The following is a 72089-nucleotide window of genomic DNA, read 5'->3' on the forward strand; positions in this document are numbered from 1 at the left end:
AATAAATATACACAGCCTCATTTTGAAAGTGAAAGGGTAGCTGTATCTGAGCTTGGGGGCACTCTGAAGTTGAAACTTCATTGTAACACGAGGTTCTTGGGTGGTGAGAGGAAAACTGCTATTCCTATACTTTCTGTTTTTCTACACAGTGCTTGTTGTGAAGAGCTCATGTTCATTCTCTTAATGGCTAAGGTCATGGGCTGTGAGAGCCACGTCGGCCCAGAAAACAGTAACGAGAAGAGATGAGCCAGGGCTGATTGCTTCTTTATTACCCCTCTCAGACTATGAAAACTGGTACAAACAAAATATGACAGGTTAGAACACAAACTCAACATTGTTCTCTATCAAAGTCACCTGAAGATCTCTTCTCTTGTATTCATCTAAAACTTAAATGTCACCAAACGTCAGAGTTCATTTTTTACATTTATGTATAATGAATGAACAGTGCCTGCACACATGCTTTAAAGAACTCAAAATCAGGTTTTGACATATATCCTCATGTGTTGAAAATGGATGTTGAGCATCGTTTTTGTCTGAACACTGAAGAGGCAGGAGAAGGACATGAAGTAGTAAGAAAAGAAACACACACAGTCATTGGTAAAAATATCAGGGTTGATTTTCCTCTTTCTCTTTCTTGAGGTGATCCTTGACACAAATTATTTTGCTCATTGCACTTGAGTGTCACAATTGTAATCCCTCCCCCTTAAGGGCACTCTGTCTCTTTCACATTCTAGCTGATTTTGTGCACCTGCCCTGTTTCAGCCCTTCCCTACGAAAGCCAGACGCTCACACCATTCCTGGCTCTGCATTAGAAGATGGACGTCCGGAGGCCTGCCTACCACAAAGTTGCCCTATGCCTGTGGCCTCCATCAACCCCTCAACTGCCACCAGCTCAAGTCTAGGCAGCCACCTTCCTGCCAACCAGTCCCCCAGGATTCAGTCCTCACGAATTGGGATGAGATAAAAGGGGGCGGCCCTAAAATTCACATTCACAGTCAGTCAGCACCCGCTCGCTGAGGACCTCTGCGCACTGTCCCATCACCGTTCTCAGGCGCAGGCTGATAGTCTCCCATCCTGGGGGTCTGGCTGTCTCGATGCTCAGCCCTCAGTGAGGCAGGAAAGGAACAAACCCCATGATGGCAGACGGGGTCTAGCACTCCTCCGGGTTTTCCTGCCCCCCTTTAGGCTGCTCCACTCCTGTTTCCCGACAGCTTCCGGCTCCGGCGCCCGACACCTCCTGGGTGAAGTCCACAGTGGTAAGCAGGTGGCCAATTCCTCCTCCCCACCTGATTCCTCTGATGTGGCCTCTGTCGCCCAGCAGGGAGCGCCCATCTGGCTGTGCCCGCCGGTTTCCTCAAACACAGCATCGGCCAGCTCCACCAGAGCCAAAAAGCCTGCTCCAAGGAGACTGGCGTGGCCAGCATCACATGGTGCTGCAACCCTGTCGCCTGGGGTGCTATCTCTCATTGCGCCTCTTACGGGAGAGTGGTGTCACCCTGGCAGGCGAAGTAGGCCACGTCTGGGATGACCGACCCCAGGGGCTCTCCCAGTAGGTGCCGTTGTTGGGCCAGCTTTGCCCACAGCAATCTGGGTGCCTCCCCTCCTCCACTGAAATGCCTCTGGATGGCCAACGCCATATAACTGTACCACTGGTCAGTGGGGACATCCAGCAAAGCCTGGCGATGGCAAGGTGGCCTGGCATCTCCCCCTGGGACCAGCTGTTCTCCCAGGCCGCCATCTGAAACTGATACTGATACCTCGGTAGCTGGTCCCCACTGGTCCATTGTCCCTTTCCCATGACTTCAGCTCAGGTGACGTGGTAAATAGTCCCCTCTCCATTGGGCACATAACCGCAGGGTAGCCCTCAGAAGGACTGCGCCAGTGGTGCCAAGGAGCGATTCTAGTTCTTGGCGCTTAAGGGTGTCCCTCATCTGCTGGGAGAACTGGCACATCTCTGAGTCCGACAGGTGCTGTAGGTCTCTGTCCATCCATCCCACCCTAACACCAATGTAACAAATTTTGGTTCTCGGACTTGTGCCCCCACCGCTCCCAGTTCCCAGTTCCCAGATCTTCCCTCTACCACATGGGCGTGAACCCAGGTCTCCTGCATCGCTCAACAGGGGTCTTGCTGGCTTCCTCAGCCCGGGCGGCGAACATCCGTGTTATGTGCAGGGGCATATTTGTTACAGTATTTTTTATTTATAAGCGCCTGCGAATGAAGGTTTTCTAAGCAGGGAAATTATATATTTTTTTTCCTGTTATGAAATTTGAATGTAAACGATGCAGGACGGAACCGTTACATTGAGGATTACATTATTGTATAATAAATTCAGGCAATCCAAAAACCACAAACTGTCCTAGCCTGATTATTTTTTCACAATGCAGCAAATCCGAACTTTCTGTTAAATGCGAATTACGGGCAAAGAGCGGGTATAATGTAATTTATTTTCTGAGAATGTAATCTTCGATTAAACGACTTATACAATATGTAAGAGGTTGTCATATATTTTATATTATTTTCACAGTTAAGTATATATTTTTTAAGCGATAGTACTTTAACCCTTGCAACGCTAAATCTATTAATCTTAGCCTGAAGGCACGAGATGTCATCAGTCTGAATGTTACATAATGAAGACATCAAAGTATTAATTTCACTCTCACAACCAGAAACATGCAAACGTAGCTTAAATCGCTCTCACATCATTTCCCCCGTCTTTTAAGGAAAACTATAACAAAAGTAAGAAAAAAACGACAGATCGTATAAGGGTACTAAAACTTGAGGTAGGAACTTCAAGCGCTCGACGGAAAGATCGTTTATCAGGCATTGCTGTTCAGATAATCGACTTCAGTATTATTTTATGTATCAGAGCATGTAGATCGGCCTAGCTCTGTCAATCACTACCTTGTTGATTGATAGCTATTTTATTTTAAACCACCGGTAGGTTAAAGGAAAGCGTGGCTGCAGCTCTCGGTGTAACTCTGTTGAGGGCGAACTTGAACTCATCTGGGACTGGACAGAAAGCACTGATGTCCGCTCTTCTTGCGGCAATGGACAGAGGAAGCTATAAGAAACGGAAACCTGCTTCGGAGAAGTAAACTAAACTGTAAGTTTATAAAACATGCTACTGATAACTAGAATATTATTATTATTATTATTATTATTATTATTATTATTATTATTATTATTATTAATAATAATAATAATACAAATGCTGGACCTCCTTAGCTTCCCAGCATAGAAATACTGATATACTGAATACTAAAACGTGCAGTAAGTTTCTTATACAGAGCATGTGGCGCGAGTGGATATTTTTAAAGACTGGTAAAAAATTGAAACTGCAACAGGATATCTAACCACCGCGATAACGCTAGGCTATGTGCCATGAAGACCTTCAGTTAAGACCCAGATGTCCCGATCAAAACGTAGGCGGAGACATCGATAACCACCTAACCTACCGCTTTGCTCTCTTGCCCTCTCCCTCTCCTCTAAACACATTTAAGCGCCACTCACCTATCCTCCTCGCTTAGTATTGTGTTTACCTTTTGATCTTCCCTTACCGTTGGCTGTTCATTTAGAGTGTCTTCTTGTTTCCGGACCTATTTTGTTTTTTTTTATTTTGGATTGCGGCTTTGTGTGACTTTCGGACTTGTCGGTAAAGGACTTCTGTTTTTTTTTTCCTTTTTTTGAGCAAGTCTTTCGGATTGCGAATTCACTACCGAGGAACTTCCTGGTTACTGTTCTGTCTACTGAATCCGCATAGGATCCATCCTTCGGTTTAGGAAGACCGACCGTAGCACCTTCTTTTAAAAAAATAATTTCTCTCTTTGACAGAAAACGCGAGACAAAATCACTGTGACTGTGCATGTTTTCCATGAGTCTATTGCCGTTCTTGTGAATTCTAGTGATATTCAATGCAATGGCCTCTATCCAGAGTATGCCCAAAAGTTTCCATGAAAGCATCGCCGTTCTTGAAGTGAATTCTATCATAGACTCAAATCCCAGCAGGATCTACGAATCCTCCTCTGCTCTGCGATACACAACCCCGTATTTCCGAGCTTCGACCCGGGTACTGGTGCCGCCCATCGCTGCTAAGGAGACCTGGACTGTGGGCTGGATTCAAGCCTGCAACCACAAGCAGTTTTACAGTGAATACGGGGATGAAGGAATGTAAGTACCGCGTTAGCACGCGAACTGATGTTCACATTACAGTATATTTATATACAATGGGTTATCAGGGCTATCTACTAGACCTCAGTAAGAAATACATATATAGCCCTATAAAAACACGTTTCTGTGTAACCTCTAAGAAGTGCTTTACTGCATAAAAACACAAAACTGAAAATGCTCAGCACAACCTGCTACAGTATACAGTATCTACAAAAAACGTTTCAGAATCTTTTGACCTTCTACAGCCTGTATAAATTGGTGAACAGACGCAAATCTGATAACATTATTCAATAGTTCAGGAGGGTAGCTGCGTCAGCATGTGTAAGGTGCAAAGGAACAAGTAATACTTTTATACCATGCTGAAAAAATAAATTAAACACAACATTTCGGCTTTACAAAACGATGAAACCAAACCGGTTGAACACAGCAAACCCAGTCTGTTTTCACAAGTTGCTTCCACTTCTTGCCATGGGCAATAAAAGCTGCTGAGCTAAATAAGGAAAGCTGTAACTATTATGACTGCTCACTGTTCTTCAGGCTGTGACAGGAGATCACACACTATTATTGTTATTATTATTATTGTTGTTATTATTATTATTGAGAGACAGGCTCACTGTCTGTTCCTCAGGCTGGGACAGGAGGTCACACACTGTATTATTATTATTGAGAGACAGGCTCACTGTCTGTTCCTCAGGCTGGGACAGGAGATCACACACTGTATTATTATTATTGAGAGACAGGCTCACTGTCTGTTCCTCAGGCTGGGACAGGAGATCACACACTGTATTATTATTATTGAGAGACAGGCTCACTGTCTGTTCCTCAGGCTGGGTCAGGAGATCACACACTGTATTATTATTATTGAGAGACAGGCTCACTATTCCTCAGGCTGGGACAGGAGATCACACACTGTATTATTATTATTGAGAGACAGGCTCACTGTCTGTTCCTCAGGCTGGGACAGGAGATCACACACTGTATTATTATTATTATTGAGAGACAGGCTCACTGTCTGTTCCTCAGGCTGGGACAGGAGATCACACACTGTATTATTATTATTGAGAGACAGGCTCACTGTCTGTTCCTCAGGCTGGGTCAGGAGATCACACACTGTATTATTATTATTGAGAGACAGGCTCACTATTCCTCAGGCTGGGACAGGAGATCACACACTGTATTATTATTATTGAGAGACAGGCTCACTGTCTGTTCCTCAGGCTGGGACAGGAGATCACACACTGTATTATTATTATTGAGAGACAGGCTCACTGTCTGTTCCTCAGGCTGGGACAGGAGATCACACACTGTATTATTATTATTGAGAGACAGGCTCACTGTTTGTCATGCTGGGACAGGAGATCACACACTGTATTATTATTATTGAGAGACAGGCTCACTGTCTGTTCCTCAGGCTGGGTCAGGAGATCACACACTGTATTATTATTATTGAGAGACAGGCTCACTGTCTGTTCCTCAGGCTGGGACAGGAGATCACACACTGTATTATTATTATTGAGAGACAGGCTCACTGTCTGTTCCTCAGGCTGGGACAGGAGATCACACACTGTATTATTATTATTGAGAGACAGACTCACTGTCTGTTCCTCAGGCTGGAACAGGAGATCACACACTGTATTATTATGATTGAGAGACAGGCTCACTGTCTGTTCCTCAGGCTGGGACAGGAGATTCACAGCCGAAACGTTGTGTTTTCCGTCTTTTCCATTATTCTTTTCAGCATGTAATAAATGTATTACTTGTTCCTTAACATTAGTCTGTGCCTTATGTTGATTGAATGTAGACAGTAAGGAGTGAATTAAACAGGCAGTTATGCTTTACCTTACTTCAAACCCCTCTTACCCACTTTTGAAACTTCAGAAGTTTCTAGTTTCTGCAAGGTGACGGAGAAAGATGCTCCCCGGTGTTCCTGTGTGGTTTAACAGTACGCGCAAGCAAGGTGCGTTGAGCATCAACAGAAGCGACCTTTTAGGTTTATACCTAAAGTATACCTGATGATGAAGTGCAGGGAGGTTCACTAGCTCAGGGAAATACTGGATGAATCAGTGGCAGAAGTGGCATGTGAGCTGGGAAATCCTTGTTGACAACCTATTTCCATTAACCATTGCACAATTGCAATTCATTTAAATGGAGATTTTGTGTAGGGAGTTAGGAGAGCATACTATAGGGAATGCTGGCTAGCAAGTGAGTCTTTGGTTTGATTCCAGCATCAGGTGCTTTCTGTGTGGAGTCTGCATAGTGCATGCTGTATATTACGTTTTCTTCTGCTCCAGTTTTCTCCCATAGTCATGATGCTGACATGATGCTGTCCAGATTAATTGGCGTCTCTAAATCATGCCACGTGTGGGAGTGCCCTCTGACAAATTAGTGGCTCATCATGGGCTTGGATGCACCATCATTATGGGATGCATCCTGTCTGCCAGGTTAGACTCTGGCTCTCTGCTAAGGATAAAACAGAATATAAACCAGAAAAGACACAGCCCAGCATTACTGACAGGTGTTTCAGTGACACTATCCATAGTGGTTCACTGGTGTTCAGTGGGAAAGTGCGAGGAAGTCACTGTATCTACAAATCCAGAGCCTCCGAAACGCTCAACATGTTAGCTGTTCCACAAAAGCAGTAATAGGTTGTCCTGGTTTACAGCTCCGCCTCTTGTTTGACATGTTTTCCTTCTTTGATGCTAAGCATTTCTGATGACAACCAGTATTTGCAGTCACGGGATAGTCAGCCATTCAACTTATAACAAATACATTAAAAGACATTATTATTTTTTCCTTCTTGTAATTTGCCTGTGCTGGCAGAAATTTGACCATGTCAAGCAAGGCCTATGTATAAAAAATTACACCCAAGTATTTGGTCACCCAAGAGCTGCTTTCCTCCTTTGAGGTAGATTATTAACTGGTGGCTGTTTGGGAGAAAAAGGGTATAATGTAATGAAGGTTCTGTTAATGAGCAGGGTGATTGAACAAGTAGCGAGGGAAAAGTAACCAGGCACCACATTTAGAATGTTTACTTTTGGATGGGAGACCTCCTGGGGAAAAAATAAGGTTGCTGCTGGAAGAGGTGTTAGTGGGGCCAGCAGGGGGTGCTCACCCAGTGGTCCATGTGGGTCCTAATGCCCCAGTATAGGGGCGAGGACACTATACTGTAAACAGGCGCCGTCCTTCGGATGAGCCGTAAAACCGATGTCCTGACTCTCTGTGGTCATTAAAAATCCCAGGGCATTTCTCGAAAAGAGTAGGGGTGTAACCCCGACGTCCTGGCCAAATCTACCATTGGCTCTTACCAATCATGGCCTCCTAATAATCCCCCTCTATGAAATGGCTACATTACTCTGCTCTCCTCCCCACTAATAGCTGATGTGTGGTGAGCGTTCTGGCGCACTAGGTGGATGCTGCACATTGGTTGTGGTGTAGGGGAGTCCCCATTACATGTAAAGTGCTTTGAGTGGATTGTCCAGAAAAGGGCTATATAAGTGTAAGCTATTATTATTATTATTATTATTATTATTATTACAATTGTAATATAAATTGTACACAGAAATAAAGCAGAATGATCAAATCCAGGGCAGCATGGTGGACTCCAGGGGCTAAGGTTCAGTTCCTGGGGTGCTGTCTGTGTGGAGTTTGTATGTTCTCCCCATGTTCACATGGGTTTACTCCCACAGTACAAAGACATGCTGGTTGATAAATTGGCCTCTGGGAAGATTGGCACTGGTGTGAGTGTGTGTGTTTGTGTCTGTCTGCGCTGTGATGGACTGGCGTCCTGTCCGGGGCGTGTCCTGCCTTGGACTCTCTGCACTGTCTCCCCCACTTCCCTGAAATCTAGGTCTAGTGGATAGTACTTGCAGCCCTGTATTTAGTCTTAACTGTGAGGTTAATGTTAACATGGCTCAGTATGGAAGAGCCCAGCTTCACTGTTTGTATAACCTTCTTCCAAACTTCCAGCACAGCACAGCACAGCACAGCGCCCCTAGAACCCCAAGCTGGCAGTGCTACTAGAGTTATTGCAGTGTTCTTGTGTTATCGGCTAATTCACAAGTGGTGCACATTTCTTTTGCTATGTCCTAAATTAAAAAGCAAAGTTTCATGTGTCAAGATGGCAAACGTTTTGGTTTCACTTTTAGATTTAGTGTAACTATCAGTATAATCAGTATAAGTGAGGTTTAATTAGCATTTAGCATGTTCATACTATGCAATATTTATACATACAGTATATATAATGGAAGTATAGAGTTGCATTCTAATATATTTTTACACATGATAAATGACTGGATTTATTTGTATCTGTTTTTATTTTTGAAAGCTTTCTTTCCTCAGTAACTTCCAGTACCTCTTGCTTTGCTCAAGAGTATCAGATTATCAGGTATTTGATATCCTCAGTGAACTGTCTAAGGGATCACTAACAGGTAGAAATCAATATTAATCCTAAGTGTGCTGTTATTTTTATAACTGCTGTTCTTTCACCATTCATATTTGCCTGTGAATGTTTGCCTTTATTTAAATCATGATCTTTAGCCAGGAACTACTGTAGCTACATGACTGGAACACGTTCTGGTTGTGTTTGAAGGACAAATAACTGAACTCTAATGACTGTGAAGTGGACCTATCAAAACATGTTCAAAACTGGTATTATTTAGGGGGAAAAAATAAGGTATTATCTGATGTTTAGTTTCTTAATCAAAACTAATTGCATTCTTCCTATGCCATGACACAGCCATGGTCAGCTAGAATGAGATGTACAGATGCAGCCATTCAAAGTGCGCGTTACAGACACGTACCGCAGGTGACGTCGCTCAGTATGACGCAAGATGACGCGCGGCACCGCAGTACGTGATTGGTTGACCGACAGGGGCACTCGTGGTCCGTTGGTCTGTCGTAGAAAGACTTACAGTAAACGTCTTTACTGTGCCCGTTGTAGATATTGAATTTTACCACTGAAGGGAAATCTTAGTAGCTGAACATAAAAAGAATAGGAGCATACTGTAACGCGTGTGAAAGCCATAAACGATATTAATTTTGGAACATAAACATACAGTGTATAGCTGGTCTTGGTACTTTAAAGAAAAAAATACACACCATTATTCCATTTCTCCCTAAACATTGTAAGCTTCGAAGTCTTTAACGTGATACCGGAGTCAACAAGTATACTTTTAGAATTTGATTAAAAGGGAATATAATATGGAATCGCGTATCTCAAGAATTTAATAACGGTATGATTATATCCGTGTACTGCGGCAGGGCTGAGTAGGGCTGTTTCGCCTGCCTGCTCATGCGAGCTGTCTTGTAACCTACTGGGCTAGGTGCGTGACTACCAACTGGCAGGTTGTGTGTTCGAATCCAGTTGGTGCTGGACCTTCCAGTTTTATTTATTTATTTTTTAATCGCGTAACATAAACATATTACCGTATGCAAACTGTACTGTATACAGTATGTATATGTATATTTAATGTCTTAACTGTGCCCGTTTAATTGAATTTAAAAAAATTATTTAACACGAACATTAAGCTGTTTACATCTTCCGCCTGAGAACAGTCACCCGTTGCTACCCAACGCAGAATGGTGATTGGCTGACACCATCTGACACCCCTCTGATTGGAGAAAAAAGACGTGCTGGTTTGCTATACATACTGTACCAGGAAGAGGATTTCTTTCTATTCAAAACGTGTATTTTAAAAGTTTAAGAAGTAAAAACCTTACAGCGTACACAGATTTCTAAACTGATCAGGATCGTTATCTTTGTCTTATGCATAATAATGTTCACCGCTCTGTCCAGCAAATTAATAATAAACTTTATTTTATATAGCGTTTTAAACGAATAAGTAATTAGATTGCTCATAAACCTAATCACTTGCTTTTTCTTTTTATTTAGGCTCAGATTTCAACTATAGATCGTATTATTAATAACCATAATAACAACCAACCAACAAAAACAACCATATAAACATAATACCAACCAAAAACATAGATAACAACCACAATACAAAATCAAATATATCAAACCATTTTACTCTCGCAAAGTCCTCCAATTATCATAATCCCGCCCCTTATGCAAAACCAAACCTTCCTCCCATCCCAGTTTATCCTGTTTATCATAAACAAAATCCACCTCAATTTTCAACATAAAGCATTACACAAAATCAATACCTCAACACTCCATACTCAACAACGATAATTCACAAACAGCCAGAACATGTAACTACACATTCCCAAACAGACCTAATTTCCATAGCCCCGCCCCTTATGCAAAACCAACATCCCTCCCCTGTTCTCTCTCTCCCCTGGCGGTTGTAATTGTTTTTATTTTCAAATAAATTTTAGCAAAGTCATGTATTTTAAAAATCTTAAGATTTTTATATTTATGTCTTTATTTAGTGGTTTCATTAGTGACAAAGGCTAAACTTTCTTGGAAAAATGTCTTTTATGTAAACCATGTTTGCTATTAATTCATTCAGGGCTAAAATATGTTCATTGTATTCTAATGAAAGAAGGGTTCCTTTCGCCGTAGTCGGGAGCCTAGCCTTTAACTAGTAAGTACTGTACTTACTGGGTTTTTGAGGGGGGGGAGGTGTCTTTCGCTGGAAATCTCGCCTCCTACTTTGAAAATACCCGTGAAACTGGTTCAATTCGTCAAAGCCAGCACTCCTGCAGAGAGGGGGGTTGTACTTGCAGTGTATACAGTACACGTGTTATGCTCTTCGTTAATGTCTAAGCCGGAACATAACATTATATCTCATTTTGTATTTCTTAAAAAAAAATCGTTTTCCCAGCCTAACAGTATTGTTTTTAACCTGTAAATTTGCTGGACAGAGAGGTGAACATTATTACACAGAAGACAAAGATAGCGATTTACGTTGCATTGTGTATCGTGCTACTTTAGTACAGTTTTAAATAATTGAAAGTCTAAACAGTATCAGCTTTATTTATGGGTTTTAAATAAAGGTGATTTAAACGCGATTTAAATCAATATAAATATTTATATTGTAACGCATAGGTGACTATTCATTGTTATTAAAATGACTTAAATTCGATCATGTTGTGATATTTAGAAATATACATTTGTTTGGTGCGAGTGAAGTTTTATTTAATCTCTGAGCCATACTGATTCTTCTGGAAGCCAGTTTCCGCCAGGGAGTAAAAAAAAACACACTATGGTATTCTCTCCAATGCAGTGCAGTTAAAACATACCTCTGATGCTGCTCCTAAATGAATATCGTTTATGACCATCAGAAGCTTTATGCTCCTTTTCTTTTTTCCAGTGGATTGAACAGGGAGAGGCATTTCATGATGTACTTTTCACTGATGAAACAACAGTGGCTCTGGAACAGTTTTCAACCATGTCGTTTTATAAAAAGGGGAGATATGTACATGTTACTGAAGCTAAAAGTTTAGCCTTTGTCACTAATGTAACCACTAAATAAAGACATATAGAAATCCCTACGTTACAGACTGTATATGGCTGGTATTGGTAGTTTAAAGAAAAATACACACCAGTATTCCACTTTCTCCCTAAACATTTTAAGCATCAGAGTCTTACATGTGGTTATTTATTGCATAATTTAATTTTGAAAGCCACTGAGACATCAGGTACTACTGTTGTATTTATGAAAAAGAAACAAAACAAAAAACATACTAACAACTGTGCCATCCTACTCCTTAGTTAATACATTTTATTATTCATAAACAGTTAACATTGTTAGCAAAATATTTTGAATTATATTTAACCCTATTTTTTCTTTAGTTTTGTATTTAACTTATTATATGATAGTCAGACTTAATGTATATTTGAACAATGAAAATATATTTTTTACAAGATTTTACATTAAGCACTTAATATTAATATGGTTAATAATAGTAAACTGTAACATGCTGTAACAAGATTGGTTAAACTGCGAAGAAAATGCTTTCAGAGAAAATGTTTCAGGTGTGAAGAACATAGATCTCTAATGCAATTTCAACCAAACCTGTTCCCACACACCCTGCCCCCACTACCATTAGAATATACACAAACATTTTAGCGTTTCATTCTGAGCAGAAGACCCTCACACCTGAAGAGTGCTGGCTGTGACGAATTAAACCGGTTTTACAGGTTTCAATCACAGACCATGTGACATGGGACTCAGTAAACTAACAGCGCCACTGGATTTGATAATACCTAACCAAAATCCGCAATATGGAAACAGAACCTGTGTGATTGTTGATAGATGATGTACTCGTAACATTTTTTCAAGACGAACTACAACATTTAAAAAATGACTTGTATGTACTTGATATCTCTAATCAATCCACGGGTCCCAGCACAAAACGAAAGTAAAATGCATACCGTTTCGCGCTTCTTATTAGTTGCTCAAAAGTAATTTGACCGTATGAAATGCATAATATAAACCTAGAAACATATACGTGAGCAGTACTTAAGCACTGTAGTATCGGTGTTAAGACATACCTCTCAAATACTGTAAATCAAGTTAAAAATATCTCAAGACCGATTCTGGTCGTAATGAAACCATGTTTCGTGTATGTTTTCTTTTTCATCTTGAAATAACTCATTTCTAAATACCTTTTTCACTGTTAACATCTTGCAGCAACTTTGCGAACAAAATATACACTCTGATAGTTCATCCTGCTACCAACATTAAATAAAACAAATCTTAAGATTTCTATATTTATGTCTTTATTTAGTGGTTTCATTAGTGACAAAGGCTAAACTTTCTTGGAAAAATGTATTTTATGTGTTGCAGAAAAAACTGACTTGCTTTAACAAAATATGTTTACAAATCCTTTCACCTGGCATTTTCGTAGTTAGAAATTATGGAACGCTCTGTTAAAAGCAAGGGAGTTTTTATGTCCATTGCAGTTCTTTTGCAACATGAATATAATTATATCGTTATTAATTTCTTGAGATACGCGATTCCATATTATATTCCCTTTTAATCAAATTCTAAAAGTATGCTTGTTGACTCCGGTATCACGTTAGTTAAAGACTTCGAAGCTTACAATGTTTAGGGAGAAATGGAATACTGGTGTGTATTTTTTTCTTTAAAGTACCGAGACCAGCCATATACTGTATGTTTATGATAAGATTTCCCTTCAGTGGTAAAATTAGTTATGAATAATCAATACTTAAACGGGCACAGTTAAGACATTAAATATACATACTGTATACAGTACAGTTTGCATATGGTAATATGTTTATGTTACGCGATTAAAAAATAAATAAATAAAACTGGAAGGTCCAGCACCAGCTAGATTCGAACACACAACCTGCCAGTTGGTAGTCACGCACCTAGACCAGTAGGCTACAAGACAGCTCGCATGAGCAGGCAGGCGAAACAGCCCTACACAGCCCTGCCGCAGTACACGGATATAATCATACCGTTATTAAATTCTTGAGATACGCGATTCCATATTATATTCCCTTTTAATCAAATTCTAAAAGTATGCTTGTTGACTCCGGTATCATGTTAGTTAAAGACTTCGAAGCTTACAATGTTTAGGGAGAAATGGAATACCGGTGTGTATTTTTCCTTGTGATATTTTAAGCTCTAGTTGAATGATAGGTGTCGCATTTTAAATCATTTTCGTAGTTAGAAATTATGAAACGCCCTGTTAAAAGCAAGGAAGTTTTTATGCCCGTTGAAGTAAAACAAAATGCCTGACAAAGTATGGCTTGGACAGATTCCAAGTGCTTGTACAAATGTGCTAAAGAAATTATACTTTGAGTATACAGCTTGTCCAAAGTCATCCATTATTAATACTATTAGTAATATCTTCAGTAAAGGCTTTGATGCATAAATATTTCTGATAAAGGTAGGTTGTGTACTTTTGTCCAACTGAGCAATCTTGCTTTCATAAAATATACCAACATTTTAATGACTGATGATTAACATGCTGTAATACACAGTTCAAAATTAAAGGCTCAAATGCTGTACATGAGAGGTTAAGCTCCCCCTGGCGGGTTTACAAGGCGACGCCGGATAGTTTACCACGTGACACCACATTAACTGCGTCATACCGCGTGATACTGTGACACGCCCACCGGGGTATGCCGCGAAATACCTCACGCATTTTGAATGGCTGCATCTGTATGCAAACTGATCTAATGAGCTCAGCAATGGTTTCTGGATTAGTACCAAATGAAGGTTAGAGAATGGCTGTGGAGAAAGTGACAAGGTCTATATTAAAACGCCTGAAACAGTGGCACACGTCAAGATGTGAATATTCTCAGAAATTTCACATTTCCCAGCAGAGTACTTGTTCACACAGTTCTTAATAGATTCAGCACCAGTAGCCTGGACTCGAATTTCCCTCTGGAGAAACCCTTTTGTGTCTATGAAATGAAGAGTGACAGGGAAGGGATTGAGAGAAATGAGAAAGAAGGAGACGCAAAAACAAAGAGACACATATTTAATCTTTTGTTTTTATGTACCTGTAATAAAAAAGGAAATGCTGCTACAGTACATAATCAATCAGTGCTTACTGTAAAGATGTACACAATTGTGTTCTGCTGTACAGTAATCTTTTTATTGCCAGGTAAAAGGTTAGGCTTAACCTTCTCTAAATAGTCATATGCAATCTCACTACTACTACTGACACTGTGCACACTACACATTGCATTTATACGATTTTCTGCACTTCTTGGTATACTGTATAAGGATTTTCTTGTATTCAATGTTCAAGAGATGAACTCTGACAAAACTCAATATAAATAGAGCTGCTATGTGTCCAGGGTGCAATACATTATGTCCAAGTAGTGCAGTATGTTGAATACAAAGAAATAAATAAAAACTGTATGTCCATGTAGCCATTACAGTGATTTGCTGAAGGAGCTGCAGGTTGGCTATTTAGCAGTCTTATTGACTGGAATTAGACACTGTTGCGTAATCTGTTGGACTTTGACTGAATGCTTTGCTACTAGGATGATTGGGTCCTTGAGAATGGACCTGGCCTTCTGAAGACATCTCGCTGAGTAGATATCCTGGCTGTTTTGGTAGCTCACAGCCGGTTATGAGCTGCACTGACTTCACCACCCTCTGCAGTACTTTGTGATCCCAGGCGGAGCAGTTCCCATACCAGGCAGTGATGCAGCCTGCCAGTCAGGATACTCTCAATAGTGCACCTGTAGAAGCTGGCCTAGATATGTGATGGCATGCTGAACTTCCTTAGCCTGCGGAGAAAGAATAGGCGCTGCTGTGCTGTTTTGACCACGATGCTGGTGTGGTGGGTCCAGGTTAAGTCCTCAGTGATGTTAACTCCCAGAAACTTAAAACTGCTGACCCTCTGCACTGCAGTTCCATTGATATAAATAGGTATGTGATCTCCCTGGTGGTTACTATAATCCACAATCATCTTCTTAGTCTCTCTGATGTTCAGAGAGAGGTGGTTCTCCTGGCACCATGCTGTCAGGGTTTCAACCTCCTCTCTGTACGCAGACTCTTCACCATCTGTGATCAGGCTGATGACTGTTGTATCATCCACAAACTGAGTAATGGAGTTTGAGTTATGCCTGGCATCACAATCATGAGTAAGTAAGGAGTAGAGGAGAGGGCTAAGCACACAGCCATGGGGAGGTTCCAGTTTTTGGAGTCTGGCTAGAGCATACAGAAGTGCTAGAATGTTTGTGAACCCTTTAGAATTTTCTGAATTTCTGCATACATTTGTAAATTTATGTAAAGCATAAAAAACAGGTTCACACACTTTTTCCAACAGACATTTAATGTTGGATCATTTTGATCATTAAATGAATGAAAAAGTATATCCTTTTGTGTTATTTGTTTCATTGGGTTCTCTTTATATATTTTTTTATAACTTGGATGAAGATCTGATCACATTTTAGGTCAGATTTATGCAGAAATTCAGAAATGTATGTTGGTGCCCACCCTCACCATCTGCGGACATCAAAAAGTCCAGGATCCAATTACAAAGGGAGGTGTTCAGTCCCAGGTCCTGGAGCTTGATGACAAGTTTTGAGGGCACTATGGTATTGAATGCTGAGTTGTAATTGGCAAACTGTATTCTCACATGTTCCTTTCTTAACCAGGTGTGAGAGGGCAGTATGGAGGGCAGTGGCTATAGCATCCTCTGTTGACCTGTTCTGGCGATACGCAAATCCTAGTGGGTCTAGGGTATCAGGCAGTGAGAGGTGATGAATGCTTTGACCAACCGCTCAAGGCACTTCATGATTTCACGAGGAATGACAGCACCCGATTGGGAGAAATTAGAATCGTTTATTGGGATGTGAAGACTTGGCATAACCCGCTTGGCTGAAGGCCAACCTCCCGGCCATTGGACGGGGAGGATAGGACCCCCAAAAGAACCAAGTGGGACCCCCAGTCACCAGTGCAGAAAAGCAATGATTATTGAACTAACTCTGCCGAGGAGAGAAAGTGCCTGCTTGAGGATACCAGGGTTAGTTTCAATGTATGCGTGATAAGCCTCGGAGGACCAGCGGCCGAGTTGCTTGATGAGATACTTGGGTATGCCTTGGCGAGCGGCAGAGGACATGGCCCCTGATCTGAAGGAGTGGCCGGAGAATTGTTCAGGGGGGTATCCGGCGGTTAGAAGGATGTCGTGGAGGTGAGAGAGACACCAGTCATGATACGGCCCATCTCGTTTACGAACAGAGGGTCAGTAGGCAAAGCTCCGGCAGAGGTGCGAAGATGCGCATAATGAGATAGAGGCTCGTATGGGCTTACGTATGAACAGAGTTTGAAATAATAAATGAGAGTGCCGGACCTGAGTTGCTTTTCTTGAGATAGAAGGTCAATGTATTGTAAGATAAGATTGAGATGTCAGATAAGCAGGGTTTAGAAGAAGGATCGAAGGATGTGGAAGCAGCGGTAATTTCGGAGCATCTTAGGATGCCGAAAAAGGCTAACAAGAATAAAGATTCAAGAGTGCGGTCGACCCAGGGTGAGTGGTAACCCGACCTGAGAACGTAGACGCAAGATTCAAGCATGTCTGAGGTAAGTGGTGCGCGTTGGTCCGGAAGTGGTTTTTCAAGTCACTGAAAGCCTTTAAGAAGGAGAGTAATTTGAGGGTGGATAAGGGATGGACAAGTCGTGCCGAAAAGGAGTTTTGGAAGAAGTGGATGCCGCCCAGGTATACTTTGGTGGTGGATGCTCATACCTTGAGTGAGTTTCTACAATGGCAGACGAAGGATATGGTGAGAATAATTGAAAGAAGGGAATTTTATGTTCGCAGAGAGGTGGAAGGATTGGAAGCCCTTCCAGGCAGTCCAGTAAGAATTGAGAGTTCGAGGGTCAATCCCTGAGAGGATAGTTTGCTGGGCCAGCTGAAGATAGTGATGAAAAGGATGATTCAGAGGAACGTGAGTTCTGAATAGGGAGGTACTGTGCACGGGTTCGGTCTTGCATCTGGTGCCAAGTTCCTGAATTTCTGAAACTGAAAGCGAGAGAGAGTGTCAGCAATCTCATTAAGGTGGCCTGGAATATGAGCTGCTACGAGGATGAATTGATGTGTGAGAGAAATCCATTTAAGGCGGCGGAGAAATTTCATGATAGATTGGGATGAAGAACTTCCTTTGTTGATTATATGAACTACTGCGCAGTTGTCTGACTGGATGAGGATGGATTTTTGTTTCCAATTGTGGCCCCAAAGAAAAGCGGCAACGACAATTGGAAATATTTCGAACAAGGCCGGTGACTGGTCGGCGAGAGGGATTGAAGAGAATTCGGGAGGCCAAGGAGCTGCAAACCATTGGCCTTGGTAATAGCCTCCAAAACCAACTGAGGGGACTGCGTCTGTGAAAAGCTGGTTATCCTCGGGATCAGAGAGGAGGTCATCGTAGAAGAGAGATATGCCATTCCAGTTGGCCAAGAACAGCTGCCAAAGCCTGAGCTTGGATTTGCAGTCATCTGAAAGGCTAAGTGGTGGTAAAAAGAGGACACAGAAGAGGAGAGGTTGAGAAGGTAGGAGATGAATGATACGCATGGCATAATTGAGATGTCCGAGCAGAGTGAGAAGTTCCCTCTTTGCACAAAATTTAGCGGAAAAATAGGTAGAGATATACATCTGTCAATTTTGTCGCGAGGCAGGGAGGTGGAAAAATTGATGGAATTGAGGGTGATACCGAGGAATTGGATGGTATGAGAGGGGCCGGTTGTTTTGTCCATGGCGAGAGGTACCCCTAGTTTCCTAAAAACGGAAATAAGTGTGGAGGAGGCTCTTGCAGGTGGGGAAAGCGTCGTAAGGAAATCGTTGAGAAGGTGGATGAGAAAAGGAAGCTTATAGTTATTCAAGAGAATCCAGCAAAGAGCTTCGGCTAAGGTATTGAAAATTTTTGGGCTACTCCTACATCCGAAAGTAAGGCGGACTCCAAAGAAGAACTTGTTCCGCCAATAAACTCCGAAGAGGCGCCAGAAGTCTGGGTCGAGAGGCATGACTTTAAAAGCGCTAGAGATGTTGGCCTTAGCGAGCCAGGCACCCGAACCTGCGATTTTGATGAGAGAAATGGTGTGGTAAATTGAGGCGTAGTGGAGGGAGAAGTCTGAGCTGGGAATAAGGCTATTGAGACTTGGTACGTGGGAGTTATGAGGAGCTGTCAAGTCGATTATAAGGCGTTTTTTACCGTAATACTTACGGACCGTAATACTGATGGGATTGATTCGGTATGCGGGGAATGGGGGAGAGTCAAGTGGGCCGATCATGAAACCGTTCTCGACTTTGGATGCTAACAAGGAATCAACGGACTGGGGATCGGCGGTGGCAGATTGCACATTTTTGCAAAAGATGGGGGAAGTGTGCACAGACATGTTGAGAATCCGAGTAAGATGTGAGTGGAAGAGGGATAGGTGACAGAGCAGTTCGGAAGCAAGAGCGGGGATATCGATTTGGTAGACAGATAAGCCAGTAGACATTTGGGAACACTGAAGGTGGAGCGAACGTGGAATGGCCGGCGGGGGCAGGCAGAGCGAACATGAGCTTTGCCGCAGAAGCTGCAAATGTGAAGGAAACGACAGAGGGAAGAGGTACATGTCGAGGAATTAAAGTTGTTGCAGATGGCCTCCGATCATTACGATGAGGCGACTGCGAAGGTCTTTGGACCGAGAAGGTTTGAAGAAGACCTTTCGGGAAAATTGATGCTGTGGGGGAGAAGGGGTGGAGTTGGGGTTAAGCTTGCAGACGATATGTAATGGAAAGTTACTGAGAAAAGGTGTTTTATCCTAAAAATGTTGTTTACAGACAGAGCTGTGCTGCAGAAGCAGCTGGATACTTAGAACAAAGTGTGATAGCACCCAACTCACCAAGGGCATGGGATGTTTTAATAATGTTTATCTCTGCTGCTTGAAGAAGGGAGTATGATAAACTATTTGAATAACTGCTCTTCTTTGCTTAAAGCAAAAACCTATAAGGAATGGAAAATTACTGCTTTGCCTGTCCTTGAAGTGTTGCATCAGCTTAAAAAAGATTTAAAACAAGGGCTCTTCCTGCTTGCTTTTGTATCAGCTTTCACTTCTCTACACAGACGGGTGATGGCTATTTTCCAAATTGCAATTTGAATAAAGACCTTACTGAGTGAATGAGAATACCTCTCCTGGCTCTTCTTCAATAAAATTCCATGATGGGTATCTGGGCAAAGATTTGAACAGAGGAACAGAAGTCCCAGGAAAGAGCTCTGATGCCAGCGAAAGTGTCGAGAGCTCCCCAGTAGGTGCGCTGATTCCATTGGAGTAGGTGGGCAGCGGCCTTGGCCGAGAACTGCTTATGATAATCGTAGAACAGGGGGCCCTCGAAACGGACAGATAAATTGAGGATGATGAGCATGTAATCGTCGAGCTCCTGACGACGGTCAGGAAAGGTGGAGCACATGATGTCGCGAAAAATACTGAAAGCCAGACAGAAGTCGGAAATTCTAAGGACTGAAGCAGTGAGGGTTGGAAGATTTGAGAGTAACAGAAATCGTGCCGCAGTCGACTGTTCTAGAATCAGAGTTGTAAGTGGAGGAAGAGAGAAGGTGAGTTAGATTGACGTCCGCACCTCGTGGAATTTGCTGCTGGAGTGAATGGGGAGGAGGACTAAACTTTAGTGCGTTAGGAGGAGCTGGGAAAGGAACGGCTGTTCGGAGAGAAAAGTCCTTAGTAAATGGGAGATTGGAATCCAGGGCCGAAGGCATGGGATGACTGATGCCGTGTTGGACACCGGGGATGGGAGAAGATGAGGAGGGAAGAAGAGCAGAAAACAGATTGTGAAAGGAGGGGTTAGACAGATCTGGGGCCTGAAGCTCAGTGGCTTGTGATATGGAAGCCGAAGACTGTTGAGGAGGAATTGAAGCAGGGGCGAAGGCTGCGTGAAGGACGGAGGCAGCTGCCGAGTTGTCTTGGACGCCAGGGGGTGGGGGAAGGTAAGGGCCCCCTGCTGGCTGAGCTGAGGGAGACTTTGGCAGGGGCCGAAGGCACCAAGCCGGTGGACCCTGAGCCATGTTGGATGCTGGAGGTAGAGACAGAGGAGAGTGCAGAAATTAGATTAAACAGAGAAGAAGAGGGTTGGGGAGGGGCGTGAGCCTGGGGCCTTAGACTCGGCAACAAGGAGTTTAGGGAAGGAGGCTGAGAGGAAGAGGCTAGGTGCAGTTGTTCAGCAGAGGTATGGATTGGTTGGGGAAGAGATGCAGACACAGATATATCGAGACAAGACGGAAGATGCGACAGGCAGAGGCGCGGGCGGCCTCGGGTTCCTCACATTCGGATGAGTGGCAGCGGCGCGGGTGATGTAATCAGAGAGTGCCGGGGGGAGCTGTGGAGCCGAGGTTTCCGTTTTGTGTAGACTGCAGTTAGGTACAGGGAAAAGAGAGCTTTTTTGGAGGCGTTTCTTTTAAAACGGATGCCATATTTTCAAAGTATCCTCTGGAGGCTTGCTATGGTCCAGTTAGAAATCATGAGAGATGATCCGGGAGAAGGGGGAGCCGATGTGCGGGGGTTATTTGGAGACTTTGCCGTAGAGGAACGGGAAGGCTGGGTTTGTGATGAGAGAGGGACTACGACAGCGGAACGCAGTCTTCGGCGAGGAGTTGGATCTTGTGAGGACTGGCTGGGAGATGAGCGGCGCTGATGTGGCACGGCGGATGATGGGAGCGATGAGACGGAGGTAAGGGGAGCGGGGGGGGAGGACTGGACGAGAGGGGTAGGGGAGTCCCCTGCACGGCAGAAAAGGTCTTCATTGGAGCAGCAGATTTGTACTTCTCACTTGCACAAGAAGGGAGCATGGATTTGAGCTATGCGAAAACAAACCATGCAGAAAATGAGCGAGGAAGAAGAGAGGGTAACGTTTGATATATCACTCAGAATAAGTGGGAATTGCAGCAGCTTTGTCGAATGAGCTCGGCTGCTTTCATTCCTCCCGAACTTTCATTAAATACTCTATAACTGATGTGAGTGCAACAGGGCGGTAGTCATTCAGGCACCTGACTCTGTTTCTTAGGAACGGGGAAAATGGTGGTTTTCTTAAAGCAGGAAGGAACTATGTACTGAGCTAGGGAGAGATTGAATATGTCAGAGAAGACATCTGCCAGCTGGTCTGCACATGCCTTCAGAACGCGGCCAGGGATGGCATCAGGGCAAGGAGCTTTGTGTGGATTGGTCTTTTTAAAAACTTTACACACATCCGCTCTGGATATGATCAGTGGGTGTTCACCCTGGATTTCTGGAATCTTCCTGACTGGATCTGCGTTACTGACTTCAAACTGAGCATAGAACGAAATTAGCTCATCGGGAAGAGAGGCAGACTGCTGAGTGTTATAGCTGGGTTGTGTTTTGTAGTCTGTAATGGTGCGTATACCACTCCACATGGGCCATGTGTTGCAGCCGTGATAATATGACTCTAATTTTACTCTGTAGTTGTATTTAGCTATTTTGATAGCTTTCCTGAGGTCATATCTGGATTTTTTTGTATTTATCCATATCGCCAGAATTGAAAGCGGTTGTCCTGGCTTGAAGTTTGGCACATATCTCGCCATTTACCCATGGTTTCTGATTTCTTGATGTCCTGTTGGACAGCAAGCCTTGCTCTCAGTTCATCCAGTTTATTTTCAAGTGACTGAACATTGGCAAGAAGTATACTAGGGAGCGGGGCATGATTGTTGTGCTGCCTCGATCTTACCAGAACGCCTGCTGGTTTACCCCTCTTCCTACGATGCCGTCTTCTTCCCAGTACAGGTACGGGTGAGACACCTCAGTCCAGATAGTCGGCAGTAATTACTGGTGTAGATTTAACTGTGCCAATATTCGATCTTATGTCCATTAATGTTTGTTGGTCATATCTAATCACCGAGCATACAGTATGTGCGGTTAGCAGTACGAAAAACAAAAATAAAGAAATAAACAAGGACAAAGGATGCTCGCAGGATACTTGCAGGACTCCAGGCTTTAGTGTCGGCATCATCTTACTTGCCACTCTACATCTTACTTGTCAGATGCACTAATTTATGTGGTAATAAGCCATATCCATTGGTCCAGCCATAGTACCGTTAGGTCATTCCTTTGTTTTGCCTCCTTTCTACACTAATACAGTATATCCATGTACTTGTTTAGCAGCACTCTTGTTACTTTTAGACAGTATTTGCACACTTGGCCCAGGTGCTGAGGATGATCTTGCTTTCCTGATGATGCTGGTCATTTCCTTCAGTCTAGGCTCCTGCATCCATTGGATCATCAGATTTCAATCTGTCAACAGCTGTGAGAGCTGTGTCAGTCCTCCAGGCAGTGGTGACTCCATTGGTATCTGTGGGGCCTGTGAAGTGAAAAATAGCAGATAACTCTGACAAGCACAGGTTCCTGCAAGGTTGCTGGGTTTCATCTTTCCTGTGCTGGTTTTAGGAGCTGCTGTAAACGCAGGCCTGTTAAACTATGGATAATCTAAATTGAAGAGGGGGATTTAAAAGAACATAATTGGCCATTTTAATTTTTGGGGGGGAAAAATTACAGAATGTGCAAGAATTGGGTGGAGTGGTAGCTCTGTGGCTAAGGATCTGCGCTTGTGGTTGGAAGGTTGTCGGTTCAAATCCCACCGGCGGCAGAGGAATCTTATGCTGTTGGGCCCCTGAGCAAGGCTGTTAACCCCAACTTCTCCAGGGGCCTTGTATAAATGACTGACCCTGTGCTCTGACCCCAGGCTCTCTCCCCATCTGTGTGTCTCATGGAGAGCAGGCTGGGGTATGTGAAAAGACAAACTCCTCATGCAAGAAATTGTAAAGGGTTAATAAAGTGATGTTTTATTATTATTAACAACTTCTTAAGTGGTGCAGTGGTTAGTATTACAGCATGTCCGAGTTCACTTCTTAGGGTGCTATGTATATAGAGTTGTATCTTCTAATGAACGGGGGGGTTCTTCCCATAGTCCAAAGACATACTGGTGGATTAGTTGCCTTCTGGGGAAAATTGTTTATCTGTGTGATGGACTGGTGTTCCATCGAAGGTGTATCGTGCCTTGTGAATTTTGCTTGCCGGGATAGGCTCCCCTGCTATTCAGAATTGGATGAAGCAGTTATAAAATGTGTGGATAGATGATGGATTTACATTTAAAAAAAAGTTAATGGGCATATCTGAACAAATCTTGCGACATCTGAATGACTGGTACTGCAGAGTTTCCAAAAGAGGATGCAGAACTTGTGTGATACCAGTGCGATCCTCTGTTTATTTTTAACAAAAACAGATGCATGGGATATTAAGAATGAATATGACTTCTGTCAGATAAAGCCAATACAGGTCAAACAGGTATATATATATTTTCTTGTTAGATGGGAACACATTTTCCTGCTGGGAAATTATTTTCCTTAGTTCTAATTATGTGCATTGCTGTGCAAAAGCCTTGGATATTTTAGACAAATTCAGGAATTACTATATGTTATGCGCATCAAGAATTGTTTCAAAGCCACCATTAATGTTTTTAACTATAGTACTTCATTTTGACTATTTTTCCTAGAGTTTAGTTTGTGTGAGTTTTTGATCAGAATAAGGGATCAGAATCTTCAACATTATGATCTCAGGAACTCAAAGTAATGATGACCCAATTAGAAACATTATAGTAGCCAATCAATCATATTTACTAATCAAATCTGACTCTTTGCCAGGTGTTCCTTGTATAAGTGATTGTTGACCTTGTCCCATTTCTTCCCCTGAATATGTTGGTAATGTAAAAAATATGCTTTTTTCAGTACAGGATAAGGAACTGTCTAGATCGTTTTAAATAAAAAGGCTAAAACTGCTGTAGAAGCCACCATAGACTTGTTTTACTATAAAGGAGGAAAGTGTCAAAAACTTGCACTGTTGCTGTGTTTCATGTTGATGTGCTAATTAATTAATTGCTGTGTTTTGTTTTAGGTCTAGCTGGGAGATCCCTGATTTAAGGGATGGTAAAATTCAAGCAATAAGTGACTCTGATGGGGTGAACTACCCCTGGTATGGCAATACGACAGAGACCTGCACCATCGTCGGCCCCACCAAGAAGAACACAGAGATCAAGGTCAGCATGGATGACAATTTCGACACCAGTGTGTCCTGGAACGTGCCCAAGAGAAACAGCAACCTGCACCAGCTGACCAGCATCCACAGGGACCAGAGCTTCATCACCTGGCTGGTGGCCATCAACCAATCCACCAGAGAGCACCTCATCCTGAAGACCATCAAGTGGAGGATGCAGCTCCACATCAAGATCGACCCCAGGAATCCCCTGGGCCAGCGTGCCAAGCTGCTGAAGCCCACTACCCAGGAGCAGCCCCAGATCCTGGCCAAGAAAGAGCCCATCCCACCCAACGCCATGGTGAAGCCCAATGCCAACGATACGCAGGTCCTGATGTGGAGGCCAAAAAAAGGAAAGCCTGTGGTTGTTACACCTCCAAAATTCTAGGGTACTATATTGAAGAAACTAACCCCCCCCAATCTTTTTTTTTACATCAGAAACATGAATTAAAAAATCTAACAAGATGCCCCAAGTGGCAAAGCTATGAACGTCTCCTGGACTTAACAACTGCAACCATTCTACCTTTAGCACAGTGATACCCGGCCCAGTTTAAATTAAATCATTGCAAAAATGGCTAGTATTATTTTTTGCTAGGCATTTTTTTTAACATTATATGAGAATATATACAGTAGGTGTGTGTGTATATACAAATTTGCACATCTTGTTTCCTGGGATAGGAAGGGTGGGAGACTTTTTTTCAAACAGGAAAAAATTTATAAAGAAGGTAGTCCCCTAATTAAGTAGTCACATTAGAAGCTAAAAAAAACTATGATCTGAGTATTTATGCTATGCAGTAATTTTGTACCTAAAAGAACCTGAAACTCCAACTGTACTGTTGTAGAGAAAAGAGGCACAGCGCAGTTCAGTGAAGGATTGAAAGAGGTTTATTAATAATGAAGAGGCCTCCCCAAGATCAGACTGACAGAGTAATCCTATCTGATTTGCTTGCCATTGTTCAAAAGAATCCTTTTATATTGTTATAACCATCTCCTCTATGTACCCAACATGGTATTGGAGAAGCACATATTTTATGATCAATATGTTTAGGGCTAACTGCTGATCCATCCTACAGACTTTCATGTATGCAACACAACAGTCTGCTTGTTCAGCGTATGTGTCCTTCGCACAAGCAATTCTTGCATGTAGGGCAAATCTTACACAGAAATCCTATAAAGATATCAAAATACTACACACACCCCTCTTGTTCATTGGACATTTTATTAAATGGTACAATGGAACAACTTATATAATACATGGATGATTCGTTTTACCTGATGCTATTTGTAAAGTTTTTGTTTTAGTGATCTTTTTTTTAATTTATCGAGTTGACATTTGCAACATATACTCAGTAATGATCCTGTAAATATACAGATAGATGCCATTGCAGACCCCAACTGTGCTATATTCCACCATGAATATTTATATGTAGTGCCACTGTGAGAAGCTCCCAGGATCTGTGCTTCCATACGCATCAAGTCAACCACCAACTACCTCAGCTTAACTCGGGTACTGCGCACCTATCGACATTGCTTTATCAACAGCCTGTTGCATTTGGGCAAGAACACTGCTTTCTTCATGGTATATGTTCTCCCACCATGGGCTAAATTTGAGCAAAGGCCGTGTTCGTCCGGCAATGTCCCATGTGGAAAGCATTTGTTAACTGTATGCAGAAGTGTGGTTTTCCGGTCACAATAGATATATATATATAGGTTTCTCTGTCAGACATGATATACCATTCAAGTGGGTAGTTCAGGTGGGTAGCTGCGTCAGCATCCGTAGGCTGCAAAGGAACAAGTAATAGGTTTATTCCATGCTGTAAAAAAGAAGAAAGAAAACACGTTCCGTTCCGGTACAATGAACCATTGTAAGCCTAATTTTTTAAGCATTTCCAATAGTGTATTTAGGTACTACTCCTAATCTGATATTCATTCACTTTTGACTGCATTTAATAGATCTCTAGCAAAATTTTCATATGAATAATTGTATTTTTCAATATACCTTGACCTAATGTATTCACTATTTCTACTAAAGCTTTACAGCATGCAAAACATAATTTTCTCCATTAGCTGCTAAACCCAGACCCTGCAATGCCTGATGAGCATATGCCTAGTTAGCACATGCTTCTGTATTTGCAATTTTCCATGAAATTATAGCAAAATTTGAACTTCCAAAGAGACCTCCAATATCTCCAAACAATTTTTTTTTCCCGAGCACTTCTTGGTGCAATTTGAGTTTGATACTCTATAATTAGTATGGATATTGTTACACTTTCTTTAAACAAAAGACAAAAGATGGACCCTATGTGGGAGATGAGAAAACAAGAAGCCGAAAACCAGGATGCCATAATCCGTAGTCAAAAAGTATCAAGTTAAAAAAAACAGGAAGTGAATCCAAAAGACCAATCCGAAAACAAGATCCAAAACCGAAGTCGAGTAAGCAAACCAGAAGTCTAGAATAACCAGGAAGCAATCAATATGGCAAAAGACTCTGAATTATCTCACGAGAAGTTCAAGCAAATACTGAGCAGGGAGATGAGAGTGAGGCAGGTTAAAGTACCCAGGAGTAGGGGTGTGTCTGATTACTGATTACGCACTGTAATGCGGAGAGGTGTGTGTCAGGTCCTCATTGGGCAAGTCGTAACAGATATGCTTTGTTGCAGCCATTGTAAAGTACTGGTTTTGTTTCTACAATTGATTACATTTTTATATTGCAATACAACAATATAGCTAAATCATAAGTTATCTCTAAAGTAACCATTTTAACATCATGCAACATTCCCTAAGAAGTCCATCTGTTGGTGGTGTCATCAATGTTGGACATATTGTTAGTTTTGTATATCCACAGGTTGTTGTATTGTTTATATTCAGTGTTTCCTCTGGATAACATTGATACATTTAATTAAATAATATTGTCCATCGACTCAATTTGTCCATACAAAAGGTTTCAAATTAGTCCATCTGGATGTAATTAAAATCAGTACTGATTCATACTCTGGGTCTTGGGATGCTCCTAGTATATGTTGTGATGCACATAATGAGTCCAGTTTCATTTCTATGAATAGCGGTTATTAGCTGACTGTCATAAGTTCCATTATGTATTCTGAGTTTTGATCAATTGGATGATAATCTTTTCGGAGATTCCCACCATGTTATACATTGTCGTACTTTACTTGGATTCAAACTGGATTGAACTTGTATGGCGTTCCTGGTTTTTCCAGCTTCACTTGAATCATATTTTTACCTGGTGGTTATATTGTGAATGGTAGCATGTTTGTGCTGATAACTGATCTGTTAACCATCAGTTTGGTTCCCTTCTCCATTCACCATCTGCCCTCCCTATTAAGTGTATATATTGGCCATTGTCAATGCACTGACTCTTTGAGGTCTGTCCCATGGTAATCTGTAAAATCTAAATATGTTATATTCTGGATCCTAGTATACTGGAACACCATTTCCTGTCCTGTGAATAGAAATAAAAGAAAAATGATTAGTATTCATTGTTAAGTATTATCTTTGTCTTGACTTCCATTCAGAAAAGGTTTCACTTGCATGCAATGGAACCATTGTGCATTACCTTTTCTTGAAACTGATACACTTGTATCTCTTTTTCTGTGGTTTTATAGAATGTGGCACTATGTACTGGGATAGGGGGATGCTGTTCACAAGCCAATAGTATTTAAACCACAGCACCCACGATGCTGCAAGTGTTTTACACACTAAGCAGGTCTTCTGACCTTGCCAAGCCTTGATTTGGGTTGTGAAACCTTTTTTCGTTTTTATTTAATGATTTTTTCAATATGGCACTGTAAGACATGCAATACATGGGGGGGTAACCAAGTAATTTATAGTCTGAAACTGCATGATCAAAACATTGTTCATTATCGCAACCATTATCGGTATCTTAGCTACCTTCTATTTTTTATACAGTAGAGTTTCTTTAAAAAACACATGCCTGTCAGAAGGCCAAGGAATTGCATGGCGAATAAGAAGATTTACTCGTATTCTAATAAAATAAATATTGTGAAACCTTTGCTTTCATACAAAAATTCATCTGTGTAAAAGTGTCACTTTGACTTTGCAGGTAACAAGTTCAATATGAAAACAATGTTTCATGTGCGATAAATAACCGTACAGGAAAATATCGGGAAAAAAAATGTCTTATCTCACTATTCGCGCCAGGCGCTCGGACACAGACATGACCGTTCACTAAAGAAATTAATGAAGAAGAGGAGTGATATCATTGCAAGGCGATATCTGCTGCTGGCTGTTTAGTTTAATAATTATTTACGAGGAAAACATGGGTCCTTGCAATAACAAAAACACGCACTATAAAACGACAGAAGGAGTTTGAAAGAGCGAAAACGGGGACCTTTCGCGTGTGAAGTGAACGTGATAACCACCGCGCTACGGAAACGACAGTACACCCTACCCCCAGAGCAGGATAGGAGACTCCACATTCTACAGCGCTCTGGCAATAGAGGAGTTCTGACTAGCGAAATGGGGAAAATCTCCTTTTCAGGATGTGGAAATATTTTCCCGATTTTTTCGAAGGTCAGCACTCACTGCCAGTCACACCTCCCCACCACGCGCAATGTATCTCTCTTAGCACACTAAAACGATCGCTATTATTACACTTTTTTGCACTCTGCATACTGCTCTACAGGGCTTTTTTTGCATGAGCTGCTCATTTGAGATCCAGAAGGCAACACAGACGCGCTCCTATACCAGAAGTCGATCTCACACCGCCTTGGTGAAAAGCAGGAAACCTCAGCACTAAACCATTACTGAAAGCTTTTGAAAAGGAGCTCTGTAATATTCACAAATACTAAGACAAGGTATAAATACTTCATAGGTTTAAAATTCAGGAATATGAATGGTCAATTGTTTACAATTGGAGTTTTTATGTTACGTATGACTTATCGACTTTTTTACAATACGTGAAAAAAACAGCACACCAAAATGACAAAGCCTTAGAGCCACAGAGAGAAACAAATTGCATTTAAATTAATTTTAAATACACGAGATAACATTGCACTATAAACGCAAATGTTTGTCTTCTTTGTGGCGCTTACTTTTTGTTGCTTTAGCAAATTTCTTGCAGTTTATTTCTGACACAAGACATAACAAGCTTGTGTATTTATGACAAAAAAGCAGGGCAACAATTTTTATTGACCTTGAAATTGAAATAGTTAAAAAGTAAGTTAATGCACATGTAGTAAATATATTTTCTCATATAATGGTGTGTTTTTTTTGTCTAAAAATCCTTCATAATAATAATAATAATAATAAAAAACTTTATTTTATATAGCGCCTTTAAAGGTGGCTTCTCAAAGCGCTTAACAGGATGACAACAACAATAAATAAGAAGAATACACAAGATACAACACAATTACTGTATACAGAGGAGACCGTGGATGGTGGTACTAAGAAGAGCAGAAGGGTAAAGAATGGAACCAGTTCAGTAAAGGCTTTTCTGAAGAAGAGGGTTTTGAGTCTGGATTTGAAAAAGTTTAGAGAAGGTGACCCTCTGATATCCTTGGGCAGAGAGTTCCAGAGCTGGGGGGGATAACAGGTGAAGGCCCTGTCACCCATACAATGTAGACGGGCTTGGGGGGAGAGTAAGGAGAGCGGAATTAGAAGAGCGAAGGTTGCGAGGTGGGGAGTAGGGTGATAATAGTTCAGACAGGTACTGAGGTGCCAAGCCATGCAGAGCCTTATAGGTGAGCATGAGGATTTTAAAGTCCACACGGAATTTGACAGGAAGCCAGTGCAAGGACTCCAGGACAGGAGTAATGTGAACACTTGCACTAGACCTGGTCAGGATTCTGGCTGCTGAATTTTGGACATACTGCAGTTTGTTCAGAGTAGATTTTGATACCCCTGCGAGTAGAGCATGTCGTGGAATTTTATCAAAGAAGAGCCAGGAGAGGTATTCTCATTCACTCAGTAAGGTCTTTATTCATATTGCAATATGGGAAAAAGCCATCATCCCGTCTGTGCAAAGAGGTGAAAGCTGATTCAAAAGCAAGCAGGGAGAGCCCTTGTTTTATATCTTTTTTAAGCTGATGCAACACTTCAAGTACAGGCAAAGCAGTAATTTTTCATTCCTTAGGACAAAACAGATTACATCATAAAAAAACGAAAGAAGAAGCACCAATATATTTTTTCAAAGCTTATCAGTTACCTTCGGCTAATCTAATAACCCAGACAGTACATACTGTGTTGATACACTGTCTTCTAAAAGTAACCTAGACAGTGCATACTTTGTTGACACACTGTCTTCTAAAAATCTGCACATAGCACAGCAGTTACATCCTTGTTATATATTTTCCTAAAGCTCTCTACATTTTAAGAATCAATTTACTTATTAGATTTCCATTTCAATTCCCTCCTTTTTATTCTTAAAATGTTTAAAAGTTAGATTCTTCATATGGGTTCCCAGGAGGCTCCCATACTACGGATTCTTGCGTTCTTATCAGAATATACTGATGCGTAAACATATTCATTACCATATTTCGAAGCATTGGAATAATACATGTCATACAGCAACATAAAAACAGGAAGACAAGTATCACAGCCCCTATAATCGGTGTTAGTAACTTAAAGAAAAACATTCCCCCTGGCCCAAACAGTGATTCTAACCAGGAGAGAAAAGCCGGTGTATCTTTTATGGCTCTCTCTTTATTCACCTTGTCTTTTAGTTCTTTCAAATGCTGAATTGCGAGCGTAAGATTTCCGTAATCATCATCATCATCAGCTGGAATATATGTACAACAGGAGTCTCCTACTAAAGCACAGACTCCTCCAGATGCTGCATTTTGAAGGTCCAGCACGAACCTGTTCTGAAGTGCCATTAATCTAACTCCCCTTAATTCTTGTTTGATAGCGTCTAAGCCTTCTAATGTGATGTTAATAAAAGAGTACATTTCATAGCGAGTAATTTGTAACCAGTGGGCATTAGCTACTGCCTGACTACTCAGCCCTGAGGAAAAAATCATTTCAGCTGCAGTAAACAGTCTATTGTCCTCTGGTATTTTAGACATATCTGGACCATATCTGTCAGCCCAACTGAGAGCGCGTTTAACCCTTGACTCCCTCTGAAGGGGCTTCGTTGAATTTAACAAGAGTTTACTGGGACAATGAGAATGGAGTGGTGTAACGTGACTAGAGCACACACTCCTCTCCACTGGGGAGGAAGGCTATCATAAACTTTCGCACCACATTGCCAATACCAATCCATCAAAACCATAGTTCCGTCAGATAAAGTATGATTACTCCTGTTCTTCCTACTGAGGGGCCATGACCTTTGTTTTCATAGCAATAAGAGTGATTAACCCTTGAAGGCAGGTAACCTGCTACTTTAACAGGAGAATCAGTCCAGGTTATGTGATTTTTTAGGCAATCCCACAAAGGAGGACATTCTGCTTTTTTACTGGCAACATTGAAGTGAATAGCAAAATGTCCTGCTGGATCACTGGGAGAAACGAAGCCTAATGCTACTGTAGTAGACTTGTTTTTCTTCAGGCCGTTTGAATATGGATGCCCCTTTGAGTACAGATGCAGCCATTCAAAATGGGTGGGGTACTTCGCGGCATACCCCGGTGGGTGTGTCGCGGTATCACGCGGTGTCACGCAGTATCACGTGGTTAATCGCACGTCATTTAACGTCATGCCGGAAACTATCCGGCGTCACCTTGTAAAACCGCCAGGGGGAGCTTAACCTCTCATGTACAGCATTTGAGCTTTTAATTTTGAACAGTGTATTACAGCATGTTAATCATCAGTCACTAAAATGTTGGTATATTTTATGAAAGCAAGATTGCTCAGTTGGACAAAAGTACACAACCTACCTTTATCAGAAATATTTATGCATCAAAGCCTTTACCAAAGATATTACTAATAGTATTAATAATGGATGACTTTGGACAAGCTGTATACTCAAAGTATAATTTCTTTAGCACATTTGTACAAGCACTTGGAATCTGTCCAAGCCATACTTTGTCAGGCATTTTGTTTTACTTCAACGGGCATAAAAACTTCCTTGCTTTTAACAGGGCGTTTCATAATTTCTAACTACGAAAATGATTTAAAATGCGACACTTATCATTCAACTAGAGCTCAAAATATCACAAGGATCCTCAAGAGCACAGCAAAGACTGTATTAAAAGATACTTGTATGAGATACATGAGAATCCAGGCTTTTTTATCAATGCTTTTTTTTCTGTATACCAGATTTTATGGAACCACTTCAGAAGGGTGTCAGCCAGTAAGATTCCAGGAATCGGTACTTTAAAGGAAAAATACACACTGGTATTCCATTTATCCCTAAACATTTCAAGCATCGAAGTATTTAACTAGCATGTGAAATAGCGTGTGAAAAAGTGGTAGTTTTAAGCTTTTCTGCTAATATAATATGGAATCGCGTATCTAAAGAATTTAATAACGTTATGATTATATTCGTGTACTGCGACAGGGCTGTGTAGGGGTGTTTCGCCTCTTTCTTCATGCGATTTCCCCTGTAGCCTACTGGTCTACGTGCCTGCTTGCCAACTCACGGGTTGTGTGTTCAAATCCAGCTGGTGCTGGACCTTTCTTTTAACAAACATTTCTTCGAAAAAATAGGACAGCGATATTATGGACAATCAATTGACTTTTATATTTCAAAATATCACAACATGATCGATTCTAAGTCAATTTTGATAACAATGAATAGTCACCTTCTTCCCTTCTGACAACGGTCCCTGCTTCTGCTTCCTGCTTCTATTGTGTGTGTGTGTAATAGAGTAAATTTTTATAGAGAAATGGAGGCTGGACAGTATGCGATACAATATAAACATTTATATTGATTTAAATTGTGTTTTGATTTAAATCGCAAACGCGTGTTTAATTATATGTGTTTTTTAATCATAATCAGGCTAATGCAACATAAATTGATACAGTATCTTTGTCTTCTAAGTATCTTAATAAACTTTCAGCATAGCTTTCTACCCGTTTAGATTTATATTTCTTGGGATTTTGGGATCAAACGTGGAAGGATTAGATTGTAATAGTTTTTATTTGTCAAATACGTGATTGTATTTCTGAATGTTATGTTACACCTACAGTAGTTCACTGTTCAGGGTGTGGCAAGCCTCTGTTCTGTGGGCGACAGCGGGACCAGGTCGTCTGCACAGAGCAGGAACTCGATTTCCATAATTAATGCAGATCAGTAAATCAAGGGACAAAACAATTATTGCGCCCGGGTCCTCAATGGGCTTTGACGTGCTAATGCGTTGGTTTAACAGTCCGGGTGTGGCAAGCCTCTAATGTCTCCCGACTTCGGCAAAAGGCACCGCCTTTCATTGGGAGACAATGAACATTCTAGCCGTACATGTGAATATAGCATAAATACACCAAGGACTGTTAAACCAACGCATTAGCACATCAAAGCCCATTGAGGGTATTGAGCCAGTATTGGCTATTATATTCCCTATTATTATTATTATATTCCCTATTAATCAAACTCTAAGAGTATGTATCGGCTTGTCCCCTCCTCCCGCCCCTCTCTGTGTACAGTGGAGCCTCCTGTCCAGCCAGCACATGTCCACAGACATTCACAACAGCGACATATCATAAAACGTTTGCACATATAGTTAAATTATTAGTTGTTTTTCAGGAAGTTAAAAAAAACACTTGAATTACTTATCCAGTCTCTCGAAATAAAGTTATTTTTCAAGTTAATATTCAATATTATATTCCCTTTTAATCAAATTCTAAAAGTATGCTTGTTGACTCCGGTATCTCTTTAGTTAAAGACTTCGATGTTTAGGGAGAAATGGAATACTGGTGTGTATTTTTTCTTTAAAGTACCAAGACCAGCCATATACTGTATGTTTATGTTCCAAAATTAATATCGTTTATGGCCTTCACACGCGTTACAGTATGCTCCTATTCTTTTTATGCTCAGCTACTAAGATTTCCCTTCAGTGGTAAAATTCAATATCTACAACGGGCGCAGCAAAGACGTTTACTGTAAGTCTTTCTACGACAGACCAACGGACCACGAGTGCCCCTGTCGGTCAACCAATCACGTACTGCGGTGCCGCTCGTCATCTTGCGTCACACTGCGCGACGCCACCTGCGGTACGTGTCTGTAACGCGCACTTTGAATGGCTGCATCTGTAGGTTAAATATGTTATGGTGAAGTTGGGAAAAGATCTAGGGTCTGGCTTTGGAAATCCTGCCACTAGACTTATACATTCAGAAATGTGACTACCAACTGGTCGGGGAAAAAGTCGCATGGGTGAGGCTGTAGAATGAGGCATTAAAGCACATACATAACAAGATGCATTACATTTCGTTGACTTTACAGTATGATTTATAAATTTATACCACAAATTACTCATATCCCCCTCATTATCAGTTTCATTCAGCCAGTTTGTATACAAGGAGGCTTTGCGTTTAGATTCTTCCTCTTTCTGGGTGGTGACAGGCTTCCACATAAAAAAGGAAAAAGGCTGTGCACATCAGTCCCAAGCAGGTGATCCCCATCTGTCCTTGTGGAGACATCACTCCTGCGCTTTGCTCAGTTTGTTTGTGACCTTTTTACAGTGGGAAGCATGAATCAAGGACACCCTTTCCATGACCTTCACAGCAGTGGCAATGGTCAGCAGCACCTGGTATGGCCCCCTCCACCTGAGTGAACACCATTTCTTTTTCCTGAAGTCTTTCACCATAATCCAGTCTCCTTATTCACTCATTAGTTCTTACAGCACAGGTAAATCCCTGTGGGCTGGAGCACAGCATAATCTTAGGTTTTTTTTTACAAGATTGGTCAACAACTGGGTAATAACTCTTAGAAAAATCTACACATTGTTCCCTTGCCTCAGCTGTGCCGGTTTGCAGAACAATTCTAGCTGAAGTTGTAAAATTTCTCTTTGTTCCGTTCCTGCAAAACATCTTATTATCACTCCCAAGGGTAACCCCCATTAAAACTATATTGTTCTACCCATCAGGTTCTGCCACTAAATAAGAGAACCCTTCCCATGAAATCAGTTTTTGACCTTCATGATCCCTTCAGGGCGTACTATTAGCACAGAAGCAGCAGCTTTAGTCCACATGTTTTTCAAGCAGGATATTAACAATATGATCATAACGAATAATACCAGACACACAAATGTGTATTGAACCAGAGACCCTCTCCAGGTTCCTAGCACAGACTGTAGCCATGCACCAATGCCCCAATCATCTGGATTCTAATTATGATATATATTTTTCTTCATAATAGATGTGCTTTGCTAAGTCATTAATTTGCTCATAATTGTCTATAATACAAGTACTGTTTAGTCTTTGCTCACCTAAACAGCTGTCTATCACCCTAATAGAGAATGGCCTAAAACTGTGATTATAGCGAGGAGCATACAGTTATTTCCATTCTAATACATCTGAGTTACACTCAGACTAAAAGCAGGGCTATTTACCCATGCCAATAAACGTAAATAATCACCTCTATCAAAGGGGATTACTCCCATGAGCATCTTTTACAGCAATACAAACCCAACATGAGCTCTGATTATTATTTGTGGCTGATTGATAAAGTATTGATTCCATATCCCCATTTATCAAAGTAAAACTCCTTACACTTAACAGGCACACTGTCAGCCTCCCTCAATACTACAATAGAGAATTAGCAAATTCAACAATCCATTAGCCAAATTCGTCCCTCCAGGAAGTTTAGTTGATTGGCCCATGAAGATAACAAACAGGCTCTCTTACACAGTTCTGTTTGATCCAGCCCGCATCCCATGGCGTTCCTTCAGTATGATGTCTAGTCGATCTTTCAGAGTTCTGTTCCTTCATTCCACTGTTCCAGCAGACTGAGGGTGATCTCCATCTCACCCCGAACAATGCAGCCACAGCCTGACACACCTTCCCTGTGAAGTGTGTCCCTTGATCATAATACAAGCGGTAGGGCAGTGCCCACCGAGGCTCCTGCACACCACCTGCTCCCTGGAGTCAGCGACAGTGTCCCCGGCGTGGTATTCCGACCACGAGCGCTTGACGGTGGTGGCTAACACTAGCCTGCCGGCATTCGGTCGTGGGTACTGGAAGCTGAACCGGGAGATACTGGGGGAAGACGACTTCAGGGCACTGTTCCGGAAGGACTACGCGAGCTGGTTCGACCTGAGGGACGGCTACAGCTCCGTGGTGGAATGGTGGGAGTCGGTGAAGGACAGGACCCGAACCCTGGCGCAGACGTACTGCAGACGGAAGGCGGCCAGGGAGAGGAAGGAAGCTGCACGACTCCAGAGGCAACTCGAGGAGGAGTACAGCTCGGCTAACGGGGGAGGAGCCTTCAATTCAGCCCGGGCACGGGACCTGAAGGAGAGGCTCCGCAACCTGCACACCGAGAAAGCCAAGGCTTTCCTGGTCAAGGCACAAAGGGAGCATTATGAAAATAATGAAACCTGTTCCTCCTATTTCTTCAATCAGGTCCGAGGAGCCCAGAAAAAGAGGGTGATCCACAGCCTGAGACGGGGAGATGGAGAGGAAGTGCTGGATGAGAGCGACAAAGTAGAAGCGGCCACCGCTTTCTACAAGGAGCTCTTTTCAGAAAAGCAGACGGAGGTGGAGGCAGGCAATGCTTTTCTGGAGGGGCTCACGGCACGAGTACCGGAGGAGGTGAGGGAGGACTTGGAGGGTCCGATCACGGCCGAGGAGCTGAAGGCGGCGCTCTTGTCCATGGAGAATGGCAAGGTGCCGGGGCCAGACGGACTCCCCAAGGAATTCTACACCTGCTTCTGGGACACCCTGGCGGCAGATCTGGTGGAAGTGGCGCAGGAGATCTTCCGCCGGGGGAAACTCGGAGACACCATGAGGGAGGGCGTCATCTCCCTGCTCTTCAAGGGAGGAGACGCCGCCGACCTCAAAAACTGGAGGCCGATCACGATGCTCTGCGTGGACGTAAAGATCCTGTCCAAGCTCCTGACCGGCAGACTGAGAACCGCCCTCCCCCACATCATCCACAGCGACCAGACGTGCGGGGTGGAGGGGCGATCCGTCAGCTGGAACCTCCAGCTGACCAGAGACGCCATCGCCTGGGCCGAGGACCGGAACATGCCCATGATGGTGGTCAGCCTGGACCAGGAGAAAGCCTTCGACAGAGTGAACCACAGCTATCTGTTCAGGGTGCTGGAACGCTTCGGCTTCGGAGAGAGTTTCAGCCGCTGGATTCAGATTCTGTACTCTGACGTGGGCAGCAGAGTGAACGTGAACGGAAACCTGGGGGATTTCATTCCCCAGGAATCCGGAGTACGACAGGGCTGCCCCCTTTCACCCCTTCTCTATGTTCTCTTCACAGAGCCCTTAGCAGAGGCGGTGAGACGGGACCCTGTCATCGACGGCCTGGAGATACCGGGAGGCGCGGGGGAAACCCTGAAGATCTCCCAGTACGCCGACGACACGACGCTGTTCCTGAGGTCGGACAGGGGGTTGAGGAGGGCCCTGCAGGTCATGGAGCAATACTCCAGAGCCTCGGGGTCGAAGCTCAACCGCCGAAAGAGCAAACTGAAGTTCTTCGGGCCCTGGAAGCACAGGACGACGGCGCCGGAGGGTCTCGAGCTCTGCACGGAGCCCCTCAGAATACTGGGGGTTTCCTTCCAGATCCAGGACAACGAGACCAACAACTGGACGGAGAGGATCGCCAAGGTGAACGCGAAGCTGAGTCTGTGGAAAACGCGGTCGCTGTCCTACACAGGGAAAGTGATGGTGCTGAAAGCAGACGTCCTGCAGGCTTTGGTTTACCTGGCGGTGGTGTACCCGCTGCCGGCCAGACTCAGACGAGCGCTGCAAGGGATGATCTTCGGCTTCGTCTGGGGCGGCAAATACGAGTACATCACCAGAAACCGGATGTGTCAACCGGTCGAGGAAGGGGGTCGAGATGTCCCACATTTCCCCCTGAAACTCGACTGCATCTTTTTCTGCAACCTCTGTCGGGCGCTGCGGGAGCCCATCGGCCACAAGTACCAGTACTTTGTCAGGCTGTGGCTCTCCATCCCGATGAGGCACTTGGTCCAGTGGTCAAACACTGGGCCCAAGGCAGAGAGGCGACCGAAGTTCTACACCCACGCTGTCAAGTGGAGCAGGAGGTACGAGGCCACGAGACAGCCGGAGCTCTGCACCAACCACAGAGCTCTGCTCTCAGAATGGACAACACCATGCAACTCCTGGAGACGGGTGCGGTGCTCAGTTACCAGTACATTCTGCTGGGGCTGGCACCTACCGGATTAGACAAGGGGACGCAGTTCCTGATGTGGCTGCTGCTGTCCCTCACAAAGAAAGGCCTGTGGGACGCGAGGAACAATCTCATCCGGCACAACATCGAGTGGGGAGCGAGGGAGCTGGAGGAGAGGATCCTGGCGGACCTCAGGAGGAGGATGAAGCGCGACGTTGCCAAATGGGGTTTCCCTACGGCAAAGGAGCGCTGGAAAGGACTATGGACCCTGTACAGGGACTAAGGATTAACAGCAAGTGGTAGGGTTTGGAGGGACTCTCACAATAGCGCAAATCCGCCCACCCTTGCAACGATTGATAACGGACAATCACTGTCATCAAGTGTTTGGTAGTCACAGAGGCAGTGGCAGCAACCCACTGGGAAAACAGATTATAAGAGCCAAGGTTTCCCTTTCCAATTGTCAATTTGCCAGTGCATGAAAGGTTCCTCAGGAGCAGGCCTTTTGAGCTGTAGCACCCGCACCTGAACTGTAATTGAGTTCCCTTGATAAGCGTCACATTGAGATACCACATACGTGGCTAATGCTTCAAACCCGGTCCCCACCCAGCTTCGGGTAACCGGCACACCATTTGACTCACACCCAGGTGTCCGACAGAGTGCATTTTTCGAGCTACAAAGGGCATTAGGCTGTGAGGGCATGCAGGGCGTCCAGTGTGCTGGCAGCACCACAGCCAATCGTCATGCAGCCCCACATTCTTTTCTAACCATGTCCTTTTCTCTGCTTTAGAGGCCTCAGCCTGAATATCCTGTCCCCTTTTCACCAACAGAGGTTTCACAGGGGTCTCAGACTCCTATTCTACAAGTACTGCTCACCTGACAGCTGCATCTGCAAAGTTGTTCCCTCGAGTTACTGGAAACATTTCTTTATTATGTGACTTACACTTTACCACAGCTACTTCAGTCAGTAGCTGCAAAGCTTCTAACAGTTCAGAGACAAACCCAACATTCTTAACTGGAGTCCCTGCCGTGTTGAGGAAATCCCTATTCCTCCACTGCCATCCAAAATTGTGGCATACACCAAATGTATATATCCAGTCTATATAAATCGCTACAATTTTCCATTTAGCATATTTACAAGTTTCAATTAAATCTTTTCATTCGGTCAGCTAGTTCTACACCAGATTATTCACAGTTTATACAGCCAGGCAGGTAGGCTGCACAACACATAAACACGGCCCCTTGGCCACCGCATCAGGGGGTCCTGAATAATAATAACCCACCAGACGATGCCTATCTGCATACTCCTGCACCAGCACAACAGCTCACAACCCATTTCTTTCACTTACAGACAGATTACATACAGATGATCCGTCTGAGGGAATCCAGTCCAGGGCCAGTACCTGCAAGAAAGCTTGTTTCAAAACATTAAAAACGGTTTCTGCTGCATGGGTCAAGGCAATGTTGTCTTTAGACTGCACTACCCCCCTTAAGCCAATACGTCACCAGACAAGCTCATTCTGAGAAGGCATTCACCCTGGCTTTATCATGTAGTTGGTTTTATACTCCTTTTTTTCGTCTGAAGATCTAATACTTGGAGTAGCCCGGCCTTATGGATTCCCTCATTAGGTAAAACAATCACAATATCACATAACTCTATTGAGTTAGTTTACATAAATGCTATTTCATACAGGAATTCCTTATAAATGCTGCAGGGCATCCCAGCCCAATAGGTCTGGGGTGTCCCCCACCCACATCAGTAGTTGAAACTGTACATCTTTTCCCAAGCATACTGTGACAGCTTATATTTGCTTTAAACACAACCATTGCCCCCCTTCTCCTGTAGCCTCCTGTTACCCGTTAGAAAACTTTATATCACATCTTTATGCTGTTTTAGTCAAAAAACAGGACAGCTGTGCTCCTGTGTCCCCCAGTTACTGCACACTGTAAGATTATTTCACTTTTATTTAAATCCTGAGATAAACTTAGGAAGGCTACAAAGGGGCTTACTAGATTAAATCTATTAGTTCACGTTACAGCTTCTGACATGTTCTTTAATTGTGAAATCAAGCCTCTTTTCTTACAATTTCTCAAAAAAACACAGTTTTTTTAATTGCACACCACCTTATTAGTAGTTTTATCTTTGGGGTTTTGTCCCCCTTTTCCCTCATCTGGATATGCCCAATCAGAAGATTTATCCCAGTCCTCATTATTTTCTTGAAGGGGTCCTATATCTTGGTATAATATTACTATAACATACACTATAATTGCAACAAACTGGCGGCTCCTTTTTCTTCTCCTTGGGAGTCTTTTTACCTCCCATTTGCAGCACTCGCACTTCTGCATACATGCTTCGTGAGTTATTAAATCAAATCTGTCTCCGCTCTCCATAATATCAGGAAAGCATAGTTGTACATTCTTGGCAACATCAGGTTTTATCTAATTTCTTTTTTTTTTACACCAAACCATGTTCTCGTCTCCCATGCGTCCCGCGGAATCCCCCAGTTGAGACAAACTGACGAACTATCACAATTCTGGAACAATGTCCAGGTTCCAAATCCTGGCTTTAATAACACACATGAATCGAGTTACCAGACTCGGCTCTTCTGCGAGTACATTTTGAGTTACTACCCTCAGCCTTACTGCAGTCGTGTACCAGGATACAACACCTGGATTTTTCCGAGTATCAGGATGCAACACCTGACCAGGATACAACACCCGGTTTTACCGCATGGGCAGGGCGAGACGCTATTCCTTCAGCAATCCCTCTTTTTCTACCCCACCTTCACAAAACAGGCATCTACAAACACATACACCATAAACTCATTTTTCTGTTCTACTCGCCTCAGCTTCAGAAAAACCCTGAACCCACCACAGCAACATGGAGAGGACAAGGGGCTTTTTAGAAAAGAGGAGTCCTTACCTCTTTTTAGAAGCGGCCGCCTAACTTTTCCTCTCCATGTCCGTTTGGTTTAATTTAGATGGATACTTCTTCATCATGTGGGTCATGTATCTGCCAATCTGCCTCCTCCTTTTTAGAGGACGTTGTAAACCTTTAGGAACAATATGATCTAGCAACAAGGTTATGTCACTGTAATTAGGCTTAAGACAATCAAGAACAAGGCTTTATTTCTTCTAAATTCTTTACGATCATCAGGCAATTTAGGAAAAGACTTGACTAATGCAAATAATTCACTAGGAGACCAAGGTCAATGTATATATGCTGGAGTTCCTTCTGGACCTGGAAAAGTGCACATTGGCATTTCACGAACAAGTGAAAAGGCTTTGGCTCCAGACCACTTTCTAATTTCGGTGGAGACTTTTTCTTTCTAATACGCATGGCCATGACTTTAGTCACAGCTTGCTGTTCTTTAGTTTCAAGACTAGACTTTTTTGAAGCTTCCCATCATTTCTGTGATTCCTCTTTCCCTGACATAAGTTTTCCAATTCACTTTCTTTCCTTTCTTCTCCTTCTCTTCTAAGTTTCCCCTTAAAATTTCTATTTTATCCCTGTCATCTCATCTTCAGGAAACTTCTTTTTCTTAATTCCACTTTCCCCTGTCCATTCTGACCACTTGCAAAGATCCTTCATAGTTATGGGCCCCTAATTATCATATATACATTATGTGCAAGTTCCCTTACACCTATTACCAGTTCATGAACACAAAAATATTTTTCTTCTGCCGGGACTCTACCCCAGGCTTAGTGGGAACCCACCTACTCCTGCTTTTTCTTTTTTTTTTTCTCTGAATTTGTCGTACATGTACTTTGTTGGACCGCTCAGCCCAGCTTTGCCTTTAGAGCTCGCATTGCCCATTGTCGACAATGCCTTACTGTTTCTAGAACACTATCACATTAACTACTCCGCAGAGCAAAAATCCACATGTCTGTGTTAAGATATGTTCATTTCATGAGTCCCAGACTCGCCGGGTCCCAGACCCGTTATAAGTTCCTGACTTATCGAAGAGAACACCCCTGTGGCTCGCTTTTCAAATTTTATCAAAGAAGAGCCAGGAGAGGTATTCTCATTTACTCAGTAAGGTCTTTATTCATATTGCAATATGGGAAAAAGCCATCACCCGTCTGTGCAGAGAAGTGAAAGCTGATGCAATGCAACAGGGTTCATGTGGGCACCCTTGCCACATTAGGTTGGCCCCTCACTATCAGGGGCTTGAATCCAGGACTCCCACATCACTCAACAGGGACTCAGATCTCTCTACAGCCCACTAGCTAACTAGCGACATCACCGCTCTGGTAAGCCGGCTGTTACACAGTACCTGTCGGCGGTAAGCGTTACACTCTCTGCTTAACTCACCGTCCCCGGCCAAGGGCTATCCCGGACGAGCCCCCAAATTGTTGTGGAATTTTATCAAAGAAAAGCCAGGAGAGGTATTCTCATTCACTCAGTAAGGTCTTTATTCATATTGCAATATGGGAGCCCTGCTGTCACTCTGCAGCGTGCGTCAGAGACTCAATTCATTGCAAGCAGTACAGGATTTTATAAGATGTTGCAATGTAAGGGAAAGTTCAGCACTTTGTCCCTTCTAATACTTCTCCTTTCCTTAGGACAAAACAGATTACATCATAAAAACAAAAGAAGAAGCACCAATAGATTTTTTCCAAAGCTTATCAGTTACATTCGGCTAATCTAATGACCCAGACAGTACATACTGTTTTGATACACTGTCTTCTAATAGTAACCTAGACAGTGCGTACTTTGTTAATGCACTGTCTTCAAAAAATCTGCACGTAGCACAGCAGTTACATCCTTGTTATATATTTTCCTAAAGCTCTCTACATTTTAATAATCAATTTATTTATTAGATTTCCATTTCAATTGCCATGGGGATCCCACTACCGCCACCAGTGTGCAGCCCCACCGTGAATGATGCCCCAGTCCTCTCCCCACACATCAGCTCTCAGTGGGGAGGAGAGCAGAAAGACGAAGCCAGTTTGGAGATGGGGGTTACTAGGAGTCCATGATGGGTAAAGGCCAAGGAAAAATTTGGCCAGGACACTGGGGTAACACCCCTAGTCTTCTCGTGAAACACCCTGGGATTTGTATTGATTACAGAGAGTCAGGACCTGAGTTTTACGTGTCATCTGAAGGACAGTCTTATTACAGTCTAGTGTCCCCGTCACTATACTGGGACATGAGGACCCAAATGGACCGCAGGGTGAGTGCCCCCTGCTGGCCCCACTGCTGAGCTCCAGTGGGCTGCCAGCTGGGAGTTGCAGGGTGATATAACTCCTTTATCTGTTACCAATTGTCCGTGTTCCCATTTCTCGAAAAGAGTAAATGTCAGAGAAGCACTGACAGATGATCCGACTGTCTGAAGAGTGGGTGGGGGATGGAGCAGTTGGCATCTTTGATAGAGGTGTATCAGTGATCGAGAGTATCTGCACCCCTTGCTGGGCAGGAGAAAAGATTTCAGAAGAACCTTCCACGGGTTGACCTGATTAAAGTCTTCAGCAACAACAGATACAGCATCAGGGTAACTGTTTCACAGCCGTTAATGTTGGCATATAACATTGAGGGATTCTCTGTAATCTCCGCTCTCTCTCACTGTGTCTCCTGTCCAGTTGTGTGTGTTTATTGCTGAGGGATTCTCTGTGATCTCCTCTCTCTCACTGTGTCTCCTGTCCTGTTGTGTGTGTTTATTACTGAGGGATTCTCTGTGATCTCCTCTCTCTCATATTGTCTCCTGTCTTCTTGTGTGTGTGTTTACTGAGAGATTCTCTGTGATCTTGACTCTCTCATATTGTCTCCTGTCTTCTTGTGTGTGTGTTTACTGAGAGATTCTCTGTGATCTTGTCTCTCTCACTGTGTTTCCTGTTCGGTTGTGTGTGCTTATAAATGAGAGAGCCACCAGCTGTTAGGAAAAGAGCACAAAATAACAAACAAAATGGCAGCTACAGAGGTTCTTATGAAGAGTAAACACACTCATGGTTCTGATAAACGACAACTTTTCTCAGAAACGATAACCCTGTGAGAGGTGTGGAGACCTCTGCAGGACAGACACACTACTGGGGTCTGCCAGCTCTTATACAGTATACAGTACCAATACATGTGATGCAGGACAGACTCAGTGTATTATATGCCAACATTAACACCTGTGAAACAGTTACCCTGATGCTGTATCTGTTGTTGCAGGAGACTTTAATCGGGTCAACCTGTGGAAGGTTCTTCTTACCAGCATGTCTCCTGCCCAGCAAGGGGTGCAGATACTCTCGATCACTGATACACCTCTATCAAAGATGTCTACCGCTCCATACTCCACCCACTCTTCAGACAGTCAGATCATCTGTTAGTGCTTCTCCTGCCAGCTCACAAGCAGAAGCTGTTAGCTGGCAGTCCTGTGCGGACCAGCTGGCCACGGTGTTTATGAATATTTTTAATCTTTCACTTTTACAATCTTCCATTCCCATGTGTTTTAAGAAAACTACCATTATTCCAGTGCCAAAGAAAAATACTCCTGTTTTAATGATTACAGGCTAGTAGCACTCATATCCACCATAATGAAGTGATTTGAAAGGCTGCTCATGAGGCACATTAACACACTTGTACCTGAGTGCTTAGACCCCCTGCAGTTTGCATATGGTGCAACAGGTCCACTGACGACGCTATTTTCCTGGCTCTTCACACTGCCCTGGTTCACTTGGCTGACAAAGACACATACGTCGGAATTCTATTCATTGATTACAGCTTTGCCTTTAACACAGTAGCTCCTTCCAGACTGGTCAGGAAGCTTAATGACCTGGGCATCGGCACCTCTCTGTGCAAGGGTATTATGGGTTTCCTGACCAGCAAACCACAGACTGTGAGGGTAGATGGACAGCTTTCTTCCAAACTGACTATCAATATAGGTGTCCCTCAGGGCTGTGTGCTTACCTCCTGCTGTTCTCCTTGTTTACCCATGATTGTGTGGCCAGACACAGCTCCTATTCTATCTTCAAATATGCTGATGACACTACATTCACTGGCCGAATCACTGCTTATAAGGAGACAGCCTACAGGGATGAGTCAGGAACCTGGGGGAGTGGTGCACTGACAATAACCTCCCTCAATGTCAGCGAAATGAAAGAGCTGGTCATTGATTTCAGAAAGCAGGGTGGGGACCATACCCCTCTTCACATCAATGGAGTGGCTGTAGAGATGGTTAGCAGGTTCAAGTTCCTGGGTACCTTCATCGCCAACAGGGTCCCAGCATGTAACTGGAGCTACTGAGAAGGTACAACAGTGCCTTTACTTCCTCAGACAGCTGACGAAATTTGGACTGTCTTCAGCTGTCCTTACCACATGTTACAGGTGTGCTATTGAGAGTGGCTCCGGTGTGGGATTACAGTGTGGTTTGGCAGCAGCTTGTTGTCTGACTAGAAGGAGTTACAGGGGATGATCAGGTCAGCCCAGTCCATCACTGGAGTACAGCTCCCTCTATTTCAGACATTTTTACTACTCGCTGTCTCAGGAAGGCTGGGAGTATCGTTAAGGACACCAGTCATCCTGGTTCCACACTGTTCTCCTCCCTTCTCCCTGGTGAGAGTTATAAGGGCATAAAGGCATGAATGTCTAGACTCAGAGACAGCTTCTTCCCTCAAGCTGTCAGATCACTGAACTCTACCCACACCACTCATACTGATGTGTTTTATTCTCTAGTTGGATGTTATTTAACTTGTTGTTGTTGTTTCTGCTGTTCTGTGTTTTTGGTGTTTCCTTGATGTCTTGTATAGGAGCACACATGCAAATAAGCATCTCATTGCACTTCTGCAGATGACAAGAAACTGAACTGAACTTCTCTGTTCTGAACCTGTATTGCTACTGTACTGAAGATTCACAACTTAAACATTGTGTCTCTAGTCTTGTCCTTTCAAACCTTTACTTGTTCCTGTGCAGCCTGCTGACACAGAATTTTAAACAGGCATAAGGCTGTTTCTCCAGATTTTTTCTATGTGTAGGAACTTGAATGAAAAAGTGAACGTAATCTTTTTTTGTGAAATGCTCCTGTTTTATTTAGCCCTGGTGATGTTATATATGTCCTTGTTTGTATTGTATGTTATTTTCTGCTTGTTTTGTTTCTTCTTGCAATAAAAAACCTTCTGCTTTCTGACCATCACTTGTTGTGGCACCCTGTGGTCAAGAGGGGGCGCCATTACATCAAATCTCCTGACTGCTTCTCTGAGGCCTAGATCGCGGGACATGAAATCTCAGTAACAAAATAAATTCATGGATCATGTAGAAAAAAATCTACATATTTTGAAATGAATTACAATAACTTGGGCTTTGTGGAAATACTGTCATTCACCATGTTGTCACAAACTCCCATTCCAGTTACCTCGAATGCTGATGTAATGCAGCCCTTCCTGCTCATTAGTCTCCATAATTACTGATGTACGAGTGAATAATTACAGGTTTTTCAGCAGACATTTCCCTCCAGAAATGTTACAACTCTGTATGCAGAGTAAGTAGAGTTTGTCAGTAAAACCATCAGGAAGACGAGAGCACTATTTCCATCGGATCAAAAGAGATATTTTTACAAGCCAGCTTGTTTACAGTGTCACAGGGCTGCTTCACCTCACTGGAAGGTTTGTTGCCTCGTTCTGAATCACAGAACATGGCGCTGTGCAGACCTGGAAATTTCACTGTGTTGTGATGAACACTGAGGTTTTCATGTTTCTGTGTCCATTTTACTTTTATTGTGTTTGAAATGCACCCATCAATGCTGAATCTTTCTAACACTGGAATATAAGAATAGCGTTAAAGTTCCCCTTTATTGACATGTCTGTCCTCAGAATAAAGGAAGTACAAGATGATAATAATAATTCTTTATGGCAACTTTTTACAGTCTAGTGTCCGTGTCACTAAACTGGGGCATTAGAACCCACACAGACCGCAGGGTGAGTGTCCCATGCTGGCCCCACTAACACCTTTCCAGCAGCACTCTCACTATAAGAAATATCACCCCTGTGTGTGAGAGTAGGGGTGTGGACCCCAGTGTCCTGACTGCTGGTCATACAGATCCAGGACACTGTGCGTGAGAGTAGGGGTGTGGACCCCAGTGTCCTGACTGCTGGTCATACAGATCCAGAACACTGTGTGTGAGAGTAGGGGTGTGGACCCCAGTGTCCTGGCTGCTGGTAAGAGTTGACCTGGATATTCAAGTGATTTATTTTGGTCTTAATGATGAACCGGTTCAGTTGGTAATGAACTTTAGAAATCCACTAGGTGACACCAGAGCTGTGTCACAGCGAGGACAGGAAACCCCCACCCCACATCAGCAGGAAGAGAAGGAGAGAGAGAGAGATGGCTTCTGAGAGCTCAGCGCTCAGCCCTGGTGAGCTTTCTTTTGTTCTAACTGAGAGTGTCAGTAAGGGAGTCACTGAGGGTCTCTTCTCTGCACAGTAGCATCTGAAGAAGTTTCTTCTCGTCTGCTGAGAGTTTGTTCTGTCTGTTAAACACACAGGGTCTGAACTAGGAGAGAGACAAGAGCTGTTTACTTCCACTTTCTCTTGTCAGGGATCAGAGATCGGTACTGTAAAACCCAAGCTGTTTGGAATTTACTAAATATTTCAATAAAGTGTTTATTTAAGGCAAAAATGATTGATGTAAAACCTGTCTGTTTGCTGATGGTATTGGATTCACACCTAGTATTCATGATGCTCAGACATGCTCAGATATGATCGTTTCCTGTTTGTTGCTCAGAGGCTGTGTTTATTGTACAGTTGATAATACCAGAGAGGAATAAGTACAGATGAACAACAGAGGAATTTATTTGGTCCATAATTAGTAGTGATTCCAGCTTCTCATGCAGCTGTTTTTCCTGTCCTGACTGGAGGAGCTCATTCAGTTGTGCCTGGAGAGAAGCCAGGGTATCGGCTTCAACAACATGGCTGGGCAGCTTGTTCCCCACACCCACCCCTCTCTGTGTACAGTAGAGCTTTATGTCTTGACTGGGGGAGCTCATCCAGCTGTGTCTGGAGAAAAGCCAGGTTATCTGCTTCAACAACACAAAACCTCTTTTTGATTTTAAGTCTTAGTGGTCCTTTGTGTTTCAATGTTAATTCTGAGGATGTCTGAAATATCAATATCTAAATGTTCACTAATCGTCACTGAGGATTTTGAATATTTTGTATGTATGTGGCTCAGTACCTCCAGCCTGTCATTGTGGGACACTCCCTTCAGACTAAAGAGACTCAGTTCCTGAAACCCCATGAAACAACAGTAAAATTAATAAAATGCCAGTATCTAATGACAAAAGAAATATGTCCTGTAGAGAGAACTGATAAACGTAAAATAATACCTGTAATACAAATAATAACATTAATTTAAACTTATCAGAAATTGAATGTATACAAGAGATCTATGAAAAGAATTTGTGAAATATCAATAGTTAGTTTCTGAAGAAGAATAATCTGTGATCTTTGTCTCTGACAGGGGAGGCACCACAGCGTCTCTCAGAGATCAGGATCGTGCTGCTGGGGGGACGATGGTCTGGGAAGAGCTCAGCAGGAAACACCATCCTGGGCAGAGAGGAGTTTCAGACTAGGAACCATTGTGTGAGAAGTCAAGGTGAAATAGCTAAGAGGCAGGTCACTGTGGTTGACACTCCAGGCTGGGATCCACAGCAGGTCAGACAGGAAGTTATCAAAAAGGAGGTTGTGCAGTGTCTCTCTGTGCCTCCCAGAACCCCACGCTCTCGTCCTGGCCATACCTGTAGACTCCTCATTCACAGAGGAAGAAAGGAACACATTGGAGGAACACCTGCAGCTCCTCACTGACAGAGTCTGGAGACACACAATAGTGCTGTTTACCTGGGGGGACACACTGAGACACACAACCATTGAGCAGCATTTTGAGAGAGGAGGGAAGGAGCTCCAGTGGCTGGTGGTGAAATGTGGGAACAGGTATCATGTTCTCAACAAGAACAGGGGCGACCACACTCAGGTCACAGAACTACTGGAGAAGATAGAGGACATGGTGGAAGGAAACTATGGGTGGCACTTTACTACTGAGACATATCAGGAGATTGAAGAGAGGATCAGACTTGATTATTTGAAACAGAGCAAGGAGGAGACACAGAGAGAGACAGAGGAGCTGAGACAGAGGTTGGAGGGGAGACAGAGAGAGATAGAGGAGCTGAGACAGAGGGAAGAGGAGAGACAGAGAGAGACAGAGGAGCTGAGACAGAGGTTGGAGGAGGAGTGGAGGAGGAGCTGAAGGAGAAGATGAGAAAGACAATGAAGGAAGAGGAGCTGGAGAAAGAGACAGAGGAGCCCAGACTGCCTGTCAAGAGGAGGAACAGTGTGGAATGGATTCCTCCTGCCAGTGAGTGTGATTGATGCTGTATTACCGAGTCACTTATCTTACTTGTCATCAAACCCAGGGATTCAACTATCTGGTGTCCTATAAGGAATTAAAATCATACTGTGCTCCACTCTGTACTGTATTACTAACACACTGATATCTACCAACTTAAACTTGTCTTCTGTGCTGTACTTGAACTGTTTTCTATCTTTGAGATCAGATTTAATCCATCACAGCGAAGTTCAGTCACACCAACAACCTCTCTGATCTGTTCCTCAAGACTGTCTGACCAACAGTGTCAAAGGCAGCTCTGAAGTCCAGCAGGACAGGAATGGATGAAAGGGCCCATCACCAGATCATTAGAAACTCTAACAAGAGGTGACTTAGTCCACTTTACTGTAATTGAACAAATTATTATCTGTTGAGTGAATTATACTTTTCTACGTTAGATCTGAGCTCAAGAGTCTAAAATGCCAATAGAGCTGAAACTCCTCAGTGTATCACTGACAGAAGAGCTCAGAACAGGAGCAGAAGTCTGATTGAACAGAGGGCCATCAATTAATATTAATCTCCTCTCATGTTTAACCTCCCTGATGCTCCTGTCTCTCCTCTGTCATGGAAATATAACTATCAAGGAAGCCACAAGAGAGAGTTCTTACCTCAGTAAGGTCTTTATTTCAATATTGCAATATTGGGAGCCCTGCTGCCACTTCGCCAAGTGCAACCAGAGACTCAATTTGTTACAAGCAGTACAGGGTTTTTATAAGACGTTGCGCTGTAAAAAAGTTCAGCACTTGGTCCCTTCTAAAACTTCCCCTTTCTCTAAGAGAAAACAGATTACATCATAGAGCGAGATAAGAAAAACTAGATTTGTTATTCAAAGCTTATCAGTTACTTTCAGCTAATTCTAATGACCCAGACAGCATATATTGTTTTGGTACATTGTCTTCTAAACTAACCTAAACAGTGTACTTTGTTGACGAACTGTTTTCTAAAATTCTGCACGTACTGTAGCACAGCAGTTACATCCTTGAAATATGTTATCTAAAAGCACCAATATATTTTTTTCAAAGCTCTCTACATTTTTAAGAATCAATTTACTTATTAGATTTCCACTTCACCTCCTGTTGCAGTGAGTGAAGGAGACCCTGCAGTCGAACCAGGAGGTCGAGTCCCACATCAGACAGAGACAACTGCATATCGTGAGGAAGAGAGAGGAGAGGAAACAGAGGGACGAGGAGAGCACTAGAAGGAGTTGCAGAACTACCTCCGTAGGATGGAGGAGGAGATCCAGACACGAGAGGAGAAGATCAGAGCGCTGGAGGAGTGGATAGCAGAGCTGGAGGAGAGGCTGAGGGAGGAGAGGGATGAGGGGAGGAGGAGAGAGCTGGAGGAGGAGCTGAGGAGAGAGAGGGAGAGAGAGGCTGCAGAGAGACATAGAGGAACTGAGAGAGGAGCAGGAGAGGGAGAGGAGAGAGAGGAGACACACAGGAGGGAAATGGAGGAGCTCAGGCAGCGCTATGAGGAAAAAGCCAGAGAGGAGGCAGAAACGCTCCAGCAGGTCAGTGTGTCAACAACACAGTTCACTCCAGCAGGACAGGACCACAGGATCTGCAGGAGGTCTGAGGAGCTGAGAGAGACAGTAGAGAGACTCAATTGTAGACAGATACAGAACAGTAGTTTGTTATTTCAGTCCCCTGAAGCAGAAGAGACATACAAGACATAAAGGAGTTTGAATGATAAGCAGAAGCAGCACAATGAGAGAAAGGCCACAGAAGATGATTGAGAGAAGGTGTTGCTTAAAACATTCTCTAATCTCTAATCATCTGAATTTATGGTACTGATGTATTTAACCTAAACTAAATTAATTATGTTTAAAGAGAACAATAACAGCAGCTTTGCTCCCTCCCAGCTTGTATCCAATCACAGCAGCCTCCCATCTGAAGCCCCTCCCTCTTCCCTCATCCTACTTCCTGTTCCTGTGGAGACTCCAACATGGCAGAGACGGTATCTTGCTCAGTACTTCTCTTGAAGAAGGCTCCTTTTGCCAGTATTATTGTGTAATGACGTGATTGCTGTGTTGCCAAGTGCCTTGAAAACATTTACAGATTAAGGTTTTTCTATTAACTTTAGTCAAGCGGATCCCAGCTTTATCAACAAACATTTTAAGATGAACATTACCAACAGAAGGGAGAGTACAATAGTATTACTTTATGTGCTGCATTGAAATGTTGAGATTTTTTATATATATACAGTAATTGGAAGACATTATTGAGATTATTGAGTTTCACTGTTTATTAAAAAGTATTTGTGTATAAGGATCTTTCTCCTGTTTTCATACCTCATCAGTTTAATGGACCAATATTTTTAAGAGACTCATCAGAGAGGCTGGACTCCAGAGTCAGGGGCAGTGAGACTTTACACTGGGCACTATCAGGTGATACAGACCAGCTCATTGCTGTTAACCCCAGCAGTTTGTAAAGCCTGATAGAGACTCATCAGAGAGGCTGGGCTCCAGAGTCAGGGGCAGTGAGACTCTACACTGGGCACTATCAGGTGATACAGACCAGCTCAGTGCTGTTAACCCCAGCAGTTTGTGAAGCCTGATAGAGACTCATCAGAGAGGCTGGGCTCCAGAGTCAGGGGAAGTGAGACTCTAAACTGGGCACTTTCAGGTGATTCAGGTGGGTAGCTGCATCAGCATGCCTAGGCTGCAAAGGAACAATAGGTTTATTCCATGCTGAAAAAAAGAAGAGAGAAAACACAACGTTTCGGCCGTGGAGCCTTCTTCAGGTGTGAGCACCAAAACGTTGTGTTTTCTCTCTTCTTTTTTTCAGCATGGAATAAACCTATTACTTGTCACTATCAGGTGATACGGACTAGCTCAGTGCCGTTAACCCCAGCAGTCTGTAAAGCCTAACAGAGACTCATCAGAGAGGCTGGACTCCACAGTCAGGGGCAGTGAGACTCTACACTGGGCACTATCAGGTGACACAGACCAGCTGAGTGCTGTTAACCCCCAGTCTTCTGTCCTTGTGCTCCTCTCACCAGTCCAGACTGGGATCATAATCATTATACACACTACACACACAGGTTGTACATTATTTTGAATGTATTTCTATTCAAATAATCTTGTATTTCTACCAAATTGTGGATAATTTACTGGAGTTATTAGAGTAAACTACCAGCTTTCTATTGTAACGCTTACGGCCGACAGGTACTGTGTAAGAGCCGGCGTACCAGAGCAGGTGACGTCACCGCCCTTCCCTGTGATAGCAGGACTACAGCTAGTGGGCTGTGGAGAGATCTCTCTTTAGCTCTAGGGGCTGGGTCGCTGCAGAGAGATGCGGGAGTCCTGGGTTCGAGCCTCAGTCGGGATGGGGCCGACCTGATGTGGCAAGGGCGCCCGCCAGAGCCCCCGTTGCGTTACACTATAAAGTTTAAATAATAATGTACCTCCCTGTATTCAGCACTAATCATACTTGTATGTATAAAGAATAAAAAGGGTTAATTGAAGAAGCTTTCAGAAGCACAGAGTGAAAAGAGAAAAACACACTCGTGTGAAACAGTGTTGTGGGTGCAGTGTGGGGAACTGTCCTGTTTATTCGTGTATGTGTAACAGAGTGTGAGAGTTTTTAAACGGGACAGTGTAACATCACCTGTAATGAGTGTAGGATGTACGAGACTGAGAGGAAGATCCGCGATACCAGCTGCAGTTCTCCTGTTCTGTAAGAACCTCTGGAAACGCTCCCATATAGTCACTAACTTCTTAGAAAAACTTTTAAAAAAGGGATCCAGTGTGAGTTTATTCTCTGCACGCGTCTCTTACTGCAGCCAGCATAGGAAGGGACCTGCGTGACGTCACCACGTCCAGGCTGTGAGGGACTCGCGGTGCAGACGCCCGCAGGAAGTCGCCCAGGGGGGTTGTGGGAATTGTAGTTCGTAACTAGTAGCTATTGCCTGCTGTGGTGAAGCGTTCAGACAGGGTTACACTTAGAGCGAACTACCTGCCTCCTTGAACTTATTTAAATAGCCGTGGGTGAAAATACCAGGTTCATATATCTGCTGAGGTACCGAAATACAATATGAGGTATTAATAAATATTTACATATAAACTTCACTCGTATTAATACAGTCTCGTTTGAATAAATTCCGCTGTTTATCTTGTAAATTCATTTCAATGAGTTTTCATTCTTAGCATTTCATTAGTGTGAAAGACGCGACCCCGTACTGGATACAGCACATAGAAACTGGAAGGACCTCTGTTCACGACTGAAGACACTCAGGATAAAGAGTTAATTAACTGTGATTAATGTCATGAGCTGTAATGAGTCCCGGCGTCGGAGTAACTGTAACTGATAACAACACAGAAAGTATTATATTAGTGAGAGTAACAATCAGGAGATCAAATCCTTTTCTAATAAAATGGGACTACTGCATTTCTGTTATTTTAAATTGTTTTCTTGAGAGTGAAGTAACGGGACACTTTAATTAGAAAGTGTTGCTGTAAAAAGCGAAGTTCTGGTATTTATACTTATCCAGAGACTCTCCCCGCTCTGACCTCTCCTCCAGGTCGCTTCTAATGTGTCTGTTCTGCTGGGTTTCTGTCTAAAAACACTTTACAGGACTCCCGTCTCCAGTGGAGACACATGTAGGGTCGTGTCAGGGCAGAAGTCCCACATTGTAAACCAGTTTAAACTGGGACTGGGTACAACCCGGAGCAAGACAAGAACTGAAAGATTCATCAGTCAGTTTCAGGACTCTCTCCCACTGGTGTCCTTTTCTATCTCTGTGTCCTGTTTCCTAAAAAACCCCACTAATACCCCGTGTAGGAAAGAAGACTCGCTCATCACTCCTGTTCTGTCCCCGTGTCGCCGTAACTGGGATTGGAGCAGCCGGAGAGGAGACGCACTTCCAGAACTTTCCTTCCCGCTCGGTTATTCCAGCTGAGCCCCAGACAGACTTTTCCCCTCCTGAGGAAAGAACATCTTCCCACACAAACAGCCCGTTTCTCTCAGAGACACCGGCAGCCTACAACACACACAGCACAGCGTTTTCACCAAGACTCCCCTCGTCTGCAGAAACACCAGGGAAGAGCCTCCCAGCCCACAGGAGATTCCCTCTGGAAGGAGCTGGCGGGTGATTCCCAGTCATTCCCTGGATTTCCAGGAAAGAAGCGGCTCCTCACCTGGGAATAAAACAGCACTGAGAAGAGCTCGAGCGCTCAAACTCAGAGCGTCGCTTAGCAACAGGCGCAGCAGCGGCATCCGGAGGACGAGCCGGAAGCAGGTTTTGGCGCCAGTTTTCCTCACTTTTTAATCACGTTATGAGACTTAAAGTCAATGTATTTCTCTTAATTGTCTGAACATAAGGAAGGTTAAAAACAGGAGACAAACTTAATCATTTAAGATCCCATGGGTGTTGACTTAAAAATCAGATTCATTTCTGTCTTTAGGTATCCCCATTACCTGTAAAGCACTTTGAGTGAAATGTCAAGAACAGCGCTATGCAAGAGTCAGGAATTATTTATCAGTCTATTTAGTAGTGTTCCTTTTCGACCAGGTGGCACCAGGTGGCTGTGATGCCAAAGCAGCATCACAGAGCAGACGGGAAACTGTGGAAGCCTGTTTCCACCAAGGAATAAAAACAAACGCGCTATGATATCTCAGAATTGCGACTTATAAACTCAGAATTCTGACTTTATATCTCGTAATTACGACTTTATATCTCACATTTGCAACTTCGAAATAGCCCCTATTTCATTGTCTGTCCTTTTGTTATTGTAATGGATTCGGGTTCTAGGGCTTGTGCCCCTCGCCGCTCCCACCCTAGTTCATGCCTCACTGCAATGGCTCGAACCCAGGTCTTGCCAGCTGAGCTAGAGAACACTTTCTTTAGCCCCGGCGGCCAGCATCCCTGTTATACCCATTATTTCTTCAATCAGGTCCGAGGAGCCCAGAAAAAGAGGTTGATCCACAGCCTGAGACGGGGAGATGGAGAGGAAGTGCTGGATAAGAGCGACAAGGTAGAAGCGGCCACCGCTTTCTACACGGAGCTCTTTTCAGAAAAGCAGACGGAGGTGGAGGCAGGCAATGTTTTTCTGGAGGGGCTGAAGGCACGAGTACCGGAGGAGGTGAGGGAGGACTTGGAGGGTCCGATCACGGCCGAGGAGCTGAAGGCGGCGCTCTTGTCCATGGAGAATGGCAAGGTGCCGGGGCCGGACGGACTGCCCAAGGAATTCTACACCTGCTTCTGGGACCCCCTGGCGGCAGATCTGGTCGAAGTGGCACAGGAAATCTTCCACCGGGGGAAACTCGGAGACACCATGAGGGAGGGCGTCATCTCCCTGCTCTTCAAGGGAGGAGACGCCGCCGACCTCAAAAACTGGAGGCCGATCATGATGCTCTGCGTGGACGTAAAGATCCTGTCCAAGCTTCTGACCGGCAGACTGAGAACCGCCCTCCCCCACATCATCCACAGCGACCAGACGTGTGGGGTGGAAGGGCAATCCGTCAGCAAGCTTCCAGCTTTTCACTTCTTCTCTATGTTCTCTTCACAGAGCCCTTAGCAGAGGCGGTGAGACGGGATCCTGTCATCGACGGCCTGGAGATATCGAGAGGCGCAGGGGAAACCCTGAAGATCTCCCAGTACACCGATGACACAACGCTGTTCCTGAGGTTGGACAGGGGGTTGAGGGCCCTGCAGGTCATGGAGCAATACTCCAGAGCCTTGGGGTCGAAGCTCAACCGCCGAATGAGCAAACTGAAGTTCTTCAGGCCCTGGAAGCACAGGACAACGGCGCCGGAGGGTCTCGAGCTCTGCACGGAGCCCCTCAAAATACTGTGGGTTTCCTTCCAGAGCCAGGACAACGAGACCAACAACTGGACCAAGAGGATCGCCAAGGTGAACATGAAGCTGGGTCTGTGGAAAACGCGGTCGCTGTCCTACACAGGGAAAGTGATGGTGTTGAAAGCAGACATCCTGCCGGCTTTGGTTTACCTGGCGGTGGTGTACCCGCTGCCAGCCAGACTCAGACGAGCGCTGCAAGGGATGATCTTTGGCTTTGTCTGGGGCGGCAAGTACGAGTACATCACGAGAAACCGGATGTGTCAGCCGGTCGAGGAAGGGGGTCAAGATGTCCCACATTTCCCCCTGAAACTCGACTGCATCTTCTACTGCAACCTCTGTAGGGCGCTGCGGGAGCCCATCGGCCACAGGTACCAGTACTTTGTCAGGCTGTGGCTCTCCATCCCGATGAGGCACTTGGTCCAGTGGTCAAACACTGGGCCCAAGGCAGAGAGGCGACCGGAGTTCTACACCCACGCTGTCAAGTGGAGCAGGAGGTAAGAGGTCACGAGACAGCCAGAGCTCTGCACCAACCACAGAGCCCTGTACAAAGAGGTGAGGGGGCATCTGGTTGCCGACGAAAGGCTGCAAGTTCCCAGACAAGTCTGGGAAAGGACGCAGCCTAAAGAACTTGACAACCAACTGAAGGACCTCAACTGGATGGCCGTACACAAGAGACTGGCTACCAGAGAGGTCCTCTACAGACACTCACTTACCAGGAACCCGCATTGCCCCCGGGACACGTGTTTCGTCGAGGAGACTCAGGAGCACGTGTTCTGGAGCTGCCCCTTCGCCAAGGCGGTGTGGGGCAGAATGGACAACATCATGCAACTCCTGGGAACGGGTGCGGTGCACATTTACCAGTACATTCTGGTGGGGCTGGCACCTACCGGATTTGACAAGGGGACGCAGTTCCTGATGTGGCTGCAGCTGTCTCTCACAAAAAAAAGCCTGTGGGACATGAGGAACAATCTTATCCGGCACAGCACAAAGTGGGGAGCGAGGGAGCTGGAGGAGAGGATCCTGGCGGACCTCAGGAGGAGGGTGAAGGACTTTGGGCCCTGTACAGGGGTTAATGGACAACAGCAAGTGGTAGGATTTGGAGGGACTCTCATAAAAGCGCAAATCCGCTCACACTTGCAATGATTGATAACGGACAATCACTGCCGTTCCGCCGTTGTTGTGAGATGTTTCTTTTTGAGATGTTTTTTTTGGGAATAAAGTATATTTTATAAGAAAAAAAAATACACAGGGGAGGGTGGTGCTGTCTAGACCAGATTGTACAACCTGTCTGTCGGCCGTTCCGTTACACTATATTCATGAATCGTACAGGATCATAGGATCTATAGGCCTGAAGACTTGTCTTGTACAGTGCCCTGATAAAAATCAAATTAATTACATTATTTTTATGGAATCCCATTTCCACCAGGGAGTACCCGGATGGAATAGTGGACGGTGGGTTTTTAAAAAAGTTTTTATTTATACAAAAACGGAGACAGAAGATAAAATACGATAGAGAAATAGACACTTCACATCCAGAGGAATTCACAAACTGAAACTTATACTTTTTACATATTTCAACTGTACGTCCTTTTTTACTTAAAAAAGGTCTTCTTTAGCTCAGCTGGCAAGACCTGGGTGGGAGCGGCAATACAATTACAAAAGGACAGACAATGAAATATGGGCTATTTCGAAGTCGCAAATGTGAGTTATAAAGTCGCAATTCTGAGTTACTAAGTCACAATTCTGAGATACCATAGCGCGTTTTTTTTTTACTCCCTGGCAGAAACGGGCTTCCATACATCAAGGCTGTGTACCTTAAGATTGACTTTAAATACACTTGTTTTCAAAATACAATTCATATCTCGAGCACTGAACCTGTCTTTTTACTGTTTCTTTAGGGATAAGCCGTGAGATGTCACTATTAAATCACGTATTTCCCTACCAATTGCAAGAGCAAGGTCACACGTCTTGTCTGAAATGAGCTCCGCTTCATCTAGCAGAGCTGTGTGTTTGAACAGAAACACACGACTGGAGGAGACGGACCTCGCTCAACGCGTTTGGGGATTTTACATTATATAATAAGGAGAATTTCACGTTATGTCCTTTTTAAATGTATGAAGGAGAGGTCATACGGATACCGCCCAGCGAAACGCGAATTGGAGCCCGTCGTGGTAAAAAACAAACGAGTTATTATAGGCTGTAGTATTCCCAAAGAGACCACGACTGGTCGTATAGCTTGTTCCCGGCAGAATGTGAGGTGTGTCGCTCTGTGCGACATCGTCCCCCAGTTCCTGCAGCAGAGCTCCTGCTTCTGCTCTGCGCCCCAGTATGAGGACCTACCGCATCTTAAAAACCCACCCGTTGGATTTTGATTGATGGTCATAAACCATGAAACTCCGTGCGGGCCAACCAGTATGCCGCCATTCCAGGGGAAAGCGCAAAGTGAGTCCGTGTCCGACTGGCGAGCACGTTTCTGCCCACAGCCCTGGAATAGGAAGTGTGGAAGTGGGTTACATTTGCTTCGTAATGGGAAGATTTCTCCAATCCACCTCCCCACAAGGCAATAAAGAGAGACTTAAAGGTAGAATCGACATGTGGTTTTTTAATCACTTTCAGTCCCGTTGATCGTAACTTCTATTGAACCTTAGTTTTGGTCCTATAAAACATGCACTTCAGGCTGGGCTCTTGATAAAAACTTGATAAAACTGCAGCAGACGGTTGGATGTTGAAGGGCAGGAGCTGAAGACTATCGGCAGATCTGCTACTGTATTACAGCTGCCCTGTCTCTGAGTCTGGTTTGTTGTTTATCTCTTAGATCCAGAAAACTTTGTTGGGTATTAATTTTCAATAATAACAGGAAGTGGTTTCCGAATCATCAACATTTGCTAACCGATAGCCTCCAAGGTCAAAGTTACTGAGTTTAAAATGGGTTCAGAAGAACTTGATGATGTTAAATAGGTACATGTACACATAATAGACGTGTAACGAACAGTTCTTTCCGGGCCCTATGCGGACGACACGATCCAGAATAGTGAAGACACAAGGGGAAAAATAGGTATGCAGGAAAAGGGTCTGGAGATAGGGGGCGTGTCCATGCAGGGGAAGTGAGTCCAGGCGAACAATCCATGTAGGAAATCCAAAAGAGTAATCCGAGACAAATGGTAAAGTCCAAGGTCCAAAACACGAACTGGGTCGGAACCGGCGAGGGGAACCAGGAACTAGGAACAGAAAGTTAAAAGCATAACGGAGCCAGATGCAGCAAGACCCCGGGCTCTCATGATGTGGAAATCAATGAGGAACCAGGAGTGAGGTCCGCTGAGTCTGGCTTTTAAGGGGGAACGGGAATAGGGATCAGGTGCAAACAATGGGAGGGAACGAGGAAGGGCTGGAGCTCCCTTAAGAGGAGGGGTTAGCGATCCTGACAAGACGTAGCTTACTTTTTATTGCTGTTCCTTTTACCAAAAACACCCTTAGGGTCATATCTCAATACACTTTTAGGAAAAACATTTTTAAAAGTATATAAATCCCTTCGTCAGATCATTTACAGATGCAGCCATTCAAAATGCGCGGTAAAAACCCGCGGTACGGTAACCTACCCACAAGCCACCGCGGGGCACCAGAGGGTACCGCAGGGCAAGTGATTGGCTGGCCAAAATGACCAACAGGGGCACTCGTGGTGCATTGGTTGGTAGTGCAAAGATTTAATCATTTAATATCTTTACTGTGCACATTTTAATCCGCTTAGTTTTGAATATTTATATGGATTTTACCACTAAAGGGAAATTTTTAGCAGCTGAGCATAAAAAGAAGAGGAGCATAACGCATCTGAAGGTCATAAATGATATTAATTTAGGAACATAAACATTACTGTATGTATGTAAACTGTACTGTGTATGGCTGGTCTTGGTAGTTTAAAGAAAAAATACACACCAGTCTTCCATTTCTCCCTAAACATTTTAAGCATGAAAGTTTTATGAAACGGTACCCAAATATGCGATTGCTGTATAGAATGAATTTTAATTTAAAAAAATTATTTAACACGAACATTAAGCTGTTTACATCTTCCGCCTGAGAACAGTCACCCGTTGCTACCCAACGCAGAATGGTGATTGGCTGACACCATCTGACACCCCTCTGATTGGAGAAAAAAGACGTGCTGGTTTGCTATACCAGGAAGAGGATTTCTTTCTATTCAAAACGTGTATTTTAAAAGTTTAAGAAGTAAAAACCTTACAGCGTACACAGATTTCTAAACTGATCAGGATCGTTATCTTTGTCTTATGCATAATAATGTTCACCGCTCTGTCCAGCAAATTAATAATAAACTTTATTTTATATAGCTTTTTAAACGAATAAGTAATTAGATTGCTCATAAACCTAATCACTTGCTTTTTCTTTTTATTTAGGCTCCGATTTCAACTATAGATCGTATTATTAATAACCATAATAACAACCAACCAACAAAAACAACCATATAAACATAATACCAACCAAAAACATAGATAACAACCACAATACAAAATCAAATAATCAAACCATTTTACTCTCGCAAAGTCCTCCAATTATCATAATCCCGCCCCTTATGCAAAACCAAACCTTCCTCCCATCCCAGTTTATCCTGTTTATCATAAACAAAATCCACCTCAATTTTCAACATAAAGCATTACACAAAATCAATACCTCAACACTCCATACTCAACAACGATAATTCACAAACAGCCAGAACATGTAACTACACATTCCCAAACAGACCTAATTTCCATAGCCCCGCCCCTTATGCAAAACCAACATCCCTCCCCTGTTCTCTCTCTCCCCTGGCGGTTGTAATTGTTTTTATTTTCAAATAAATTTTAGCAAAGTCATGTATTTTAAAAATCTTAAGATTTTTATATTTATGTCTTTATTTAGTGGTTTCATTAGTGACAAAGGCTAAACTTTCTTGGAAAAATGTCTTTAATGTAAACCATGTTTGCTATTAATTCATTCAGGGCTAAAATATGTTCATTGTCTTCGAATGAAAGAAGGGTTCCTTTCGCCGTAGTCGGGAGCCTAGCCTTTAACTAGTAAGTACTGTATTTACTGGGTTTTTGAGGGGGGGGGGGGGGGGGGTGTCTTTCGCTGGAAATCTCGCCTCCTACTTTGAAAATAACCGTGAAACCGGTTCAATTCGTCACAGCCAGCACTCCTGCAGAGAGTTGGGTTGTACTTGCAGTGAATACAGTACACGCGTTATGCTCTTCGTTAATGTCTGTGAAGTTTTATTTAATCTCTGAGCCATACTGATTCTTCTGGAAGCCAGTTTCCGCCAGGGAGTAAAAAAAAAAACACACTATGGTATTCTCTCCAATGCAGTGCAGTTAAAAACATACCTCTGATGCTGCTCCTAAATGAATATCGTTTATGACCATCAGAAGCTTTATGCTCCTTTTCTTTTTTCCAGTGGATTGAACAGGGAGAGGCATTTCATGATGTACTTTTCACTGATGAAACAACAGTGGCTCTGGAACAGTTTTCAACCAAGTCGTTTTATAAAAAGGGGAGATATGTACACGTTACTGAAGCTAAAAGTTTAGCCTTTGTCACTAATGTAACCACTAAATAAAGACATATAGAAATCCCTACGTTACAGACTGTGTATGGCTGGTATTGGTAGTTTAAAGAAAAAATACACACCAGTATTCCACTTTCTCCCTAAACATTTTAAGCATCAGAGTCTTACATGTGGTTATTTCGAAAACGTTTGTACGTGCTCCTTCTTACCATGTTACTGTTTACTGTTACTGACCATATTAAGTTTAAGTCCCTGTGGGCACTTTTCCTGTCCGTGGGGGGTGGACCGTCTTTCATTAGAAGGTTAGTCTGTTCTACTCTGAGAATGTAGAGGGGGTGGAAAGTGCCCGCTGTCATTTAATTAGTATTAAAATCTTAGTTATCTTTCTAGTTCACAGGTTTGCATGCATAATTTAATTTTGAAAGCCACTGAGACATCAGGTACTACTGTTGTATTTATGAAAAAGAAACAAAACAAAAAACATACTAACAACTGTGCCATCCTACTCCTTAGTTAATACATTTTATTATTCATAAACAGTTAACATTGTTAGCAAAATATTTTGAATTATATTTAACCCCATTTTTTCTTTAGTTTTGTATTTAACTTATTATATGATAGTCAGACTTAATGTATATTAATGTATATTTGAACAATGAAAATATATTTTTACAAGCTTTTACATTAAGCACTTAAAATTAATACAGTTAATAATAGTAAACTGTAACATGCTGTAACAAGATCGGTTAAACTGCGAAGAAAATCCTTTCAGAGAAAATGTTTCAGGTGTGAAGAACATAGATCTCCAATGCAATTTCAACCAAACCTGTTCCCACACACCCTGCCCCCACTACCATTAGAATATACACAAACATTTTAGCGTTTCATTCTGAGCAGAAGACCCTCACACCTGAAGAGTGCTGGCTGTGACGAATTAAACCGGTTTTATAGGTTTCAATCACAGACCATGTGACATGGGACTCAGTAAAGTAACACACAGCGCCACTGGATTTGATAATACCTAACCAAAATCCGCAATATGGAAACAGAACCTGTGTAATTGTTGATAGATGATGTACTCGTAACATTTTTTCAAGACGAACTACAACATTTAAAAAATGACTTGTATGTACTTGATATCTCTAATCAATCCACGGGTCCCAGCACAAAACAAAACTAAAACCCATACCGTTTCGCGCTTCTTATTAGTTGCTCAAAAGTAATTTGACCGTATGAAATGCATAATATAAACCTAGAAACATATACGTGAGCAGTACTTAAGCACTGTAGTATCGGTGTTAAGACATACCTCTCAAATACTGTAAATCAAGTTAAAAATATCTCAAGACCGATTCTGGTCGTAATGAAACCATGTTTCGTGTATGTTTTCTTTTTCATCTTGAAATAACTCATTTCAAAATACCTTTTTCACTGTTAACATCTTGTAGCAACTTTGCAACAAAATATACACTCTGACAGTTCATCCTGCTACCAACATTAAATAAAACAAATCTTAAGATTTCTATATTTATGTCTTTATTTAGTGGTTTCATTCGAAGCTTACAATGTTTAGGGAGAAATGGAATACTGGTGTGTATTTTTTTCTTTAAAGTACCAAGACCAGCCATATACTGTATGTTTATGTTAAGATTTCCCTTCAGTGGTAAAATTAGATATGAATATTCAATACTTAAACGGGCACAGTTAAGACATTAAATATACATATACATATTGTATACAGTACAGTTTGCATACGGTAATATGTTTATGTTACGAGATTAAAAAATAAATAAATAAAACTGAAAGGTCCAGCACCAGCTGGATTCGAACACACAACCTGCCAGTTGGTAGTCACGCACCTAGACCAGTAGGCTACGAGACAGCTTGCATAAACAGGCAGGCGAAACAGCCCTACACAGCCCTGCCGCAGTACATACCGTTATTAAATTCTTGAGATACGCGATTCCATATTATATTCCCTTTTAATCAAATTCTAAAAGTATGCTTGTTGACTCCGGTATCACGTTAGTTAAAGACTTCGAAGCTTTCAATGTTTAGGGAGAAATGGAATACTGGTGTGTATTTTTTTCTTTTCATGATAGGTGTCGCATTTTAAATCATTTTCGTAGTTAGAAATTATGAAACGCCCTGTTAAAAGCAAGGAAGTTTTTATGCCCGTTGAAGTAAAACAAAATGCCTGACAAAGTATGGCTTGGACAGATTCCAAGTGCTTGTACAAATGTGCTAAAGAAATTATACTTTGAGTATACAGCTTGTCCAAAGTCATCCATTATTAATACTATTAGTAATATCTTCAGTAAAGGCTTTGATGCATAAATATTTCTGATAAAGGTAGGTTGTGTACTTTTGTCCAACTGAGCAATCTTGCTTTCATAAAATATACCAACATTTTAATGACTGATGATTAACATGCTGTAATACACAGTTCAAAATTAAAGGCTCAAATGCTGTACATGAGAGGTTAAGCTCCCCCTGGCGGTTTTACAAGGCGACGCCGGATAGTTAGTCACGTGACACACGTGAACCGCGTGATACCCCGGTGGGCGTGTCGCGGTATGCCGCGAAATACCTCACCCATTTTGAATGGCTGCATCTGTAGCACGTTGAGAAGGAGTTAACTGGTTTATTTGTAACTGAAGCCGGTGTCACTGACAGACACAGATGAGGCTCTGTCTTCCTGTGTGTAGGCAGCCAGAGTGTAGTGAGCCTGTTGTTTTGGTTTGTGGTTCGCTCTGCTCTTAGCTCGACTGCCTACAGTTTCTCTGCGGTCAGTGTGAGCCCTCCCTGAGCACAGACACCTCCGAGAGCAGCCAAACCGCACAGCTCCTCTCTCTGTGATCATAGTTCACACCCCTGAGCTACTGCAGGACCCTGAGTCTAGGGTCTGTACTCTCTCAGCCACAAGCACTTCCTCCTTCTTCAGAGGGACCAGATGAGCAGCTCAGACAGAGGCCAGGGGCTCAGTCTGTTTTCACCCATTAGAAACTGCTCTTTCAGTAAGTGAGTCTGCAGGTGACTATTCATTAGAATCATTAAACACTTTACATCATGTAGTTCAGGTGGGGAGCTGTGTCTGCATGCTTAGGCTGCAAAGGAGCAAGGAAAAATTTATTCCTGTGTTAAAAAAAAAGAGAAGAAAAACACAACGTTTCAGCTGTGGAGCATTCTTCAGATGCAAAGTCTCCACAGCAGGAACGTTGTGTTTTTCTTCTCTTTTCAGCACAGGAATAAACCTTTACATCATGGTTTGGTTTGATGACAGGAATGAAAGTCCTCCAGTTCTGTTGACATCCAGCTGTGTCTTGACAGAAGTCAGGTTATCGGTTTTAGCAACAAGGCTGGGCAGCTTGTTCCACACTCCCACTACACTTTGTGTAAAGCAGCACCTGCTTTAGCCTAAACACAGCCTGCAATCCGTCACTACACAACTGTAGTGTAGACAGCTGTGTTCCCTCACATGGACTTGTACTCCCTCTCCCCGAGTGCTAATTACTCATTCACACCAGCTGAGTCTCCAGCTCAACTTAGCTGGGGGCCATCTTGGCTCAAGGCCACACTATAGGGCCAATGCTTTGAGCCATGATGGCGTCTTTCTCACACGCCCCCCCCCCCCCACTCACTGCTTCACGGCCAGACACTGCAAAGTCTACAAGTTTAAAAAAAACATGTTCTGTTTAAAAGTTATATGTGTATAAATATACTACAAAAGCAACTCTTGGCAAATAACTTTTTTTAGAATTATTAAATTAAAATAAGAAACTATGTGATAGTTTAAGTTGCATGTGCAGTGCGTGAGTACAGCAGTCAGCACAGTTCCTAAATTTGTCCAGCCTACCTGCTCTTGTGCAAAATCTTAGTTAGATCTGTTAAGCATATTTCATCAGTACCATGTGTGCACTCAGTGATATTTAACCAAAATATAAAAAAGCTATCTGCAGAAATACTGCCAAATAAGGTCTGATTCAAAGAGTTTAACTCCATTTTTCTTTGGTATTTTTACCTTTTGCAGTAATATACTTTCACCAATCCAGGTCATCTGCAGTTGTAAAGTCCTGCAGCTCTTGCCAGCTGTGTGACATGAGCTGTAGAGCTAGGAGTCTAGATTAAACGTGGCACAGACACAGTCCAGTACGTCCCCGATCACACGACGTGACCTTGTTGATGCTCATTGTCTCTCTGGTCTGTCTGGGATCCAGTGTGTCTCCGGTCTCTTTCCCAGAAGGTAGAATTCCAGAGTCTTTCCAGGAGGTATTCTGAAAACACGGTGCAGATTCCAGGATGAGGATCATGGGAGTAACATCCAGACCCTCGTCTTGAGTCAGGAGGAGGACAGGCTGGTCCAGGAGTTACAGAGCTGAGTTCAGGGAACACACAGACACACAGACACACTTTACTGGGACTGTCTTGTCCTGATGCGTACCGGACAGTGATGAAGTCTGATTTATCAAAGTGGTCCACTTCCTGAAAACAGAACAAAGATTAACTTAGGGTCCAGCTGTACTTCAGAGCAACAGTCTGGATACATTGTTCTTAAATCACAAGAAAACAAGGACAGTTACAAGAGCCCTCTCAGTCTGTTTGGTAGTCAAGACTCATGGATTTCATCCAACTGTGTGTTGAGGGAAGCCATGTGGCTGGGCAGCTGGTTCCACACCCCCACCACTCTTTGTAGAAACAAGTGCCTCCTAATTCTTTTAGTTCCTAGCAAGAAAACGATCATGGGAATATGGTCTATTAAAGACCTCCAACACCAGAACAGTGGATCAATGTTGTGAAAGATGTATATAATGGAAAAGATCACCTTTTCTCTCAGGTTACAAGCAGAAAGGATTAGCAAATGCTGGCAAGACTGGATTGGGTTTGTGGCCCAGCTGAGACCTGATTTTGTTCTGTAAATGAGGATGAAACCATTTTGTCTAGAATGTGGGTTATTTGTTGTGTTTTTGCTGATTTATTTCTAGTTGTAACCTCCCTCCTATGCTGGCATAATGTAAATAGTTCATTATATAAAAACAATATAATCAAAAAATGAAAGATGAAAGCTGTAAATTGTTGTACTTTGTATTTGTAAATTCTTTCATTATCAAATCAAAATTTTAAAAGTCAGGTTATTGGCTTCAACAACATGGCTGGGCAGCTTGTTCCACACTCCCACCACCCTTTGCGTAAAGAAGCGACTCCTGTCCTGATTAGAGGACAGGTAATGAGTATTATCTGCATGGTTAGTCACTGGGGAATGATGCCAAATACCTGTACATTCCTCTTGCATCTCTTTCTCTTTTCAGGGCTGATGTACATTTCTGCACCTGGTCAGAAGGAGCAGAAACAAATCTGATCAGACTGTATTCTGACTGTGATGGTACTCCTATAAAAGACAGGAGGAGGTACTGTAATTACTGTGCAGGACTTTCACTGTACTGACCTCTGATGTGGGTTTCACACAGACATTCAAGTATCAAGTATCACTGGAGAAAATCAGTGATTGAGCAGTAAAGATATATCAGTTTATGTAAACAATGTGCTTAGCAAACACTTGTCCAGAGTAACATGCAATCTATAACTAAGGTCTGCAGCAGGTAAGTATAGATAATAACCACGCAAGTTCGTCTTTAACCCCGTATAGAGGAGAGCTCGCTACAGTCCGAGAGAAACGTCTTTAACCCTGTACAGAAGAGAGCTCACCACAGTCCGAGAGACATGTCTTTAACCCGTACAGAAAAGAGCTCCCTGCAGTCCGTGAGACACGTCTTTAACCCTGTAGAGAAGAGAGCTCCCTACAGTCCGTGAGACATGTCTTTAACCCATACAGAAGAGAGCTACTGCAGTCCGAGAGACACGTCCTTAACCCTGTCCAGAAGAGAGCTCCCTGCAGTCCGAGACACACGTCTTTAACCCCGTCCAGAAGAGAGCGCCCTGCAGTCCGAGAGACATGTCCTTAACCCATACAGAAGAGAGCTCACTGCAGTCCAAGAGACACGTCTTTAACCCGTACAGAAGAGAGCTCACAGCAGTCCGAGAGACACGTCTTTAACCAGTACAGAAGAGAGCTCACTGCAGTCCGAGAGACACGTCTTTAACCCCGTACAGAAGAGAGCTCATTGCAGTCCGAGAGACAAGTTTTTAACCCGTACAGAAGAGAGCTCACTGCAGTCCGAGAGACACGTCTTTAACCCGTACAGAAGAGAGCTCACTGCAGTCCGAGAGACACGTCTTTAACCCCGTACAGAAAAGAGCACCCTGCTGTCCGAGAGACACGTCTTTAAGTCCATACAGAAGAGAGCTCCTTGCAGTCTGAGACACACGTCTTTAACCCCGTATAGAAGAGAGCTCCCTGCAGTCTGAGACACACGTCTTTAACCCCGTACAGAAAAGAACGCCCTGCAGTCCGAGAGACACGTCTTTAACCCCGTCCAGAAGAGAGCGCCCTGCAGTCCGAGAGACATGTCCTTAACCCATACAGAAGAGAGCTCACTGCAGCCCAAGAGACATGTCTTTAACCCGTACAGAAGAGAGCTCACAGCAGTCCGAGAGACACGTCTTTAACCAGTACAGAAGAGAGCTCACTGCAGTCCGAGAGACACGTCTTTAACCCCGTACAGAAGAGAGCTCATTGCAGTCCGAGAGACAAGTTTTTAACCCGTACAGAAGAGAGCTCACTGCAGTCCGAGAGACACGTCTTTAACCCGTACAGAAGAGAGCTCACTGCAGTCCGAGAGACACGTCTTTAACCCCGTACAGAAAAGAGCACCCTGCAGTCCGAGAGACACGTCTTTAAGTCCATACAGAAGAGAGCTCCTTGCAGTCTGAGACACACGTCTTTAACCCCGTATAGAAGAGAGCTCCCTGCAGTCTGAGACACACGTCTTTAACCCCGTACAGAAAAGAACGCCCTGCAGTCCGAGAGACACGTCTTTAACCCGTACAGAAGAGAGCCCACTGCAGTCCGAGAGACAAGTTTTTAACCCGTACAGAAGAGAGCTCACTGCAGTCCGAGAGACATGTCCTTAACCCCGTACAGAAGAGAGCTCGTAGAAGTCAGAAAGACACGTCTTTAACCCATACAGAAGAGATTTCAGTGCGGTCCGAGAGACACATCTTTAACCCGTACAGAAGAGAGATCCCTGCAGTCCGAGAGACACGTCTTTAACCCGTACAGAAGACAGCTAATTGCAGTCCGAGAGACACGTCTTTAAGCCCATACAGAAGAGAGCTCCCTGCAGTCTGACACACGTCTTTAACTCATACAGAAGAGAGCTCCCTGCAGTCCGAGAGACACGTCTTTAACCCTTACAGAAGAGAGCTCACAGCAGTCTGAGAGACACGTCTTTAACCCGTACAGAAGACAGCTCATTGCAGTCCGAGAGACACGTCTTTAACCCCATACAGAAGAGAGTCGCCGCAGTCCGAGAAACACATCTTTAACCCCGTACAGAAGAGACCTCCCTGCAGTCCAAGAGACACGTCTTTAACCCCGTCCAGAAGAGAGCTCGCCGCAGTCCGAGAGACACGTCTTTAACCCCGTACAGAAGAGAGCTCGCCACAGTCCAAGAGACATGTCTTTAACCCCGTACAGAAGAGAGCTCTCTGCAGTCCTCTGACAGTAGGGGACACTACCTCCTGGGCTTGTGAACTGACCTGTCCGGCGGAAGAGGCCGAAGACGCAGCCGGACATTATCAGGACAGAGAGAGGAGGCACCAGCAACAGAATGATGAAGCACGACTTCTCCAGCTCAAAGGGAGACCGCGCCTGCCGATGGTCATCATCATCACACCGTCCACCTGGTGAAAACACGAGTGCAGGAAGGAGACTTGGAGAATGGCTTGCTTCGAAATGGGATAACAAAATGGGCTTCCCCACATCACAGTTGCCGTCTTTAAGAAAGGAAATAATCGATCCTTGGATCTTCTGTCACCAGAAACATTGTAAAATGCTGTTACAATGAGCAGTACAGTACGGACACGGAGTCGCTCCCACTAGTGTTCAGGTTTGGATGGAAACACGGGAGAAAGGGGGCTCTTGATCTCCGCAAATAAGCAGGGGGAGTGTCACAGTTTTAGCGTGCTCGAAAGGAGAATTTGTTTTAATTAATTAAATCAATACCCATCCAGCTTGAGACAGAGCAGTCTGAGAAATTAGCCCGAGTGTGAACTTTTCTATTGTTAATTGTCCATCATATTGTTCAGCGCTTTGGGATATTGTACGAAATATTTTTATGTCATTGTTATTTACACTCTTCTCGGATTGGTCCTGTTCATTATGTAGATTACCAATCGGGTGCTAATTAGAAACACCATGGCGTGTTTGGACGCTTTCAGCTCCCTGAAACTGCGCAGGTCGTTGTGTGTCATTAAAGACAGAAACCGCAGGTGTTCGAGAAATGTTCTTTCCTGTAGCTGGAGAGAAAGAGCTCTGCCGACCGACACCCACTATCTCTCATTATTTTGCTATCTGACACCCGACAGCATCTAGAAAGAGGCCCCATACTGATCCGCACAGACGAGCCTGGTTCCAGTTCCGACAGCAACCCGCCCTGCGCTTTCCCCGTGCAGTAGAAGAGCCCCAGGTCTGTTCGTGACACGTTCCGGATCCTCAGGTCGATGGAGCCGGTGGACGAGTTCAGCGGTGGAGAGAAGCAGGAGTCGGACGCGTAGTTGAAGTTGACCGTCTCCGCCTGGCTCTTACTGGCCAGGAGCCCAAGAAACACCGTCTCGTCACGCTGGACAAACCACATCACCTTGTAGCCAAGCTGCAGGTCACAGGGCAGGACCACCGTGTCGCCGGGTCCGACGGGTCTCACCGCGGCGCCGGTACCGGCTACCTCCCACGCGGTGGTACCTGGAGAGACGCGGAAAGGAATCTATCCCTCTGCAGAGAAAGCGCCTCTTATGTAGGATTGCACAAGCTATCACGTTACGTGTACAGAACTTCAGCAAAACAACTCTAAATGAAGTGATTTACCTTGACTAATTAGTAGCCCTAATCTATGGTGGATACGAGTTCAATAAACAAGTGAGTCAATTAATGAATTATTGTTTCAACTAAGTCACTGCCAATCATTTTCACCGCGACTACATACAGATCGATATCGACCAAAACCTTCTATCACCTAATGTGGCCTCTTCGCTAAAGTGCAACAGAGGGATCATTACAAATCAAGAGTACCGTTTTAAAAAGTGGTCACTGTGCATTATCTCTTCTTAAAAGAAAAAAATACAACCAAACCGTCTTTAATGTTCGTAACCGCCGGAAACCCGGGACTAGACTTCTATCGGTTTTGCGTGTTTTAAGAGCTGGTTATTGTGCAGCCACCTAAGTGTCAGTTTAAGATGATATTTCAGTATTTTGGTTGAGAAATACCTGCTCCCTGGGTCGGTAGCCGGGACATGAGCGCCACAAGAAAAAATGTAGAGTTTTTCAAGTTTTCAAGTCCCGATACCGGCCTCTCTAGTTGACGGCGGACACAGGCGACAGCTCCGCTTTGTAATGTTACACTTAGTCAGGT

General features: G+C 43.5%; 1 protein-coding gene across 1 annotated transcript; it reads left to right on the forward strand.

The window, feature by feature from the left end:
* The first annotated feature begins 3299 nt into the window (after nucleotides 1-3299).
* LOC148666590 (protein FAM78A-like) lies at nucleotides 3300-28147 on the forward strand. Its single transcript, XM_088632588.1, has 2 exons — nucleotides 3300-4168; nucleotides 24517-28147. Exons 1-2 carry the CDS (start codon nucleotides 3918-3920, stop codon nucleotides 25040-25042), a joined length of 777 nt encoding a protein of 258 aa, XP_088488714.1. The 5' UTR covers nucleotides 3300-3917; the 3' UTR covers nucleotides 25043-28147.
* The last annotated feature ends 43942 nt before the right edge of the window (nucleotides 28148-72089 follow it).

Source organism: Lepisosteus platostomus, chromosome 5 (genome assembly GCF_059453375.1).
Source record: "Lepisosteus platostomus isolate fLepPlt1 chromosome 5, fLepPlt1.hap1, whole genome shotgun sequence".
In the NCBI taxonomy this organism is placed as follows: domain Eukaryota; kingdom Metazoa; phylum Chordata; class Actinopteri; order Semionotiformes; family Lepisosteidae; genus Lepisosteus; species Lepisosteus platostomus.

What these genes read in the sequence shown, in the direction of transcription:
- LOC148666590 (XM_088632588.1), top strand. Translation starts at nt 3,918, where the DNA reads ATGGCCTCTATCCAGAGTATGCCCAAAAGTTTCCATGAAAGCATCGCC. An exon ending in GAATACGGGGATGAAGGAAT is followed by an intron (nt 4,169 to 24,516) that starts GTAAGTACCGCG and finishes GTTTTGTTTTAG; the next exon opens with GTCTAGCTGGGAGATCCCTG.